This window comes from Tripterygium wilfordii, chromosome 8 (genome assembly GCF_013401445.1).
Source record: "Tripterygium wilfordii isolate XIE 37 chromosome 8, ASM1340144v1, whole genome shotgun sequence".
Lineage (NCBI taxonomy): Eukaryota > Viridiplantae > Streptophyta > Magnoliopsida > Celastrales > Celastraceae > Tripterygium > Tripterygium wilfordii.
The window spans coordinates 6,714,790-6,786,878 of NC_052239.1; positions in this window are offsets into that span (position 1 = coordinate 6,714,790).

A 72,089-nucleotide genomic window follows, 5' to 3' on the forward strand; every position below is an offset into this window, starting at 1 on the left:
TAGAGTACAACGGCCATGTTCATGCTTTGGAGTTGCTCAACTCTCTCCATAAAGGAGCTTTTCACGTTTTTGTGCAATTTCAAACATAACTTGTTCTATTCACAACTTTACCTTACGAAACGTGGCACGAAGGCTCAACTAGCAAGTTGGACATTTGAGAGCACTGAATAGAGTACAACGGTCCACATTGATTCTTTGGAATTGCTCAACTCTCTCCATAGAGGAGCTTTTCACGTTTTTGTGCAATTTCAAACATAAATTGGTTTATTCGCATCTTTACCCTACGAAACGTGGCACGAAGGCCCAACTAGCAAGTTAAACTTTTTAGAGCACTAAATAAAGTACAACGGTCCACATTGATTCTTTGGAATTGCTCAACTCTCTCCATAGAGGAGCTTTTCACGTTTTTGTGCAATTTCAAACATAACTTGGTCTATTCGCGTCTTTAACTTACGAAACGTGGCACGAACGCTCAACTAGCAAGTTAGAATTTTAAGAGCACTAAAAAGAGTACAACGGTCCACATTGATGCTTTCGAATTACCCAACTCTCTCCATAGAGGAGCTTTCCACGTTTTTGTGCAATTTCAAACATAACTTCGTCTATTCGCAACTTTACCCTACGAAACGTGGCACGAAGGGTCAACTAACAAGTTAGCATTTTAAGAGCACTAAATAGAGTAAAACGGTCCACATTGATGCTTTGGAATTGCTCAACTCTCTCCATAGAGGAGCTTTTCACGTTTTGAGCAATTTGAGACATAACTTGGCCCATTCGCGTCTTTACCTTACGAAACATGGCACGAAGGCTCAACTAGCAAGGAAGACTTTTAAGAGCACTAAATAGAGTACAACGGTCCACATTGATGCTTTGGAATTGCTCAACTCTCTCCATGGAGGAGCTTTTCACGTTTTTATCTAATTTGAGACATAACTTGGTCTATTCACGTCTTTACCTTACGAAATGTGCCACGAAGGCTCAACTAGAAAGTTATACTTTTGAGAGCACTAAATAGAGTACAACGGCCACGTTGATGCTTTGGAGTTGCTCAACTCTCTCCATAGAGGAGCTTTTCACGTTTTTGTGCAATTTCAAACATAACTTGGTCTATTCACATCTTTACCTTACGAAACGTGGCACGAAGGCTCGACTAGCAAGTTAGACATTTAAGAGCACTGAATAGAGTACAACGGTCCACATTGATTCTTTGGAATTGCTCAACTCTCTCCATAGAGGAGCTTTTCACGTTTTGAGCAATTTGAGACATAACTTGGCCCATTCGCGTCTTTACCTTACGAAACATGGCACGAAGGCTCAACTAGCAAGGAAGACTTTTAAGAGCACTAAATAGAGTACAACGGTCCACATTGATGCTTTGGAATTGCTCAACTCTCTCCATGGAGGAGCTTTTCACGTTTTGAGCAATTTGAGACATAACAGGGCCATTCGCGTCTTTACCTTACGAAACATGGCACGAGGGCTCAACTAGCAAGGAAGACCTTTAAGAGCACTAAATAGAGTACAACGGTCCACATTGATGCTTTGGAATTGCTCAACTCTCTCCATAGAGGAGCTTTTCACGTTTTTATGTAATTTAAGACATAACTTGGTCTATTCGCGTCTTTACCTTACGAAATGTGGCACGAAGGCACAACTAGCAAGTTATACTTTTAAGAGCACCAAATAGAGAACAACGGCCACGTTGATGCTTTGGAGTTGCTCAACTCTTTCCATAGAGGAGCTTTTCACGTTTTTGTGCAATTTCAAACATAACTTGGTCTATTCACGTCTTTACCTTACGAAACGTGGCACAAACGCTCAACTAGCAACTTCTACTTTTAAGAGCACTAAATAGAGTACAACGGCCACATTGATGCTTTGGAATTGCTCAACTCTCTCCATAGAGGAGCTTTCCACGTTTTTATGTAATTTGAGACATAACTTAGTCCATTCGCGTCTTTACCTTACGAAATGTGGCACGAAGGCTCAACTAGCAACTTATACTTTTAAGAGCACTAAATAGAGTACAACGGCTACGTTGATGCTTTGGAGTTTCTCACCTCTCTCCATATAGGAGCTTTTCACGTTTTTGTGCAATTTCAAACATAACTTGGTCTATTCACATCTTTACCTTACGAAACGTGGCACGAACGCTCAACTAGCAACTTCTACTTTTAAGAGCACTAAACAGAGTACAACGGCCACATTGATGCGTTGGAATTGCTCAACTCTCTCCATAGAGGTGCTTTTCACATTTTTATGTAATTTCAAACATAACTTGGCGTATTCGCGTTTTTACCTTACCAAACGTGGCCAGAACGCTTAACTAGCTGGTTAGAATTTTAAGATCACTAAAAAGAGTACAACGGTCTACATTGATGCTTTCGAATTTCTCAACTCTCTCCATAGAGGAGCTTTCCACGTTTTTGTGCAATTTCAAACACAACTTCGTCTATTCGCAACTTTACCCTACGAAACGTGGCACGAAGGCTCAACTAACAAGTTAGCATTTTAAGAGCACTAAATAGAGTAAAACGGTCCACATTGATGCTTTGAAATTGCTCAACTCTCTCCATAGAGGAGCTTTTCACGTTTTGAGCAATTTGAGACATAACTTGGGCCATTCGCGTCTTTACCTTACGAAACATGGCACGAAGGCTCAACTAGCAAGGAAGACTTTTAAGAGCACTAAAGAGAGTACAACGGTCCACATTGATGCTTTGGAATTGCTGAACTCTCTCCATAGAGGAGCTTTTCACGTTTTTATGTAATTTGAGACATAACTTGGTCTATTCGCGTCTTTACCTTACGAAATGTGGCACGAAGGCTCAACTAGCAAGTTATACTTTTAATAGCACTTAATAGAGTACAACGGCCACGTTGATGCTTTGGAGTTGCTCAATTCTCTCCATAGAGGAGCTTTTCACGTTTTTGTGCAATTTCAAACATAACTTGGTCTATTCACATCTTTACCTTACGAAACGTGGCACGAAGGCTCAACTAGCAAGTTAGACATTTTAGAGCACTGAATAGAGTACAACGGTCCACATTGATTCTTTGGAATTGCTCAACTCTCTCCATAGAGGAGCTTTTCACGTTTTTGTGCAATTTCAAACATAACTTGGTCTATTCGCGTCTTTACCTTACGAAACGTGGCACGAACGCTCAACTAGAAAGTTATACTTTTAAGAGCACTAAATAGAGTACAACGGCCACATTGATGCTTTGGAATTGCTCAACTCTCTCCATAGAGGAGCTTTTCACGTTTTTGTGCAATTTCAAACGTAACTTGGTCTATTCGCATCTTTGCCTTCCGAAACGTGGCACGAATGCTCAACTAGCAAGTTAGACTTCTAAGAGCACTAAATAGAGTACAACGGTCCACATTGATGCTTTGGAATTGCTGAACTCTCTCCATAGGGGAGCTTTTCACGTTTTTGTGCAATTTCAAACATAACTTGGTCTATTCCCATCTTTACCTTACGAAACGTGGCACGAAGGCTCAACTAGCAAGTTAGACATTTAAGAGCACTGAATAGAGTACAACGGTCCACATTGATGCTTTGGAATTGCTCAGCTCTCTCCATAGAGGAGCTTTTCACGTTTTTGTGCAATTTCAAACATAACTTGGTCTATTCGCATCTTTGCCTTCCGAAACGGGGCACGAAGGCTCAACTAGCAAGTTAGACTTCTAAGAGCACTAAATAGAGTACAACGGTCCACATTGATGCTTTGGAATTGCTCAACTATCTCCATAGGCGAGCTTTTCACGTTTTTGTGTAATTTCAAACATAACTTGGTCTATTCGCGTCTTTACCTTACGAAACGTGGCACGAACGCTCAACTAGCAAGTTCTACTTTTAAGAGCACTAAATAGAGTACAACGGCCACATTGATGCTTTGGAATTGCTCAACTCTCTCCATAGAGGAGGTTTTCACGTTTTTGTGTAATTTCAAACATAACTTGGTCTATTCGCGTCTTTACCTTACGAAATGTGGCACGAAGGCTCAACTAGCAAGTTATACTTTTAAGAGCACTAAATAGAGTACAACGGCCAAGTTGATGCTTCGGAGTTGCTCAACTCTCTCCATAGAGGAGCTTTTCACGTTTTTGTGCAATTTCAAACATAACTTGGTCTATTCACATCTTTACCTTACGAAACGTGGCACGAAGGCCTAACTAGCAAGTTAGACATTTAAGAGCACAGAATAGAGTACAACGGTCCACATTGATTCTTTGGAATTGCTCAACTCTCTCCATAGAGGAGCTTTCAACGTTTTTGTGCAATTTCAAACGTAACTTGGTCTATTCACGTCTTTACCTTACGAAACGTGGCACGAACGCTCAACTAGCAAGTTATACTTTTAAGATCACTAAATAGAGTACAACGGCCACATTGATGCTTTGGAATTACTAAACTCTCTCCATAGAGGAGCTTTTCACGTTTTTGTGTAATTTCAAACATAACATGGCCTATTCGCGTTTTTACCTTACGAAACGTGGCACGAATGCTCAACTAGCTAGTTAGAATTTTAAGAGAACTAAAAAGAGTACAACGGTCCACATTGATGCTTTCGAATTGCTCAACTCTCTCCATTGAGGAGCTTTTCACGTTTTGGTGCAATTTCAAACATAACTTGGTCTATTCGCGTCTTCACCTTACGAAACGTGGCACGAATGCTTAACTAGCAAGTTATACTTTTAAGAGCACTAAATAGAGTACAACGGCCACATTGATGCTTTGGAATTACTAAACTCTCTCCATAGAGGAGCTTTTCACGTTTTTGTGTAATTTCAAACATAACATGGCCTATTCGCGTTTTTACCTTACGAAACGTGGCACGAATGCTCAACTAGCTAGTTAGAATTTTAAGAGAACTAAAAAGAGTACAACGGTCCACATTGATGCTTTCGAATTGCTCAACTCTCTCCATAGAGGAGCTTTTCACGTTTTGGTGCAATTTCAAACGTAACTTGGTCTATTCGCGTCTTCACCTTACGAAACGTGGCACGAATGCTTAACTAGCAAGTTATACTTTTAAGAGCACTAAATAGAGTACAACAACCACATTGATGCTTTGGAATCGCTCAACTCTCTCCATAGCGGAGCTTTTCACGTTTTTGTGCAATTTCAAACATAACTTGGTCTATTCGCATCTTTGCCTTCCGAAACGTGGCACGAAGGCTCAACTAGCAAGTTAGACTTCTAAGAGCACTGAATAGAGTACAACAGTCCACATTGATGCTTTGGAACTGCTCAACTCTCTCCATAGAGGACCTTTTGACGTTTTTGTGTAATTTCAAAGATAACTTGGTTTATTCACATCTTTACCTTACGAAACGTGGCACGAAGGCTCAACTAGCAAGTTAGACATTTAAGAGCACTGAATAGAGTACAACGGTCCACATTGATTCTTTGGAATTGCTCAACTCTCTCCATAGAGGAGCTTTTCACTTTTTGTTTAATTTCAAACATAACTTGGTCTATTCCCGTCTTTACCTTACGAAACGTGGCACGAACGCTGAACTAGCAAGTTCTACTTTTAAGAGCACTAAATAGAGTACAACGGCCACATTGATGCTTTGGAATTGCTCAACTCTCTCCATAGAGGAGGTTTTCACGTTTTTGTGTAATTTCAAACATAACTTGGTCTATTCGCGTCTTTACCTTACCAAACGTGGCACGAACGCTCAACTAGCTAGTTAGAATTTTAAGATCACTAAAAAGAGTACAACGGTCCACATTGATGCTTTCGAATTTCTCAACTCCCTCCATAGAGGAGCTTTTCACGTTTTTGTGCAATTTCAAACATAACTTGGTCTATTCACATCTTTACCTTACGAAACGTGGCACGAAGGCTCAACTAGCAGGTTAGACATTTAAGAGCACTAAATAGAGAACAACGGTCCAGATTGATTTTTTGGAATTTCTCAAGTCTCTTCACAGAGGAGCTTTTCACGTTTTTGTTCAATTTCAAACATAACTTGGTCCATTCGCGTCTTTACCTTACGAAACGTGGCACGAACGCTGAACTAGAAAGTTATACTTTTAAGAGCACTAAATAGAGTACAATGGCCACATTGATGCTTTGGAATTGCTCAACTCTCTCCATAGAGGAGCTTTTCACGTTTTTGTGTAATTTCAAACATAACTTGACGTATTCGCGTTTTTACCTTACCAAACGTGGCCAGAACGCTTAACTAGCTGGTTAGAATTTTAAGATCACTAAAAAGAGTACAACGGTCTACATTGATGCTTTCGAATTTCTCAACTCTCTCCATAGAGGAGCTTTCCACGTTTTTGTGCAATTTCAAACACAACTTCGTCTATTCGTAACTTTACCGTACGAAACGTGGCACGAAGGCTCAACTAACAAGTTAGCATTTTAAGAGCACTAAATAGAGTAAAACGGTCCACATTGATGCTTTGAAATTGCTCAACTCTCTCCATAGAGGAGCTTTTCACGTTTTGAGCAATTTGAGACATAACTTGGGCCATTCGCGTCTTTACCTTACGAAACATGGCACGAAGGCTCAACTAGCAAGGAAGACTTTTAAGAGCACTAAAGAGAGTACAACGGTCCACATTGATGCTTTGGAATTGCTGAACTCTCTCCATAGAGGAGCTTTTCACGTTTTTATGTAATTTGAGACATAACTTGGTCTATTCGCGTCTTTACCTTACGAAATGTGGCACGAAGGCTCAACTAGCAAGTTATACTTTTAATAGCACTTAATAGAGTACAACGGCCACGTTGATGCTTTGGAGTTGCTCAATTCTCTCCATAGAGGAGCTTTTCACGTTTTTGTGCAATTTCAAACATAACTTGGTCTATTCACATCTTTACCTTACGAAACGTGGCACGAAGGCTCAACTAGCAAGTTAGACATTTTAGAGCACTGAATAGAGTACAACGGTCCACATTGATTCTTTGGAATTGCTCAACTCTCTCCATAGAGGAGCTTTTGACGTTTTTGTGCAATTTCAAACATAACTTGGTCTATTCACGTCTTTACCTTACGAAACGTGGCACGAACGCTCAACTAGAAAGTTATACTTTTAAGAGCACTAAATAGAGTACAACGGCCACATTGATGCTTTGGAATTGCTCAACTCTCTCCATAGAGGAGCTTTTCACGTTTTTGTGCAATTTCAAACGTAACTTGGTCTATTCGCATCTTTGCCTTCCGAAACGTGGCACGAATGCTCAACTAGCAAGTTAGACTTCTAAGAGCACTAAATAGAGTACAACGGTCCACATTGATGCTTTGGAATTGCTGAACTCTCTCCATAGGGGAGCTTTTCACGTTTTTGTGCAATTTCAAACATAACTTGGTCTATTCCCATCTTTACCTTACGAAACGTGGCACGAAGGCTCAACTAGCAAGTTAGACATTTAAGAGCACTGAATAGAGTACAACGGTCCACATTGATGCTTTGGAATTGCTCAGCTCTCTCCATAGAGGAGCTTTTCACGTTTTTGTGCAATTTCAAACATAACTTGGTCTATTCGCATCTTTGCCTTCCGAAACGGGGCACGAAGGCTCAACTAGCAAGTTAGACTTCTAAGAGCACTAAATAGAGTACAACGGTCCACATTGATGCTTTGGAATTGCTCAACTATCTCCATAGGGGAGCTTTTCACGTTTTTGTGTAATTTCAAACATAACTTGGTCTATTCGCGTCTTTACCTTACGAAACGTGGCACGAACGCTCAACTAGCAAGTTCTACTTTTAAGAGCACTAAATAGAGTACAACGGCCACATTGATGCTTTGGAATTGCTCAACTCTCTCCATAGAGGAGGTTTTCACGTTTTTGTGTAATTTCAAACATAACTTGGTCTATTCGCGTCTTTACCTTACGAAATGTGGCACGAAGGCTCAACTAGCAAGTTATACTTTTAAGAGCACTAAATAGAGTACAACGGCCAAGTTGATGCTTCGGAGTTGCTCAACTCTCTCCATAGAGGAGCTTTTCACGTTTTTGTGCAATTTCAAACATAACTTGGTCTATTCACATCTTTACCTTACGAAACGTGGCACGAAGGCCTAACTAGCAAGTTAGACATTTAAGAGCACAGAATAGAGTACAACGGTCCACATTGATTCTTTGGAATTGCTCAACTCTCTCCATAGAGGAGCTTTTCACGTTTTTGTGCAATTTCAAACGTAACTTGGTCTATTCACGTCTTTACCTTACGAAACGTGGCACGAACGCTCAACTAGCAAGTTATACTTTTAAGATCACTAAATAGAGTACAACGGCCACATTGATGCTTTGGAATTACTAAACTCTCTCCATAGAGGAGCTTTTCACGTTTTTGTGTAATTTCAAACATAACATGGCCTATTCGCGTTTTTACCTTATGAAACGTGGCACGAATGCTCAACTAGCTAGTTAGAATTTTAAGAGAACTAAAAAGAGTACAACGGTCCACATTGATGCTTTCGAATTGCTCAACTCTCTCCATAGAGGAGCTTTTCACGTTTTGGTGCAATTTCAAACATAACTTGGTCTATTCGCGTCTTCACCTTACGAAACGTGGCACGAATGCTTAACTAGCAAGTTATACTTTTAAGAGCACTAAATAGAGTACAACGGCCACATTGATGCTTTGGAATTGCTCAACTCTCTCCATAGAGGAGCTTTTCACGTTTTTGTGTAATTTCAAACATAACTTGGCCTATTCGCGTTTTTACCTTACGAAACGTGGCACGAACGCTCAACTAGCTAGTTAGAATTTTAAGAGCACTAAAAAGAGTACAACCGTCCACATTGATGCTTTTGAATCGCTCAACTCTCTCCATAGAGGAGCTTTCCACTTTTTGTGCAATTTCAAACATAACTTCGTCTATTCGCAACTTTACCCTACGAAACGTGGCACGAAGGCTCAACTAACAAGTTAGCATTTTAAGAGCACTAAATAGAGTAAAACGATCCACATTGATGCTTTGGAATTGCTCAACTCTCTCCATAGACGAGCTTTTCACAATTTGAGCAATTTGAGACATAACTTGGGCCATTCGCGTCTTTACCTTACGAAACATGGCACGAAGGCTCAACTAGCAACGAAGACTTTTAAGAGCACTAAATAGAGTACAACGGTCCACATTGATGCTTTGGAATTGCTCAACTCTCTCCATAGAGGAGCTTTTCACGTTTTTATGTAATTTGAGACATAACTTGGTCTATTCGCGTCTTTACCTTACGAAATGTGGCACGAAGGCTCAACTAGCAAGTTATACTTTTAAGAGCACTAAATAGAGTACAACAGACACGTTGATGCTTTGGAATTGCTCAACTCTCTCCGTAGAGGAGCTTTTCAAGTTTTTGTGCAATTTCAAACATAACTTGGTCTATTCACATCTTTACCTTACGAAACGTGGCACGAAGGCTCAACTAGCAAGTTAGACATTTAAGAGCACTGAATAGAGTACTACGGTCCACATTGATTGTTTGGAATTGCTCAACTCTCTCCATAGGGGAGCTTTTCACGTTTTTGTGCAATTTCAAACATAACTTGGTCTATTCACAACTTTACCTTACGAAACGTGGCACGAAGGCTCAACTAGCAAGTTAGACATTTAAGAGCACTGAATAGAGTGCAACGGTCCACATTGATTCTTTGGAATTGCTCAACTCTCTCCATAGAGGAGCTTTTCACGTTTTTGTGCAATTTCAAACATAACTTGGTCTATTCGCATCTTTGCCTTCCAAAACGTGGCACGAAGGCTCAACTAGCAAGTTAGACTTCTAAGAGAACTACATAGAGTACAACGGTCCACATTGATGCTTTGGAATTGCTCAACTCTCTCCATAGGGTAGCTTTTCACGTTTTTGTGTAATTTCAAATATAACTTGGTCTATTCACATCTTTACCTTACGAAACGTGGCACAAAGGCTCAACTAGCAAGTTAGACATTTAAGAGCACTGAATAGAGTACAACGGTCCACATTGATTCTTTGGAATTGCTCAACTCTCTCCATAGAGGAGCTTTTCACGTTTTTGTGCAATTTCCAACATAACTTGGTCTATTCGCGTCTTTACCTTACGAAACGTGGCACGAACGCTCATCTAGCAAGTTCTACTTTTAAGAGCACTAAATAGAGTGCAACGGCCACATTGATGCTTTGGAATTGCTCAACTCTCTCCATAGAGGAGCTTTTCACGTTTTTGTGCAATTTCAAACATAACTTGGTCTATTCGCGTCTTTACCTTACGAAATGTGGCACGAATGCTCAACTAGAAAGTTATACTTTTAAGAGCACTAAATAGAGTACAACGGCCACATTGATGCTTTGGAATTGCTCAACTCTCTCCATAGAGGAGCTTTTCACGTTTTTGTGCAATTTCAAACATACCTTGGTGTATTCGCGTCTTTGCCTTCCGAAACGTGGAACGAAGGCTCAACTAGCAGGTTAGACTTTAAAGAGCACTCAATAGAGTACAATGGTCCACATTGATGCTTTGGAATCGCTCAACTCTCTCCATAGAGGAGCTTTTCACGTTTTTGTGTAATTTGAAACATAACTTGGTCTATTCGCATCTTTACCTTACGAAACGTGGCACGAAGGCTCAACTAGCAAGGAAGACTTCTAAGAGCACTAAATGGAGTACAAAGGTCCACATTGATGCTTTGGAATTGCTCAACTCTCTCTATAGAGGAGCTTTTCACGTTTTTATGTAATTTGAGACATAACTTAATCTATTCGTGTCTTTACCTTACGAAATGTGGCACGAAGGTTAAACTAGCAAGTTATACTTTTAAGAGCACTAAATAGAGTACAACGGCCACATTGATGCTTTGGAGTTGCTCAACTCTCTCCATAGAGGAGCTTTTCACGTTTTTGTGCAATTTCAAGCATAACTTTGTCTATTCACATCTTTACCTTACGAAACGTGGCACGAAGGCTCAACTAGCAAGTTAGACATTTAAGAGCACTGAATGGAGTACTACGGTCCACATTGATTGTTTGGAATTGCTCAACTCTCTCCATAGGGGAGCTTTTCACGTTTTTGTGCAATTTAAAACATAACTTGGTCTATTCACAACTTTACCTTAATAAACGTGGCACGAAGGCTGAACTAGCAAGTTAGACATTTAAGAGCACTGAATAGAGTGCAACGGTCCACATTGATTCTTTGGAATTGCTCAACTCTCTCCATAGAGGAGCTTTTCACGTTTTTGTGCAATTTCAAACATAACTTGGTCTATTCGCATCTTTGCCTTCCAAAACGTGGCACGAAGGCTCAACTAGCAAGTTAGACTTCTAAGAGAACTAAATAGAGTACAACGGTCCACATTGATGCTTTGGAATTGCTCAACTCTCTCCATAGGGTAGCTTTTCACGTTTTTGTGTAATTTCAAATATAACTTGGTCTATTCACATCTTTACCTTACGAAACATGGCACAAAGGCTCAACTAGCAAGTTAGACATTTAAGAGCACTGAATAGAGTACAACGGTCCACATTGATTCTTTGGAATTGCTCAACTCTCTCCATTGAGGAGCTTTTCACGTTTTTGTGCAATTTCAAACATAACTTGGTCTATTCGCGTCTTTACCTTACGAAACGTGGCAGGAACGCTCAACTAGCAAGTTCTACTTTTAAGAGCACTAAATAGAGTGCAACGGCCACATTGATGCTTTGGAATTGCTCAACTCTCTCCATAGAGGAGCTTTTCACGTTTTTGTGCAATTTCAAACATACCTTGGTGTATTCGCATCTTTGCCTTCCGAAACGTGGAACGAAGGCTCAACTAGCAAGTTAGACTTTAAAGAGCACTCAATAGAGTACAATGGTCCACATTGATGCTTTGGAATCGCTCAACTCTCTCCATAGAGGAGCTTTTCACGTTTTTGTGTAATTTGAAACATAACTTGGTCTATTCGCATCTTTACCTTACGAAACGTGGCACGAAGGCTCAACTAGCAAGGAAGACTTCTAAGAGCACTAAATGGAGTACAAAGGTCCACATTGATGCTTTGGAATTGCTCAACTCTCTCTATAGAGGAGCTTTTCACGTTTTTATGTAATTTGAGACATAACTTAATCTATTCGTGTCTTTACCTTACGAAATGTGGCACGAAGGTTGAACTAGCAAGTTATACTTTTAAGAGCACTAAATAGAGTACAACGGCCACATTGATGCTTTGGAGTTGCTCAACTCTCTCCATAGAGGAGCTTTTCACGTTTTTGTGCAATTTCAAACATAACTTGGTCTATTCACAACTTTACCTTACGAAACGTGGCACGAAGGCTCAACTAGCAAGTTAGACATTTAAGAGCACTGAATAGAGTGCAACGGTCCACATTGATTCTTTGGAATTGCTCAACCCTCTCCATAGAGGAGCTTTTCACGTTTTTGTGCAATTTCAAACATAACTTGGTCTATTCGCATCTTTGCCTTCCAAAACGTGGCACGAAGGCTCAACTAGCAAGTTAGACTTCTAAGAGAACTAAATAGAGTACAACGGTCCACATTGATGCTTTGGAATTGCTCAACTCTCTCCATAGGGTAGCTTTTCACGTTTTTGTGTAATTTCAAATATAACTTGGTCTATTCACATCTTTACCTTACGAAACGTGGCACAAAGGCTCAACTAGCAAGTTAGACATTTAAGAGCACTGAATAGAGTACAACGGTCCACATTGATTCTTTGGAATTGCTCAACTCTCTCCATAGAGGAGCTTTTCACGTTTTTGTGCAATTTCAAACATAACTTGGTCTATTCGCGTCTTTACCATACGAAAGGTGGCACGAATGCTCAACTAGCAAGTTATGCTTTTAAGAGCACTAAATAGAGTACAACGGCCACATTGATGCTCTGGAATTGCCCAACTCTCTCCATAGAGGAGCTTTTCACGTTTTTGTGCAATTTCAAACATAACTTGGTCTATTCGCATCTTTACCTTACGAAATGTGGAACGAAGGCTCAACTAGCAAGTTAGACTTTAAGGAACACTCAATAGAGTACAATGTTCTACATTGATGCTTTGGAATTGCTCAACTCTCTCCATAGAGGAAATTTTCACGTTTTTGTGCAATTTGAGACATAACTTGGTCTATTCGCGTCTTTACCTTACGAAACGTGGCACGAAGGCTCAACTAGCAAGTTAGACTTTTAAGAACAGTGAATAGAGTACAATGGTCCACATTGATTCTTTCGAATTTCTCAACTCTCTCCATAGAGGAGCTTTTCATGTTTTTGTGCAACTTCAAACATAACTTCGTCTATTCGCATCTTTGCCCAACGAAACGTGGCACGAAGGCTCAACTAGCAAGTTAGGCTTTTAAGAGCACTCAACGGAGTACAACGGTCCACATTGATGCTTTGGAATTGCTCAACTCCCTCTATAGAGGAGCTTTTCACGTTTTTGTGTAATTTGAAACATAACTTGGTCTATTCGCATCTTTAACTTACGAAACGCGGCACGAAGGCTCAACTAGCAAGTTAAACTTTTAAGAGCACTAAATAGAGTACAACGGTCCACATTGATTCTTTGGTATTGCTCAACTCTCTCCATAGAGGAGCTTTTCACGTTTTTGTACAATTTCAAACATAACTTGGTCTATTCACATCTTTACCTTACGAAAGGTGGCACGAACGCTCAACTAGCAAGTTATGCTTTTAAGAGCACTAAATAGAGTACAACGGCCACATTGATGCTCTGGAATTGCTCAACTCTCTCCATAGAGGAGCTTTTCACGTTTTTGTGCAATTTCAAACATAACTTGGTCTATTCGCATCTTTACCTTACGAAATGTGGAACGAAGGCTCAACTAGCAAGTTAGACTTTAAGGAACACTCAATAGAGTACAATGTTCTACATTGATGCTTTGGAATTGCTCAACTCTCTCCATAGAGGAACTTTTCACGTTTTTGTGCAATTTGAGACATAACTTGGTCTATTCGCGTCTTTACCTTACGAAACGTGGCACGAAGGCTCAACTAGCAAGTTAGACTTTTAAGAACAGTGAATAGAGTACAATGGTCCACATTGATTCTTTCGAATTTCTCAACTCTCTCCATAGAGGAGCTTTTCATGTTTTTGTTCAACTTCAAACATAACTTCGTCTATTCGCATCTTTGCCCTACGAAACGTGGCACGAAGGCTCAACTAGCAAGTTAGACTTTTAAGAGCACTCAATGGAGTACAACGGTCCACATTGATGCTTTGGAATTGCTCAACTCTCTCCATAGAGGAGCTTTTCACGTTTTTGTGCAATTTCAAACATAACTTGGTTTATTCGCATCTGTACCCTACGAAACGTGGCGCGAAGTCCCAACTAGCAAGTTAAACTTCTAAGAGCACTAAATAGAGTACAACGGTCCACATTGATTCTTTGGAATTGCTCAACTCTCTCCATAGAGAAGCTTTTCACCTTTTTGTGCAATTTCAAACATAACTTGGTCTATACGCGTCTTTAACTTACGAAACGTGGCACGAACGCTCAACTAGCAAGTTAGAATTTTAAGAGCACTAAAAAGAGTACAACGGTCCACATTGATACTTTCGAATTGCTCAACTCTCTCCATGGAGGAGCTTTCCACGTTTTTATGCAATTTCAAACATAACTTCGTCTATTCGCAACTTTACCCTACGAAACGTGGCACGAAGGCTCAACTAACAAGTTAGCATTTTAAGAGCACTAAATAGAGTAAAGCAGTCCACATTGATGCTTTGGAATTGCTCAACTCTCTCCATAGAGGAGCTTTTCACGTTTTGAGCAATTTGAGACATAACTTAGTCCATTCACGTCTTTACCTTACGAAACATGGCATGAAGGCTCAACTAGCAAGGAAGACTTTTAAGAGCACTAAATAGAGTACAACAGTCCACATTGATGCTTTGGAATTGCTCAACTCTGTCCATAGAGGAGCCTTTCACGTTTTTATGTAATTTGAGACATAACTTGGTCCATTCGCGTCTTTACCTTACGATTTGTGGCACGAAGGCTCAACTAGCAAGTTATACTTTTAAGAGCACTAAATAGAGTACAAAGGCCACGTTGATGCTTTGGAATTTCTCAACTCTCTCCATAGAGGAGCTTTTCACGTTTTTGTGCAATTTCAAACATAACTTGGTCTATTCACATCTTTACCTTACGAAACGTGGGACAAAGGCTCAACTAGCAAGTTAGACATTTAAGAGCACTGAATAGAGTACAACGGTCCACATTGATTCTCTGGAATTGCTCAACTCTCTCCATAGAGGAGCTTTTCACGTTTTTGTGCAATTTCAAACATAACTTGGTCTATTCGCGTCTTTAACTTACGAACGCTCAACTAGCAAGTTAGAATTTTAAGAGCACTAAATAGGGTACAACTGTCCACATTGATGCGTTCGAATTGCTCAACTCTCTCCATAGAGGAGCTTTCCACGTTTTTGTGCAATTTCAAACATAACTTCGTCTATTCGCAACTTTACCCTTCGAAACGTGGCACGAAGGCTCAACTAACAAGTTAGCATTTTAAGAGCACTAAATAGAGTAAAGCAGTCCACATTGATGCTTTGGAATTGCTCAACTCTCTCCATAGAGGAGCATTTCGCGTTTTTGTGCAATTTCAAACATAACTTGGCGTAGTCGCATCTTCACCTTACAAAACGTGGCACGGAGGCTCAACTAGCAAGTTAGCCTTTTAAGAGCACTAAATAGAGTAAAGCAGTCCACATTGATGCTTTGGAATTGCTCAACTCTCTACATAGAGGAGCTTTTCACGTTTTGAGCAATTTGAGACATAACTTGGTCCATTCACGTCTTTACCTTACGAAACATGGCACGAAGGCTCAACTAGCAAGGAAGACTTTTAAGAGCACTAAATAGAGTGCAACGGTCACAATTGATGCTTTGGAATTGCTCAACTCTCTCCCTAGAGGAGCTTTTCACGTTTTTATGTAATTTGAGACATAACTTGGTCCATTCGCGTCTTTACCTTACGATATGTGGCACGAAGGCTCAACTAGCAACTTATACTTTTAATAGCACTAAATAGGGTACAACGGCCACGTTGATGCTTTGGAGTTGCTCAACTCTCTCCATAGAGGAGCTTCTCACGTTTTTGTGCAATTTCAAACATAACTTGGTCGATTCACATCTTTACCTTACGAAACGTGGGACGAAGGCTCAACTAGCAAGTTAGACATTTAAGAGCACTGAATAGAGTACAACGGTCCACATTGATTCTTTGGAATTGCTCAACTCTCTCCATAGAGGAGCTTTTCATGTTTTTGTGCAATTTCAAACATAACTTGGTCTATTCGCGTCTTTACCTTACGAAACATGGCACGAACGCTCAACTAGCAAGTTATACTTTTAAGAGCACTAAATAGAGTACAACAGCCACATTGATGCTTTGGAATTGCTCAACTCTCTCCATAGAGGAACTTTTCACGTTTTTGTGTAATTTCAAACATAACTTGGCCTATTTGCGTTATTACCTTACGAAACGTGGCACGAACGCTCAACTAGCAAGTTAGAATTTTAAGAGCACTAAAAAGAGTACAACGGTCCACATTGATGCTTTGGAATTGCTCAACTCTCTCCATAGAGGAGCTTTCCACGTTTTTGTGCAATTTCAAACATAACTTCGTCTATTCGCAACTTTACCCTACGAAACGTGGCACGAAGGCTCAACTAACAAGTTAGCATTTTAAGAGCACTAAATAGAGTAAAGCAGTCCACATTGATGCTTTGGAATTGCTCAACTCTCTCCATAGAGGAGCTTTTCACGTTTTGAGCAATTTGAGACATAACTTGGTCCATTCACGTCTTTACCTTACGAAACATGGCATGAAGGCTCAACTAGCAAGGAAGACTTTTAAGAGCACTAAATAGAGTACAACAGTCCACATTGATGCTTTGGAATTGCTCAACTCTGTCCATAGAGGAGCCTTTCACGTTTTTATGTAATTTGAGACATAACTTGGTCCATTCGCGTCTTTACCTTACGAACTGTGGCACGAAGGCTCAACTAGCAAGTTATACTTTTAAGAGCACTAAATAGAGTACAAAGGCCACGTTGATGCTTTGGAATTGCTTAACTCTCTCCATAGAGGAGCTTTTCACGTTTTTGTGCAATTTCAAACATAACTTGGTCTATTCACATCTTTACCTTACGAAACGTGGGACAAAGGCTCAACTAGCAAGTTAGACATTTAAGAGCACTGAATAGAGTACAGCGGTCCACATTGATTCTCTGGAATTGCTCAACTCTCTCCATAGAGGAGCTTTTCCCGTTTTTGTGCAATTTCAAACATAACTTGGTCTATTCGCGTCTTTAACTTACGAACGATCAACTAGCAAGTTAGAATTTTAAGAGCACTAAATAGGGTACAACTGTCCACATTGATGCGTTCGAATTGCTCAACTCTCTCCATAGAGGAGCTTTCCACGTTTTTGTGCAATTTCAATCATAACTTCGTCTATTCGCAACTTTACCCTTCGAAACGTGGCACGAAGGCTCAACTAACAAGTTAGCATTTTAAGAGCACTAAATAGAGTAAAGCAGTCCACATTGATGCTTTGGAATTGCTCAACTCTCTACATAGAGGAGCTTTTCACGTTTTGAGCAATTTGAGACATAACTTGGTCCATTCACGTCTTTACCTTACGAAACATGGCACGAAGGCTCAACTAGCAATGAAGACTTTTAAGAGCACTAAATAGAGTGCAACGGTCACAATTGATGCTTTGGAATTGCTCAACTCTCTCCATAGAGGAGCTTTTCACGTTTTTATGTAATTTGAGACATAACTAGGTCCATTCGCGTCTTTACCTTACGATATGTGGCACGAAGGCTCAACTAGCAACTTATACTTTTAACAGCACTAAATAGAGTACAACGGCCACGTTGATGCTTTGGAGTTGCTCAACTCTCTCCATAGAGGAGCTTTTCACGTTTTTGTGCAATTTCAAACATAACTTGGTCTATTCACATCTTTAGCTTACGAAACGTGGGACGAAGGCTCAACTAGCAAGTTAGACATTTAAGAGCACTGAATAGAGTACAACGGTCCACATTGATTCTTTGGAATTGCTCAACTCTCTCCATAGAGGAGCTTTTCACGTTTTTGTGCAATTTCAAACATAACTTGGTCTATTCGCGTCTTTACCTTACGAAACGTGGCATGAACGCTCAACTAGCAAGTTATACTTTTAAGAGCACTAAATAGAGTACAACAGCCACATTGATGCTTTGGAATTGCTCAACTCTCTCCATAGAGGAACTTTTCACGTTTTTGTGTAATTTCAAACATAACATGGCCTATTTGCGTTATTACCTTACGAAACGTGGCACGAACGCTCACCTAGCTAGTTATAATTTTAAGACCACTAAAAAGAGTAGAACGGTCCACATTGATGCTTTCGAATTGCTCAACTCTCTCCATAGAGGAGCTTTCCATGTTTTTGTGCAATTTCAAACATAACTTCGTCTATTCGCAACTTTACCCTACGAAACGTAGAATGAAGGCTCAACTAACAAGTTAGCATTTTAAGAGCACTAAATAGAGTAAAACGGTCCACATTGATGCTTTGGAATTTCTCAACTCTCTCCATAGAGGAGCTTTTCACGATTTCAGCAATTTGAGACATAGCTGGGCCATTCGCGTCTTTACCTTACGAAACATGGCACAAAGGCTCAACTAGCAAGGAAGACCTTTAAGAGCACTAAATAGAGCACAGCGGCCCACATTGATGCTTTGGAATTGCTCAACTCTCTCCATAGAGGAGCTTTTCACGTTTTTATGTAATTTGAGACATAACTTGGTCTATTCGTGTCTTTACCTTACGAAATGTGGCACGAAGGCTCAACTAGCAAGTTATACTTTTAAGATCACTAAATAGAGTACAACGGCCACGTTGATCCTTTGGAGTTGCTCAACTCTCTCCATAGAGGAGATTTTCACGTTTTTGTGCAATTTCAAACATAACTTGGTCTATTCACGTCTTTACCTTACGAAACGTGGCACGAAGGCTCAACTAGCAAGTTAGACATTTAAGAGCACTGAATAGAGTACAACGGTCCACATTGATTCTTTGAAATTGCTCAACTCTCTCCATAGAGGAGCTTTTCACGTTTTTGTGGAATTTCAAACATAACTTGGTCTATTCGCGTCTTTACCTTACTTAACGTGCACGAATGCTCAACTAGCAAGTTCTAATTTTAAGAGCACTAAATAGAGTACAACAGCCACATTGATGCTTTGGAATTGCTCAACTCTCTCCATAGAGGAGCATTTCACGTTTTTGTGCAATTTCAAACATAACTTGGTCTATTCGCATCTTTGTCTTCCGAAACGTGGCACGAAGGCCCAACTAGCAAGTTAAACTTCTAAGAGCACTAAATAGAGTACAACGGTCCACATTGATGCTTTGGAATTGCTCAACTCTCTCCATAGGGGAGCTTTTCACGTTTTTTTGTAATTTCAAACATAATTTGGTCTATTCACATCTTTACCTTACGAAACGTGGCACGAAGGCTCAACTAGCAAGTTAGACATTTAAGAGCACTGAATAGAGTGCAACGGTCCACATTGATTCTTTGGAATTGCTCAATCTCTCCATAGCGGAGCTCTTCACGTTTTTGTTCAATTTCAAACTTAACTTGTTCGATTCGCGTCTTTACCTTACGAAACGTGGCACGAACGCTCAACTAGCAAGTTCTACTTTTAAGAGCACTAAATAGAGTACAACGGCCACATTGATGCTTTGGAATTGCTCAACTCTCTCCATAGAGGAGCTTTTCACGTTTTTGTGCAATTTCAAACATAACTTGGTCTATTCGCGTCTTTACCTTACGAAACGTGGCACGAACGCTCAACTAGCTAGTTAGAATTTTAAGAGCACTAAAAAGAGTACAACGGTCCACATTGATGCTTTGGAATTGCTCAACTCTCTCCATAGAGGAGCTTTCCACGTTTCTGTACAATTTCAAACATAACTTCGTCTATTCGCAACTTTACCCTACGAAACGTGGCACAAAACCTCAACTAACAAGTTAGCTTTTTAAGAGCACTAAATAGAATAAAACGGTCTACATTGATGCTTTGGAATTGTTCAACTCTCTCCATAGAGGAGCTTTTCACGTTTTGAGCAATTTGAGACATTACTTGGGCCATCACGTCTTTACCTTATGAAACCTGGCACGAAGGCTCAATTAGCAAGGAAGACTTTTAAGAGCACTAAATAGAGTACAACGGTCCACATTGATGTTTTGGAATTGCTCAACTCTCTCCATAGATGAGCTTTTCATGTATTTATGTAATTTGAGACATAACTTGGTCTATTCGCGTCTTTACCTTATGAAATGTGGAACGAAGGCTCAACTAGCAAGTTAGACTTTAAAGAGCACTCAATAGAGTACAATGGTCCACATTGATGCTTAGGAATTGCTCAACTCTCTCCATAGAGGAACTTTTCACATTTTTTGTGCAATTTGAGACAAAACTTGGTCTATTCGCGTCTTTACCTTACGAAATGTGGCACGAAGGCTCAACTAGCAAGTTATACTTTTAAGAGCACTAAATAGAGTACAACGGCCACGTTGATCCTTTGGAGTTGCTCAACTCTCTCCATAGAGGAGATTTTCACGTTTTTGTGCAATTTCAAACATAACTTGGTCTATTCACATCTTTACCTTACGAAACGTGGCACGAAGGCTCAACTAGCAAGTTAGACATTTAAGAGCACTGAATAGAGTACAACGGTCCACATTGATTCTTTGAAATTGCTCAACTCTCTCCATAGAGGAGCTTTTCACGTTTTTGTGGAATTTCAAACATAACTTGGTCTATTCGCGTCTTTACCTTACTTAACGTGCACGAATGCTCAACTAGCAAGTTCTAATTTTAAGAGCACTAAATAGAGTACAACGGCCACATTGATGCTTTGGAATTGCTCAACTCTCTCCATAGAGGAGCATTTCACGTTTTTGTGCAATTTCAAACATAACTTGGTCTATTCGCATCTTTGTCTTCCGAAACGTGGCACGAAGGCCCAACTAGCAAGTTAAACTTCTAAGAGCACTAAATAGAGTACAACGGTCCACATTGATGCTTTGGAATTGCTCAACTCTCTCCATAGGGGAGCTTTTCACGTTTTTTTGTAATTTCAAACATAATTTGGTCTATTCACATCTTTACCTTACGAAATGTGGCACGAAGGCTCAACTAGCAAGTTAGACATTTAAGAGCATTGAATAGAGTGCAACGGTCCACATTGATTCTTTGGAATTGCTCAATCTCTCCATAGCAGAGCTCTTCACGTTTTTGTTCAATTTCAAACTTAACTTGTTCGATTCGCGTCTTTACCTTACGAAACGTGGCACGAACGCTCAACTAGCAAGTTCTACTTTTAAGAGCACTAAAAAGAGTACAACGGCCACATTGATGCTTTGGAATTGCTCAACTCTCTCCATAGAGGAGCTTTTCACGTTTTTGTGCAATTTCAAACATAACTTGGTCTATTCGCGTCTTTACCTTACGAAACGTGGCACGAACGCTCAACTAGCTAGTTAGAATTTTAAGAGCACTAAAAAGAGTACAACGGTCCACATTGATGCTTTGGAATTGCTCAACTCTCTCCATAGAGGAGCTTTCCACGTTTCTGTACAATTTCAAACATAACTTCGTCTATTCGCAACTTTACCCTACGAAACGTGGCACAAAACCTCAACTAACAAGTTAGCTTTTTAAGAGCACTAAATAGAATAAAACGGTCTACATTGATGCTTTGGAATTGTTCAACTCTCTCCATAGAGGAGCTTTTCACGTTTTGAGCAATTTGAGACATTACTTGGGCCATCACGTCTTTACCTTATGAAACCTGGCACGAAGGCTCAATTAGCAAGGAAGACTTTTAAGAGCACTAAATAGAGTACAACGGTCCACATTGATGCTTTGGAATTGCTCAACTCTCTCCATAGATGAGCTTTTCATGTTTTTATGTAATTTGAGACATAACTTGGTCTATTCGCGTCTTTACCTTATGAAATGTGGAACGAAGGCTCAACTAGCAAGTTAGACTTTAAAGAGCACTCAATAGAGTACAATGGTCCACATTGATGCTTTGGAATTGCTCAACTCTCTCCATAGAGGAACTTTTCACATTTTTTGTGCAATTTGAGACAAAACTTGGTCTATTCGCGTCTTTACCTTACGAAATGTGGCACGAAGGCTCAACTAGCAAGTTATACTTTTAAGAGCACTAAATAGAGTACAACGGCCACGTTGATCCTTTGGAGTTGCTCAACTCTCTCCATAGAGGAGATTTTCACGTTTTTGTGCAATTTCAAACATAACTTGGTCTATTCACATCTTTACCTTACGAAACGTGGCACGAAGGCTCAACTAGCAAGTTAGACATTTAAGAGCACTGAATAGAGTACAACGGTCCACATTGATTCTTTGAAATTGCTCAACTCTCTCCATAGAGGAGCTTTTCACGTTTTTGTGGAATTTCAAACATAACTTGGTCTATTCGCGTCTTTACCTTACTTAACGTGCACGAATGCTCAACTAGCAAGTTCTAATTTTAAGAGCACTAAATAGAGTACAACGGCCACATTGATGCTTTGGAATTGCTCAACTCTCTCCATAGAGGAGCATTTCACGTTTTTGTGCAATTTCAAACATAACTTGGTCTATTCGCATCTTTGTCTTCCGAAACGTGGCACGAAGGCCCAACTAGCAAGTTAAACTTCTAAGAGCACTAAATAGAGTACAACGGTCCACATTGATGCTTTGGAATTGCTCAACTCTCTCCATAGGGGAGCTTTTCACGTTTTTTTGTAATTTCAAACATAATTTGGTCTATTCACATCTTTACCTTACGAAACGTGGCACGAAGGCTCAACTAGCAAGTTAGACATTTAAGAGCATTGAATAGAGTGCAACGGTCCACATTGATTCTTTGGAATTGCTCAATCTCTCCATAGCAGAGCTCTTCACGTTTTTGTTCAATTTCAAACTTAACTTGTTCGATTCGCGTCTTTACCTTACGAAACGTGGCACGAACGCTCAACTAGCAAGTTCTACTTTTAAGAGCACTAAAAAGAGTACAACGGCCACATTGATGCTTTGGAATTGCTCAACTCTCTCCATAGAGGAGCTTTTCACGTTTTTGTGCAATTTCAAACATAACTTGGTCTATTCGCGTCTTTACCTTACGAAACGTGGCACGAACGCTCAACTAGCTAGTTAGAATTTTAAGAGCACTAAAAAGAGTACAACGGTCCACATTGATGCTTTGGAATTGCTCAACTCTCTCCATAGAGGAGCTTTCCACGTTTCTGTACAATTTCAAACATAACTTCGTCTATTCGCAACTTTACCCTACGAAACGTGGCACAAAACCTCAACTAACAAGTTAGCTTTTTAAGAGCACTAAATAGAATAAAACGGTCTACATTGATGCTTTGGAATTGTTCAACTCTCTCCATAGAGGAGCTTTTCACGTTTTGAGCAATTTGAGACATTACTTGGGCCATCACGTCTTTACCTTATGAAACCTGGCACGAAGGCTCAATTAGCAAGGAAGACTTTTAAGAGCACTAAATAGAGTACAACGGTCCACATTGATGCTTTGGAATTGCTCAACTCTCTCCATAGATGAGCTTTTCATGTTTTTATGTAATTTGAGACATAACTTGGTCTATTCGCGTCTTTACCTTATGAAATGTGGAACGAAGGCTCAACTAGCAAGTTAGACTTTAAAGAGCACTCAATAGAGTACAATGGTCCACATTGATGCTTTGGAATTGCTCAACTCTCTCCATAGAGGAACTTTTCACATTTTTTGTGCAATTTGAGACAAAACTTGGTCTATTCGCGTCTTTACCTTACGAAATGTGGCACGAAGGCTCAACTAGCAAGTTATACTTTTAAGAGCACTAAATAGAGTACAACGGCCACGTTGATCCTTTGGAGTTGCTCAACTCTCTCCATAGAGGAGATTTTCACGTTTTTGTGCAATTTCAAACATAACTTGGTCTATTCACATCTTTACCTTACGAAACGTGGCACGAAGGCTCAACTAGCAAGTTAGACATTTAAGAGCACTGAATAGAGTACAACGGTCCACATTGATTCTTTGAAATTGCTCAACTCTCTCCATAGAGGAGCTTTTCACGTTTTTGTGGAATTTCAAACATAACTTGGTCTATTCGCGTCTTTACCTTACTTAACGTGCACGAATGCTCAACTAGCAAGTTCTAATTTTAAGAGCACTAAATAGAGTACAACGGCCACGTTGATCCTTTGGAGTTGCTCAACTCTCTCCATAGAGGAGATTTTCACGTTTTTGTGCAATTTCAAACATAACTTGGTCTATTCACATCTTTACCTTACGAAACGTGGCACGAAGGCTCAACTAGCAAGTTAGACATTTAAGAGCACTGAATAGAGTACAACGGTCCACATTGATTCTTTGAAATTGCTCAACTCTCTCCATAGAGGAGCTTTTCACGTTTTTGTGGAATTTCAAACATAACTTGGTCTATTCGCGTCTTTACCTTACTTAACGTGCACGAATGCTCAACTAGCAAGTTCTAATTTTAAGAGCACTAAATAGAGTACAACGGCCACATTGATGCTTTGGAATTGCTCAACTCTCTCCATAGAGGAGCATTTCACGTTTTTGTGCAATTTCAAACATAACTTGGTCTATTCGCATCTTTGTCTTCCGAAACGTGGCACGAAGGCCCAACTAGCAAGTTAAACTTCTAAGAGCACTAAATAGAGTACAACGGTCCACATTGATGCTTTGGAATTGCTCAACTCTCTCCATAGGGGAGCTTTTCACGTTTTTTTGTAATTTCAAACATAATTTGGTCTATTCACATCTTTACCTTACGAAACGTGGCACGAAGGCTCAACTAGCAAGTTAGACATTTAAGTGCATTGAATAGAGTGCAACGGTCCACATTGATTCTTTGGAATTGCTCAATCTCTCCATAGCAGAGCTCTTCACGTTTTTGTTCAATTTCAAACTTAACTTGTTCGATTCGCGTCTTTACCTTACGAAACGTGGCACGAACGCTCAACTAGCAAGTTCTACTTTTAAGAGCACTAAAAAGAGTACAACGGCCACATTGATGCTTTGGAATTGCTCAACTCTCTCCATAGAGGAGCTTTTCACGTTTTTGTGCAATTTCAAACATAACTTGGTCTATTCGCGTCTTTACCTTACGAAACGTGGCACGAACGCTCAACTAGCTAGTTAGAATTTTAAGAGCACTAAAAAGAGTACAACGGTCCACATTGATGCTTTGGAATTGCTCAACTCTCTCCATAGAGGAGCTTTCCACGTTTCTGTACAATTTCAAACATAACTTCGTCTATTCGCAACTTTACCCTACGAAACGTGGCACAAAACCTCAACTAACAAGTTAGCTTTTTAAGAGCACTAAATAGAATAAAACGGTCTACATTGATGCTTTGGAATTGTTCAACTCTCTCCATAGAGGAGCTTTTCACGTTTTGAGCAATTTGAGACATTACTTGGGCCATCACGTCTTTACCTTATGAAACCTGGCACGAAGGCTCAATTAGCAAGGAAGACTTTTAAGAGCACTAAATAGAGTACAACGGTCCACATTGATGCTTTGGAATTGCTCAACTCTCTCCATAGATGAGCTTTTCATGTTTTTATGTAATTTGAGACATAACTTGGTCTATTCGCGTCTTTACCTTATGAAATGTGGAACGAAGGCTCAACTAGCAAGTTAGACTTTAAAGAGCACTCAATAGAGTACAATGGTCCACATTGATGCTTTGGAATTGCTCAACTCTCTCCATAGAGGAACTTTTCACATTTTTTGTGCAATTTGAGACAAAACTTGGTCTATTCGCGTCTTTACCTTACGAAACGTGGCACGAAGGCTCAACTAGCAAGATAGACTTTTAAGAACACTAAATAGAGTACAACGGTCCACATTGATTCTTTCGAATTGCTCAAGTCTCTCCATAGAGGAGCTTTTAACGTTTTTGTGCAATTTCAAACATAACTTCGTCTATTCGCATCATTACCCTACGAAACGTGGCACAAAGGCTCAACTAGCAAGTTAGACTTTTAAGAGCACTCAATGGAGTACAACGGTCCACATTGATGCTTTGGAATTGCTCAACTCTCTCCATAGGGGAGCTTTTCACGTTTTTATGTAATTTGAGACAGAACTTGGTCTATTCTTGTCTTTACCTTACGAAATGTGGCACGAAGGCTCAACTAGCAACTTATACTTTTAAGAGTACTAAATAGAGTACAACGGCCACATTGATGCTTTGGAGTTGCTCAACTCTCTCCATAGAGGAGCTTTTCACGTTTTTGTGCAATTTCAAACATAACTTGGTCTATTCACATCTTTGCCTTACGAAACGTGGCACGAAGGCTCAACTAGCAAGTTAGACATTTAAGAGCACTGAATAGAGTACAATGGTCCACATTGATTCTTTGGAATTGCTCAACTCTCTCCATAGAGGAGGTTTTCACGTTTTTGTGCAATTTCAAACAGAACTTGGTCTATTCGCGTCTTTACCTTACGAAACGTGGCACGAACGCTCAACTAGCAAGTTATACTTTTAAGAGCACTAAATAGAGTACAACGGCCACATTGATGCTTTGGAATTGCTCAACTCTCTCCATAGAGGAGCTTTTGACGTTTTTCTGTAATTTCAAACATAACTTGGTCTATTCGCATCTTTACCTTACGAAACGTGGAACGACGGCTCAACTAGCAAGTTAGACATTAAAGAGCACTCAATAGAGTACAATGGTCCACATTGATGCTTTGGAATCTCCCAACTCTATCCATAGAGGAACTTTTCACGTTGTTGTGCAATTTGAGACAAAACTTGGTCCATTCGCGTCTCTACCTTACGAAACGTGGCACGAAGGCTCAACTAGCAAGTTAGACTTTTAAGAACACTAAATAGAGTACAACGGTCCACATTGATTCCTTCGAATTGCTCAACTCTCTCCATAGAGGAGCTTTTAACGTTTTTGTGCAATTTCCAACATAACTTCGTCTATTCGCATCTTTACCCTACGAAACGTGGCACGAAGGCTCAACTGCACACTTAGACTTTTAAGAGCACTCAATGGAGTACAACGGTCCACATTGATGGTTTGGAATTGCTCAACTCTCTCCATAGGGGAGCTTTTCACGTTTTTATGTAATTTGAGACAGAACTTGGTCTATTCTTGTCTTTACCTTACGAAATGTGGCACGAAGGCTCAACTAGCAACTTATACTTTTAAGAGTACTAAATAGAGTACAACGGCAACATTGATGCTTTGGAGTTGCTCAACTCTCTCCATAGAGGAGCTTTTCACGTTTTTATGCAATTTCAAACATAACTTGGTCTATTCACATCTTTGCCTTACGAAACGTGGCACGAAGGCTCAACTAGCAAGTTAGACATTTAAGAGCACTGAATAGAGTACAACGGTCCACATTGATTCTTTGGAATTGCTCAACTCTCTCCATAGAGGAGCTTTTCACGTTTTTCTGCAATTTCAAACAGAACTTGGTCTATTCGCGTCTTTACCTTACGAAACGTGGCACGAACGCTCAACTAGCAAGTTATACTTTTAAGAGCACTAAATAGAGTACAACGGCCACATTGATGCTTTGGAATTGCTCAACTCTCTCCATAGGGGAGCTTTTGACGTTTTTGTGTAATTTCAAACATAACTTGGTCTATTCGCATCTTTACCTTACGAAACGTGGAACGACGGCTCAACTAGCAAGTTAGACATTAAAGAGCACTCAATAGAGTACAATGGTCCACATTGATGCTTTGGAATCTCCCAACTCTATCCATAGAGGAACTTTTCACGTTGTTGTGCAATTTGAGACAAAACTTGGTCCATTCGCGTCTCTACCTTACGAAACGTGGCACGAAGGCTCAACTAGCAAGTTAGACTTTTAAGAACACTAAATAGAGTACAACGGTCCACATTGATTCCTTCGAATTGCTCAACTCTCTCCATAGAGGAGCTTTTAACGTTTTTGTGCAATTTCCAACATAACTTCGTCTATTCGCATCTTTACCCTACGAAACGTGGCACGAAGGCTCAACTGCACACTTAGACTTTTAAGAGCACTCAATGGAGTACAACGGTCCACATTGATGGTTTGGAATTGCTCAACTCTCTCCATAGGGGAGCTTTTCACGTTTTTATGTACTTTGAGACATAACTTGGTCTATTCGTGTCTCTACCTTACGAAATGTGGCACGAAGGCTCAACTAGCAAGTTATACTTTTAAGAGCACTAAATAGAGTACAACGGCCACATTGATGCTTTGGAGTTGCTCAACTCTCTCCATAGAGGAGCTTTTCACGTTTTTGTGCAATTTCAAACATAACTTGGTCTATTCACATCTTTACCATACGAAACGTGGCACGAAGACTCAACTAACAAGTTAGACATTTAAGAGCACTGAATAGAGTACAACGGTCCACATTGAATCTTTGGAATTGCTCAACTCTCTCCATAGAGAAGCTTTTCACGTTTTTGTGTAATTTCAAACATAACTTGGTCTATTCGCGTCTTTACCTTATGAAACGTGGCACGAACGCTCAACTAGAAACTTACACTTTTAAGAGCACTAAATAGAGTACAACGGCCACATTGATGCTTTGGAATTGCTCAACTCTCTCCATAGAAGAGCTTTTCACGTTTTTGTGTAATTTCAAACATAACTTGGTCTATTCGCATCTTTACCTTACGAAACGTGGAAAGACGGCTCAACTAGCAAGTTAGACTTTAAAGAGCACTCAATAGAGTACAATGGTCCACATTGATGCTTTGGAATTGCCCAACTCTATCCATAGAGGAACTTTTCACGTTGTTGTGCAATTTGAGACAAAATTTGGTCCATTCGCGTCTCTACCTTACGAAACGTGGCACGAAGGCTCAACTAGCAAGTTAGACTGTTAAGAACACTAAATAGAGTACAACGGTCCACATTGATTCCTTCGAATTGCTCAACTCTCTCCATAGAGGAGCTTTTAACGTTTTTGTGCAATTTCCAACATAACTTCGTCTATTCGCATCTTTACCCTACGAAACGTGGCACGAAGGCTCAACTGCACACTTAGACTTTTAAGAGCACTCAATGGAGTACAACGGTCCACATTGATGGTTTGGAATTGCTCAACTCTCTCCATAGGGGAGCTTTTCACGTTTTTATGTACTTTGAGACATAACTTGGTCTATTCGTGTCTTTACCTTACGAAATGTGGCACGAAGGCTCAACTAGCAAGTTATACTTTTAAGAGCACTAAATAGAGTACAACGGCCACATTGATGCTTTGGAGTTGCTCAACTCTCTCCATAGAGGAGCTTTTCACGTTTTTGTGCAATTCGAAACATAACTTGGTCTATTCACATCTTTACCTTACGAAACATGGTACGAAGGCTCAACTAGCAAGTTAGACATTTAAGAGCACTGAAAAGAGTACAACGGTCCACATTGATGCTTTGGAATTGCTCAACTCTCTCCATAGAGGAGCTTTTCACGTTTTTGTGCAATTTCAAACATAACTTGGTCTATTCGCATCTTTACCTTACAAAACGTGGAACGAAGGCTCAACTAGCTAGTTAGACTTTAAGGAGCACTTAATAGAGTACAATGGTCCACATTGATGCTTTGGAATTGCTCAACTCTGTCCATAGAGGAACTTTTCACGTTTTTGTGCATTTGAGACAAAACTTGGTCTATTCGCGTCTTTACCTTACGAAACGTGGCACGAAGGCTCAGCTAGCAAGTTAGACTTTTAAGAACACTAAATAGAGTACAACAGTTCACATTGATTCTTTCGAATTGCTCGACTCCCTCCATAGAGGAGATTTTAACGTTTTTGTGCAATTTCAAACATAACTTCGTCTATTCGCTTCTTTACCCTACGAAACGTGGCATGAAGGCTCAACTAGAAAGTTAGACTTTTAAGAGCACTCAATGGAGTACAACGGTCCACATTGATGCTTTGGAATTGCTCAACTCTCTCCATAGGGGAGCTTTTGACATTTTTATGTAATTTGAGACATAACTTGGTCTATTCATGTCTTTACCTTACTAAATGTGACACGAAGGCTCAACTAGCAAGTTATACTTTTAATAGCACTAAATAGAGTACAACGGCCACATTGATGCTTTGGAGTTGCTCAACTCTCTCCATAGAGGAGCTTTTCACGTTTTTGTGCAATTTGAAACATAACTTGGTCTATTCACATCTTTACCTTACGAAACGTGGTACGAAGGCTCAACTAGCAAGTTAGACATTTAAGAGCACTGAATAGAGTACAACGGTCCACATTGATGCTTTGGAATTGCTCAACTCTCTCCATAGAGGACCTTTTCACGTTTTTGTGTAATTTCAAACATAACTTGGTCTATTCGCATCTTTACCTTACGAAACGTGGAACGACGGCTCAACTAGCAAGTTAGACTTTAAAGAGCACTCAATAGAGTACAATGGTCCACATTGATGCTTGGGAATTGCCCAACTCTCTCCATAGAGGAACTTTTCACGTTTTTGTGCAATTTGAGACAAAACTTGGTCCATTCGCGTCTCTACCTTACGAAACGTGGCACGAAGGCTCAACTAGCAAGTTAGACTTTTAAAAACACTAAATAGAGTACAACGGTCCACATTGAATCTTTCGAATTGCTCATCTCTCTCCATAGAAGAGCTTTTAACGTTTTTGTGCAATTTCAAACATAACTTCGTCTATTCGCATCTTTACCCTACGAAACGTGGCACGAAGGCTCAACAGGACACTTAGACTTTTAAGAGCACTCAATGGAGTACAACGGTCCACATTGATGCTTTGGAATTGCTCAACTCTCTCCATAGGGGAGCTTTTCACGTTTTTATGTGCTTTGAGACATAACTTGGTCTATTCGTGTGTTTACCTTACGAAACGTGCCACGAAGGCTCAACTAGCAAGTTATACTTTTAAGAGCACTAAATAGAGTACAACGGCCACATTGATGCTTTGGAGTTGCTCAACTCTCTCCATAGAGGAGCTTTTCACGTTTTTGTGCAATTTCAAACATAACTTGGTCTATTCACATCTTTACCTTACGAAACGTGGCACGAAGGCTCAACTAACAAGTTAGACATTTAAGAGCACTGAATAGAGTACAACGGTCCACATTGAATCTTTGGAATTGCTCAACTCTCTCCATAGAGGATCTTTTCACGTTTTTGTGCAATTTCAAACATAACTTGGTCTATTCGCGTCTTTACCTTACGAAACGTGGCACGAACGCTCAACTAGAAAGTTATACTTTTAAGAGCACTAAATAGAGTACAACGGCCACATTGATGCTTTGGAATTGCTCAACTCTCTCCATAGAGGAGATTTTCACGTTTTTGTGTAATTTCAAACAAAACTTGGTCTATTCGCATCTTTACCTTACGAAACGTGGAACGAAGGCTCAACTAGCAAGTTAGACTTTAATGAGCACTCAATAGAGTACAATGGTCCACATTGATGCTTTGGAATTGGTCAACTCTGTCCATGGAGGAACGTTTCACGTTTTTGTGCATTTGAGACAAAACTTGGTCTATTCGCGTCTTTACCTTACGAAACATGGCACGAAGGCTCAACTAGCAAGTTAGACTTTTAAGAACACTAAATAGAGTACAACAGTCCACATTGATTCTTTCGAATTGCTCGACTCCCTCCATAGAGGAGATTTTAACGTTTTTGTGCAATTTCAAACATAACTTCGTCTATTCGCTTCTTTACCCTACGAAACGTGGCACGAAGGCTCAACTAGCAAGTTAGACTTTTAAGAGCACTCAATGGAGTACAACGGTCCACATTGATGCTTTGGAATTGCTCAACTCTCTCCATAGGGGAGCTTTTCACATTTTTATGTAATTTGAGACATAACTTGGTCTATTCGTGTCTTTACCTTACTAAATGTGACACGAAGGCTCAACTAGCAAGTTATACTTTTAATAGTACTAAATAGAGTACAACGGCCACATTGATGCTTTGGAGTTGCTCAACTCTCACCATAGAGGAGCTTTTCACATTTTTGTGCAATTTGAAACATAACTTGGTCTATTCACATCTTTACCTTACGAAACGTGGCACGAAGGCTCAACTAGCAAGTTAGACATTTAAGAGCACTGAATAGAGTACAACGGTCCACATTGATTCTTTGGAATTGCTCAACTCTCTCCATAGAGGAGGTTTTCACGTTTTTGTGCAATTTCAAACAGAACTTGGTCTATTCGCGTCTTTACCTTACGAAACGTGGCACGAAGGCTCAACTAGCAAGTTAGACTTTTAAGAACACTAAATAGAGTACAACAGTCCACATTGATTCTTTCGAATTGCTCGACTCCCTCCATAGAGGAGCTTTTAACGTTTTTGTGCAATTTCAAACATAACTTCGTCTATTCGCATCATTAGCCTACGAAACGTGGCACAAAGGCTCAACTAGCAAGTTAGACTTTTAAGAGCACTCAATGGAGTACAACGGTCCACATTGATGCTTTGGAATTGCTCAACTCTCTCCATAGGGGAGCTTTTCACGTTTTTATGTAATTAGAGACAGAACTTGGTCTATTCTTGTCTTTACCTTGCGAAATGTGGCACGAAGGCTCAACTAGCAACTTATACTTTTAAGAGCACTAAATAGAGTACAACGGCCACATTGATGCTTTGGAGTTGCTCAACTCTCTCCATTGAGGAGCTTTTCACGTTTTTGTGCAATTTCAAACATAACTTGGTCTATTCACATCTTTACCTTACGAAACGTGGCACGAAGGCTCAACTAGCAAGTTAGACATTTAAGAGTACTGAATAGAGTACAACGGTCCACATTGATTCTTTGGAATTGCTCAACTCTCTCCATAGAGGAGGTTTTCACGTTTTTGTGCAATTTCAAACAGAACTTGGTCTATTCGCGTCTTTACCTTACGAAACGTGGCACGAACGCTCAACTAGCAAGTTATACTTTTAAGAGCACTAAATAGAGTGCAACGGCCACATTGATGCTTTGGAATTGCTCAACTCTCTCCATAGAGGAGCTTTTCACGTTTTTGTGTAATTTCAAACATAACTTGGTCTATTCGCATCTTTACCTTACAAAACGTGGAACGATGGCTCAACTAGCAAGTTAGACTTTAAAGAGCACTCAATAGAGTACAATGGTCCACATTGATGCTTTGGAATTGCCCAACTCTATCCATAGAGGAACTTTTCACGTTGTTGTGTAATTTGAGACAAAACTTGGTCCATTCGCGTCTCTACCTTACGAAACGTGGCACGAAGGCTCAACTAGCAAGTTAGACTTTTAAGAACACTAAATAGAGTACAACGGTCCACATTGATTCTTTCGAATTGCTCAACTCTCTCCATAGAGGAGCTTTTAACGTTCTTGTGCAATTTCCAACATAACTTCGTCTATTCGCATCTTTACCCTACAAAACGTGGCACGAAGGCTCAACTGCACACTTAGACTTTTAAGAGCACTCAATGGAGTACAACGGTCCACATTGATGGTTTGGAATTGCTCAACTCTCTCCATAGGGGAGCTTTTCACGTTTTTATGTACTTTGAGAAATAACTTGGTCTATTTGTGTCTTTACCTTACGAAATGTGGCACGAAGGCTCAACTAGCAAGTTATACTTTTAAGAGCACTAAATAGAGTACAACGGCCACATTGATGCTTTGGAGTTGCTCAACTCTCTCCATAGAGGAGCTTTTCACGTTTTTGTGCAATTTCAAACATAACTTGGTCTATTCACATCTTTACCATACGAAACGTGGCACGAAGGCTCAAATAACAAGTTAGACATTTAAGAGCACTGAATAGAGTACAACGGTCCACATTGAATCTTTGGAATTGCTCAACTCTCTCCATAGAGGAGCTTTTCACGTTTTTGTGTAATTTCAAACATAACTTGGTCTATTCGCGTCTTTACCTTACGAAACGTGGCACGAACGCTCAACTAGAAAGTTATACTTTTAAGAGCACTAAATAGAGTACAACGGCCACAGTGATGCTTTGGAATTGCTCAACTCTCTCCATAGAGGAGCTTTTCACGTTTTTGTGTAATTTCAAACATAACTTGGTCTATTCGCATCTTTACCTTACGAAACGTGGAACGAAGGCTCAACTAGCAAGTTAGACTTTAAGGAGCACTTAATAGAGTACAATGGTCCACATTGATGCTTTGGAATTGCTCAACTCTGTCCATAGAGGAACTTTTCACGTTTTTGTGCATTTGAGACAAAACTTGGTCTATTCGCGTCTTTACCTTACGAAACGTGGCACGAAGGCTCAGCTAGCAAGTTAGACTTTTAAGAACACTAAATAGAGTACAACAATTCACATTGATTCTTTCGAATTGCTCGACTCCCTCCATAGAGGAGATTTTAACGTTTTTGTGCAATTTCAAACATAACTTCGTCTATTCGCTTCTTTACCCTACGAAACGTGGCACGAAGGCTCAACTAGAAAGTTAGACTTTTAAGAGCACTCAATGGAGTACAACGGTCCACATTGATGCTTTGGAATTGCTCAACTCTCTCCATAGGGGAGCTTTTCACATTTTTATGTAATTTGAGACATAACTTGGTCTATTCGTGTCTTTACCTTACTAAATGTGACACGGAGGCTCAACTAGCAAGTTATACTTTTAATAGCACTAAATAGAGTACAACGGCCACATTGATGCTTTGGAGTTGCTCAACTCTCTCCATAGAGGAGCTTTTCACGTTTTTGTGCAATTTGAAACATAACTTGGTCTATTCACATCTTTACCTTACGAAACGTGGTACGAAGGCTCAACTAGCAAGTTAGACATTTAAGAGCACTGAATAGAGTACAACGGTCTACATTGATGCTTTGGAATTGCTCAACTCTCTCCATAGAGGACCTTTTCACGTTTTTGTGTATTTTCAAACATAACTTGGTCTATACGCATCTTTACGTTACGAAACGTGGAACGACGGCTCAACTAGCAAGTTAGACTTTAAAGAGCACTCAATAGAGTACAATGGTCCACATTGATGCTTGGGAATTGCCCAACTCTCTCCATAGAGGAACTTTTCACGTTTTTGTGCAATTTGAGACAAAACTTGGTCCATTCGCGTCTCTACCTTACGAAACGTGGCACGAAGGCTCAACTAGCAAGTTAGACTTTTAAAAACACTAAATAGAGTACAACGGTCCACATTGAATCTTTCGAATTGCTCATCTCTCTCCATAGAGGAGCTTTTAACGTTTTTGTGCAATTTCAAACATAACTTCGTCTATTCACATCTTTACCTTACGAAACGTGGCACGAAGGCTCAACTAACAAGTTAGACATTTAAGAGCACTGAATAGAGTACAACGGTCCACATTGAATCTTTGGAATTGCTCAACTCCCTCCATAGAGGATCTTTTCACGTTTTTGTGCAATTTCAAACATAACTTGGTCTATTCGCGTCTTTACCTTACGAAACGTGCCACGAAGGCTCAACTAGCAAGTTTTACTTTTAAGAGCACTAAATAGAGTACAACGGCCACATTGATGCTTTGGAGTTGCTCAACTCTCTCCATAGAGGAGCTTTTCACGTTTTTGTGCAATTTCAAACATAACTTGGTCTATTCACATCTTTACCTTACGAAACGTGGCACGAAGGCTCAACTAACAAGTTAGACATTTAAGAGCACTGAATAGAGTACAACGGTCCACATTGAATCTTTGGAATTGCTCAACTCCCTCCATAGAGGATCTTTTCACGTTTTTGTGCAATTTCAAACATAACTTGGTCTATTCGCGTCTTTACCTTACGAAACGTGGCACGAACGCTCAACTAGAAAGTTATACTTTTAAGAGCACTAAATAGAGTACAACGGCCACATTGATGCTTTGGAATTGCTCAACTCTCTCCATAGAGGAGCTTTTCACGTTTTTGTGTAATTTCAAACAAAACTTGGTCTATTCGCATCTTTACCTTACGAAACGTGGAACGAAGGCTCAACTAGCAAGTTAGACTTTAAGGAGCTCTCAATAGAGTACAATGGTCCACATTGATGCTTTGGAATTGCTCAACTCTGTCCATAGAGAAACTTTTCACGTTTTTGTGCATTTGAGACAAAACTTGGTCTATTCGCGTCTTTACCTTACGAAACGTGGCACGAAGGCTCAACTAGCAAGTTAGACTTTTAAGAACACTAAATAGAGTACAACAGTCCACATTGATTCTTTCGAATTGCTCGACTCCCTCCATAGAGGAGATTTTAACGTTTTTGTGCAATTTCAAACATAACTTCGTCTATTCGCTTCTTTACCCTACGAAACGTGGCACGAAGGCTCAACTAGCAAGTTAGACTTTTAAGAGCACTCAATGGAGTACAACGGTCCACATTGATGCTTTGGAATTGCTCAACTCTCTCCATAGGGGAGCTTTTCACATTTTTATGTAATTTGAGACATAACTTGGTCTATTCGTGTCTTTACCTTACTAAATGTGACACGAAGGCTCAACTAGCAAGTTATACTTTTAATAGCACTAAATAGAGTACAACGGCCACATTGATGCTTTGGAGTTGCTCAACTCTCTCCATAGAGGAGCTTTTCACATTTTTGTGCAATTTGAAACATAACTTGGTCTATTCACATCTTTACCTTACGAAACGTGGTACGAAGGCTCAACTAGCAAGTTAGACATTTAAGAGCACTGAATAGAGTACAACGGTCCACATTGATGCTTTGGAATTGCTCAACTCTCTCCATAGAGGAGCATTTCACGATTTTGTGCAATTTCAAACATAACTTGCTGTATTCGCATCTTTTCCCTAGGAAACGTGGCACGAAGGCCCAACTAGCAAGTTAGACTTTTAAGAGCACTCAATAGAGTACAACGGTCCACATTGAGGCTTTGGATTTGCTCAACTCTCTCCATAGAGGAGCTTTTCACGTTTTTGTGCAATTTCAAACATAACTTGGTCTATTCGCATCTTTACCTTATGAAACGTGGCACGAAGGCTCAACTAGCAAGTTAGACTTTTAAGAACACTAAATAGAGTACAACGGTCCACATTGAAGCTTTGGAATTGCTCACCTCTCTCCATAGAGGAGCTTTTCACGTTTTTGTGTAATTTCAAAGATAACTTGGTCTATTCGCATCTTTACCTTACGAAACGTGGAACGAAGGCTCAACTAGCAAGTTAGACTTTAAAGAGCACTCAATAGAGTACAACGGTCCACATTGAGGCTTTGGATTTGCTCAACTCCCTCCATAGAGGAGCTTTTCACGTTTTTGTGTAATTTCAAAGATAACTTGGTCTATTCGCATCTTTACCTTACGAAACGTGGAACGAAGGCTCAACTAGCAAGTTAGACTTTAAAGAGCACTCAATAGAGTACAACGGTCCACATTGAGGCTTTGGATTTGCTCAACTCCCTCCATAGAGGAGCTTTTCACGTTTTTGTGTAATTTCAAACATAACTTGGTCTATTCGCATCTTTACCTTACGAAACGTGGAACGAAGGCTCAACTAGTAAGTTAGACTTTTAAGAGCACTCAATAGAGTACAACGGTCCACATTGAGGCTTTGGATTTGCTCAACTCCCTCCATAGAGGAGCTTTTCACGTTTTTGTGCAATTTCAAACATAACTTGGTCTATTCGCATCTTTACCTTATGAAACGTGGCACGAAGGCTCAACTAGCAAGTTAGACTTTTAAGAACACTAAATAGAGTACAAAGGTCCACATTGATGCTTTGGAATTGCTCAACTCTCTCCATAGTGGAGGATTTCACGTTTTTGTGCAATTTCAAACATAACTCGCTGTATTCGCATCTTTACCTTACGAAACGTGGCACGAAGGCTCAAACTAGCAACTTAGACTTTTAAGAGCACTCAATAGAGTACAACGGTCCACATTGATGCTTTGGATTTGCTCAACTCTCTCCATAGAGGAGCTTTTTACGTTTTTGTGCAATTCCAAACATAACTTGGTCTATTCGCATCTTTACCTTACGAAACGTGGCCCGAAGGCTCAACTAGCAAGTTAGACTTTTAAGAGCACTAAACAGAGTACAACGGCCCACATTGATTCTTTGGAATCGCTCAACTCTCTCCATAGAGGAGCTTTTCACTTTTTTGTGCAATTTCAAACATAACTTGGTCTATTCGCATCTTTACCTTATGAAACGTGGCACGAAGGCTCAACTAGCAAGTTAGACTTTAAAGAGCACTCAATAGAGTACAACGGTCCACATTGAGGCTTTGGATTTGCTCAACTCCCTCCATAGAGGAGCTTTTCACGTTTTTGTGTAATTTCAAAGATAACTTGGTCTATTCGCATCTTTACCTTACGAAACGTGGAACGAAGGCTCAACTAGCAAGTTAGACTTTAAAGAGCACTCAATAGAGTACAACGGTCCACATTGATGCTTTGGAATTGCTCAACTCTCTCCATAGAGGAGCATTTCACGATTTTGTGCAATTTCAAACATAACTTGCTGTATTCGCATCTTTTCCCTAGGAAACGTGGCACGAAGGCCCAACTAGCAAGTTAGACTTTTAAGAGCACTCAATAGAGTACAACGGTCCACATTGAGGCTTTGGATTTGCTCAACTCTCTCCATAGAGGAGCTTTTCACGTTTTTGTGCAATTTCAAACATAACTTGGTCTATTCGCATCTTTACCTTATGAAACGTGGCACGAAGGCTCAACTAGCAAGTTAGACTTTTAAGAACACTAAATAGAGTACAACGGTCCACATTGAAGCTTTGGAATTGCTCACCTCTCTCCATAGAGGAGCTTTTCACGTTTTTGTGTAATTTCAAAGATAACTTGGTCTATTCGCATCTTTACCTTACGAAACGTGGAACGAAGGCTCAACTAGCAAGTTAGACTTTAAAGAGCACTCAATAGAGTACAACGGTCCACATTGAGGCTTTGGATTTGCTCAACTCCCTCCATAGAGGAGCTTTTCACGTTTTTGTGTAATTTCAAAGATAACTTGGTCTATTCGCATCTTTACCTTACGAAACGTGGAACGAAGGCTCAACTAGCAAGTTAGACTTTAAAGAGCACTCAATAGAGTACAACGGTCCACATTGAGGCTTTGGATTTGCTCAACTCCCTCCATAGAGGAGCTTTTCACGTTTTTGTGTAATTTCAAACATAACTTGGTCTATTCGCATCTTTACCTTACGAAACGTGGAACGAAGGCTCAACTAGTAAGTTAGACTTTTAAGAGCACTCAATAGAGTACAACGGTCCACATTGAGGCTTTGGATTTGCTCAACTCCCTCCATAGAGGAGCTTTTCACGTTTTTGTGCAATTTCAAACATAACTTGGTCTATTCGCATCTTTACCTTATGAAACGTGGCACGAAGGCTCAACTAGCAAGTTAGACTTTTAAGAACACTAAATAGAGTACAAAGGTCCACATTGATGCTTTGGAATTGCTCAACTCTCTCCATAGTGGAGGATTTCACGTTTTTGTGCAATTTCAAACATAACTCGCTGTATTCGCATCTTTACCTTACGAAACGTGGCACGAAGGCTCAAACTAGCAACTTAGACTTTTAAGAGCACTCAATAGAGTACAACGGTCCACATTGATGCTTTGGATTTGCTCAACTCTCTCCATAGAGGAGCTTTTTACGTTTTTGTGCAATTCCAAACATAGCTTGGTCTATTCGCATCTTTACCTTACGAAACGTGGCCCGAAGGCTCAACTAGCAAGTTAGACTTTTAAGAGCACTAAATAGAGTACAACGGCCCACATTGATTCTTTGGAATCGCTCAACTCTCTCCATAGAGGAGCTTTTCACTTTTTTGTGCAATTTCAAACATAACTTGGTCTATTCGCATCTTTACCTTACGAAACGTGGCGCGAAGGCTAAACTAGCAAGTTGGACTTTTAAGAGCACTAAATAGAGTACAACGGTCCACATTGATACTTTGGAATTGCTCAACTCTCTCCATAGAGGAGCATTTCACGTTTTTGTGCAATTTAAAACATAACTTGCTGTATTCGCATCTTTTCCCTACGAAACGTGGCACGAAGGCTCAACTAGCTAATTAGACTTTTAAGAGCACTCAATAGAGCACAACGGTCCACATTGAGGCTTTGGAATTGCTCAACTCCCTCCATAGAGGAGCTTTTCACGTTTTTGTGTAATTTCAAACATAACTTGGTCTATTCGAATCTTTACCTTACGAAACGTGGCACGAAGGCTCAACTAACAAATTAGACTTTTAAGAACAATAAATAGAGTACTACGGTCCACATTGATTCTTTGGAATTGCTCAACTCTCTCCATAGAGGAGCTTTTCACGTTTTCTGGAATTTCAAACATAACTTGCTTTATTCTCATCTTTACCATACGAAACGTGGCACGAAGGCTCAACTAGCAAGTTAGACTTTAAAGAGCACTCAATAGAGTACAACGGTCCACATTGAGGCTTTGGATTTGCTCAACTCCCTCCATAGAGGAGCTTTTCACGTTTTTGTGCAATTTCAAACATAACTTGGTCTATTCGCATCTTTACCTTATGAAACGTGGCACGAAGGCTCAACTAGCAAGTTAGACTTTTAAGAACACTAAATAGAGTACAAAGGTCCACATTGATGCTTTGGAATTGCTCAACTCTCTCCATAGTGGAGGATTTCACGTTTTTGTGCAATTTCAAACATAACTCGCTGTATTCGCATCTTTACCTTACGAAACGTGGCACGAAGGCTCAAACTAGCAACTTAGACTTTTAAGAGCACTCAATAGAGTACAACGGTCCACATTGATGCTTTGGATTTGCTCAACTCTCTCCATAGAGGAGCTTTTTACGTTTTTGTGCAATTCCAAACATAACTTGGTCTATTCGCATCTTTACCTTACGAAACGTGGCCCGAAGGCTCAACTAGCAAGTTAGACTTTTAAGAGCACTAAACAGAGTACAACGGCCCACATTGATTCTTTGGAATCGCTCAACTCTCTCCATAGAGGAGCTTTTCACTTTTTTGTGCAATTTCAAACATAACTTGGTCTATTCGCATCTTTACCTTACGAAACGTGGCGCGAAGGCTAAACTAGCAAGTTAGACTTTTAAGAGCACTAAATAGAGTACAACGGTCCACATTGATACTTTGGAATTGCTCAACTCTCTCCATAGAGGAGCATTTCACGTTTTTGTGCAATTTAAAACATAACTTGCTGTATTCGCATCTTTTCCCTACGAAACGTGGCACGAAGGCTCAACTAGCTAATTAGACTTTTAAGAGCACTCAATAGAGCACAACGGTCCACATTGAGGCTTTGGAATTGCTCAACTCCCTCCATAGAGGAGCTTTTCACGTTTTTGTGTAATTTCAAACATAACTTGGTCTATTCGAATCTTTACCTTACGAAACGTGGCACGAAGGCTCAACTAACAAATTAGACTTTTAAGAACAATAAATAGAGTACTACGGTTCACATTGATTCTTTGGAATTGCTCAACTCTCTCCATAGAGGAGCTTTTCACGTTTTCTGGAATTTCAAACATAACTTGCTTTATTCTCATCTTTACCATACGAAACGTGGCACGAAGGCTCAACTAGCAAGTTAGACTTTTAAGAGCACTAAATAGAGTACAAAGGTCCACATTGATGCTTCGGATATTCTCAACTCTCTTCATAGAGGAGCATTTCACGTTTTTGTGCAATTTCAAACATAATTTGCTGTATTAGCATCTTTACCTTACGAAACGTGGCATGAAGGCTCAACTAGCAAGTTAGACTTTTCAGAGCACTCAATAGAGTACAACGGTCCACATTGATGCTTTGGAATTGCTCAACTCTCTCCATAGAGGAGCTTTTCACGTTTTTGTGCAATTCCAAACATAACTTGGTCTATTCGTATCTTTACCTTGCGAAACGTGGCACGAAGGCTCAACTAGCAAGTTAGACTTTTAAGAGCACTAAATAGAGTACAACGGTCCACATTGATTCTTTGGAATTGCTCAACTCTCTCCATAGAGGACCTTTTCACGTTTTTGTGCAATTTCAAACATAACTTCGTCTATTCGCATCTTTACCTTTCGAAACGTGGCACGAAGGCTCAACTAGCAAGTTAGACTTTTAAGAGCACTAAATAGAGTACAACGGTCCACATTGATACTTTGGAATTGCTCAACTCTCTCCATAGAGGAGCATTTCACGTTTTTGTGCAATTTCAAACAAAACTTGCTATATTCGCATCTTTTCCCTAGGTAACGTGGCACGAAGGCCCAACTAGCAAGTGAGACTTTTAAGAGCACTCAATAGAGTACAACGGTCCACATTGAGGCTTTGGATTTGCTCAACTCCCTCCATAGAGGAGCTTTTCACGTTTTTGTGCAATTTCAAACATAACTTGGTCTATTCGCATCTTTACCTTATGAAACGTGGCACGAAGGCTCAACTAGCAAGTTAGACTTTTAAGAACACTAAATAGAGTACAACGATCCACATTGATGCTTTGGAATTGCTCAACTCTCCACAGAGGAGCTTTTCACGTTTTTGTGTAATTTCAAACATAACTTCGTCTATTCGCTTCTTTACCCTACGAAACGTGGCACGAAGGCTCAACTAGCAAGTTAGACTTTTAAGAGCACTCAATCGAGTACAACGGTCCACATTGATGCTTTGGAATTGCTCAACTCTCTGCATAGAAAAGCTTTTAACGTTTTTGTGCAATTTCAAACATAACTTCGTCTATTCGCTTCTTTACCCTACGAAACGTGGCACGAAGGCTCAACTAGCAAGTTAGACTTTTAAGAGCACTCAATGGAGTACAACGGTCCACATTGATGCTTTGGAATTGCTCAACTCTCTCCATAGGGGAGTTTTTCACATTTTTATGTAATTTGAGACATAACTTGGTCTATTCGTGTCTTTACCTTACGAAATGTGACACGAAGGCTCAACTAGCAAGTTATACTTTTAATAGCACTAAATAGAGTACAACGGCCAAATTGATGCTTTGGAGTTGCTCAACTCTCTCCATAGAGGAGCTTTTCATGTTTTTGCGCAATTTCAAACATAACTTGGTCTATTCACATCTTTACCTTACGAAACGTGGTACGAAGGCTCAACTAGCAAGTTAGACATTTAAGAGCACTGAATAGAGTGCAACGGTCCACATTGATTCTTTGGAATTGCTCAACTCTCTCCATAGAGGAGCTTTTCACGTTTTTGTGTAATTTCAAACATAACTTGGTCTATTCGCATCTTTACCTTACGAAACAAGGAACGAAGGCTCAACTAGCAAGTTAGACCTTAAAGAGCACTCAATAGAGTACAATGGTCCACATTGATGCTTTGGAATTGCTCAACTCTCTCCTTAGAGGAACTTTTCACCTTTTTGTGCAATTTGAGACATAACTTGGTCTATTCGCGTCTTTACCTTACGAAACGTGGCACGAAGGCTCAACTAGCAAGTTAGACTTTTAAGAACACTAAATAAAGTACAACGGTCCACATTGATTCTTTCGAATTGCTCAAATCTCTCCATAGAGGAGCTTTTCATGTTTTTGTGCAATTTCAAACATAACTTCGTCTATTCGCATCTTTACCCTACGAAACGTGGCACGAAGGCTCAACTTGCAGGTTAGACTTTTAAGAGCACTCAATAGAGTACAACGGTCCACATTGATGCTTTGGAAGTGCTTAACTCTCTCCATAGAGGAGCTTTTCACGTTTTTATGTAATTTGAGACATAACTTGGTCTATTCGCGTCTTTACCGTACGAAACGTGACACATTGACTCAACTAGCAAGTTATACTTTTAAAAGCACTAAATAGAGTACAACAGCCACATTGATGCTTTGGAATTGTTCAACTCTCTCCATAGAGGAGCTTTACACGTTTTTGTGCAATTTAAGACATAACTTGGTCTATTCGCGTCTTTACCTTACGAAATGTGGCACGAAGGCTCAACTAGCAAGTTATACTTTTAAGAGCACTAAATAGAGTACAACGGTCGACATTGATGCTTTGGAATTGCTCAGCTCTCTCCATAGAAGAGCTTTTCACGTTTTTGTTCAATTTCAAATATAACTTTGTCTATTCGCATCTTTACCTTACGAAACGTGGCACGAAGGCTCAACTAGCAAGTTAGACTTTTAAAAGCACTAAATAGAGTACAAAGGTCCACATTGATGCTTTGGAATTGCTTAACTCTCTCCATAGAGAAGGATTTCACGTTTTTGTGCAATTTCAAACATAACTCGTTGTATTCGCATCTTTACCGTACGAAACGTGGCACGAAGGCTCAACTAGCAACTTAGACTTTTAAGAGCACTCAATAGAGTACAACGGTCGACATTGATGCTTTGGATTTGCTCAACTCTCTCCATAGAGGAGCTTTTCATGTTTTTGTGCAATTCCAAACATAACATGGTCTATTCGCATCTTTACCTTACGAAACGTGGCCCGAAGGCTCAACTAGCAAGTTAGACTTTTTTGATCAAAATGTAAGTATATAAAAGATCAAAAGAAACAAAACTGGAAAGTCCAGAGTGTCAATATACAGGCATATACAGGCAAAACCCCTGACAGGCCAGGGAGGAAACCACCAGGCTAAAAGCTAAAAAGCTAAAGCAAAGGGGCAAAACAAACAAGGCCCAAAAACCAAAATCAAAGAAAAGTAAACAAGCAAAACCCCCTCACTGCAAAAAGGAGAAGGGGGACCAGACAGCACAGCAGCAGCAGCTAAGATCCCTCAAAACAGCAAGCCCAAGCTCATCTTCCAAGAACAAACACCAGCTCCACAGCCACTCCCACAGAGGCAGACCAGCAGAGAAGAACCAGACATAGAAGCCAGGGGAAACAAGGCAGCAGCACCACAAAACCAAGCCACACCAGCAACAAACAAAGACACAAAAGCAGAAACAGAGACCACAGCATGAACCACCAGACAGAACCCAGCAAACAGTCCCCACCTGCACTGAAATCAAACCAGCTTCCAGAAACATAGACCCCAGCAGGAACCACAAACAGCCCCCACCTGCACCCAACCAAACAACTGCCAACCGAAACCTACACACAGGAATCCTCAAAGCAGGACTCAGGAACCAGCCTAAGCTATCCGACTAGTAACTGAGGTTAGCTATCCAGGGAGAGATAGAGGCAGGCTCTTTAACATGGAAGTAGAGAATGGAGAAGAAGAGAACCTTGAACCGATGAACCATAGCTGGTATCAATTTACTAGCCTTCTCAAAGACTCTCTTATTTCTTTCTTGCCACACAAGATAGATAAATAAGCTAAGAGACACCTTCTTCATTCTGAATTGAATACTCTGCTGACTTCCCTTAAGCCTCCTCAGAGCACTATTAAGAGTATTTAGTCTCTCAGTAATGCCAAGCCAAGCTTTCACCTGTCCCCAAAATCTGTTCACCCAGGTACATTTGAAAAAAAGATGGCTGTGGGACTCCTCTTCCTGCCTACAGAAACTGCAGAGTGTGTCAGTAGGTATGAAATGCAACCTGTCCTTCGTTCTAAGTTTACCTTTAACAGCAAGCCAGAGAATAAGGGAGTGCTTGGGGAGAGACCAGGTTTCCCAAACTACCTTGTGCCAGCTTACAGTAGGTTTCTCAGGCCTAAAAAAATCATAGGCATTACTGGCAATAGAGCTAGAGGAAGCACTCCAGTGCTGCAGCTTCTGAATGGCCTGATTAACTCCTCCTGTAGCACTTAAAAACTGGTCTTTGAGATGGAGAATCAACTTCCAGAGGGGAGAGGCATTGGCCTTAGGGTGAACATCCCAGATAGTGTCCTGTGACAGATAAGAGTGATGTATCCACTGGACCCACAGAGAGTCAGCTTTGGAATAGAGTACAACGGTCCACATTGATTCTTTGGAATCGCTCAACTCTCTCCATAGAGGAGCTTTTCACTTTTTTGTGCAATTTCACACATAACTTGGTCTATTCGCATCTTTACCTTACGAAACGTGGCACGAAGGCTAAACTAGCAAGTTAGACTTTTAAGAGCACTAAATAGAGTACAATGGTCGACATTGATACTTTGGAATAGCTCAACTCTCTCCATAGAGGAACTTTTCACGTTTTTTTGCAATTTGAGACTAAACTTGGTCTATTCGCGTCTTTACCTTACGAAACGTGGCACGAAGGCTCAACTAGCAAGTTAGACTTGTAAGAACACTAAATAGAGTACAACAGTCCACATTGATTCTTTCGAATTGCTCAACTCTCTCCATGGAAGAGCTTTTAACGTTTTTGTGCAATTTCAAACATAACTTCGTCTATTCGCTTCTTTACCCTACGAAACGTGGCACGAAGGCTCAACTAGCAAGTTAGACTTTTAAGAGCACTCAATGGAGTACAACGGTCCACATTGATGCTTTGGAATTGCTCAACTCTCTCCATAGGGGAGCTTTTCACATTTTTATGTAATTTGAGACATAACTTGGTCTATTCGTGTCTTTACCTTACGAAATGTGACACGAAGGCTCAACTAGCAAGTTATACTTTTAATAGCACTAAATAGAGTACAACGGCCACATTGATGCTTTGGAGTTGCTCAACTCTCTCCATAGAGGAGCTTTTCATGTTTTTGTGCAATTTCAAACATAACTTGGTCTATTCACATCTTTACCTTACGAAACGTGGTACGAAGGCTCAACTAGCAAGTTAGACATTTAAGAGCACTGAATAGAGTACAACGGTCCACATTGATTCTTTGGAATTGCTCAACTCTCTCCATAGAGGAGCTTTTCACGTTTTTGTGTAATTTCAAACATAACTTGGTCTATTCGCATCTTTACCTTACGAAACAAGGAACGAAGACTCAACTGGCAAGTTAGACCTTAAAGAGCACTCAATAGAGTACAATGGTCCACATTGATGCTTTGGAATTGCTCAACTCTCTCCATAGGGGAACTTTTCACCTTTTTGTGCAATTTGAGACATAACTTGGTCTATTCGCGTCTTTACCTTACGAAACGTGGCACGAATGCTCAACTAGCAAGTTAGACTTTCAAGAAAACTAAATAGAGTACAACGGTCCACATTGATTCTTTGGAATTGCTCAACTCTCTCCATAGAGGAGCTTTTAACGTTTTTGTGCAATTTCAAACATAACTTCGTCTATTCGCCTCTTTACCCTACGAAACGTGGCACGAAGGCTCAACTAGCAAGTTAGACTTTTAAGAGCACTCAATGGAGTACAACGGTCCACATTGATGCTTTGGAATTGCTCAACTCTCTCCATAGAGGAGCTTTTCAAGTTTTTATGTAATTTGAGACATAACTTGGTCTATTCGTATCTTTACCTGACGAAATGTGGCACGAAGGCTCAACTAGCAAGTTATACTTTTAAGAGCACTAAATAGAGTACAACGGCCACATTGATGCTCTGGAGTTTCTCAACTCTCTCCGTAGAGGAGCTTTTCACGTTTTTGTGCAATTTCAAACATAACTTGGTCTATTCACATCTTTACCTTACGAAACGTGGCACGAAGGCTCAACTAGCAAGTTAGACATTTAAGAGCACTGAATAGAGTACAACAGTCCCCATTGATTCTTTGGAATTTCTCAACTCTCTCCATAGAGGAGCTTTTCACGTTTCTGTGCAATTTCAAACATAACTTGGTCTATTCGCGTCTTTACCTTACGAAACGTGGCCCGAACGCTCAACTAGCAAGTTATACTTTTAAGAGCACTAAATAGAGAACAACGGCCACATTGATGCTTTCGAATTGCTCAACTCTCTCCATAGAGGAGCTTTTCACGTTTTTGTGTAATTTCAAACATAACTTGGTCTATTCGCATCTTTACCTTACGAAACAAGGAACGAAGGCTCAACTAGCAAGTTAGACCTTAAAGAGCACTCAATAGAGTACAATGGTCCACATTGATGCTTTGGAATTGCTCAACTCTCTCCATAGAGGAACTTTTCACCTTTTTGTGCAATTTGAGACATAACTTGGTCTATTCGCGTCTTTACCTTACGAAACGTGGCACGAAGGCTCAACTAGCAAGTTAGACTTTTAAGAACACTAAATAAAGTACAACGGTCCACATTGATTCTTTCGAATTGCTCAAATCTCTCCATAGAGGAGCTTTTCATGTTTTTGTGCAATTTCAAACATAACTTCGTCTATTCGCATCTTTACCCTACGAAACGTGGCACGAAGGCTCAACTTGTAGGTTAGACTTTTAAGAGCACTCAATAGAGTACAACGGTCCACATTGATGGTTTGGAATTGTTCAACTCTCTCCATAGAGGAGCTTTACACGTTTTTGTGCAATTTGAGACATAACTTGGTCTATTCGCGTCTTTACCTTACGAAATGTGGCACGAAGGCTCAACTAGCAAGTTATACTTTTAAGAGCACTAAATAGAGTACAACGGTCGACATTGATGCTTTGGAATTGCTCAGCTCTCTCCATAGAAGAGCTTTTCACGTTTTTGTGCAATTTCAAATATAACTTTGTCTATTCGCATCTTTACCTTACGAAACGTGGCACGAAGGCTCAACTAGCAAGTTAGACTTTTAAAAGCACTAAATAGAGTACAAAGGTCCAGATTGATGCTTTGGAATTGCTCAACTCTCTCCATAGAGGAGGATTTCACGTTTTTGTGCAATTTCAAACGTAACTCGTTGTATTCGCATCTTTACCTTACAGAACGTGGCACGAAGGCTCAACTAGCAACTTAGACTTTTAAGAGCACTCAATAGAGTACAACTGTCCACATTGATGCTTTGGATTTGCTCAACTCTCTCCATAGAGGAGCTTTTCATGTTTTTGTGCAATTCCAAACATAACATGGTCTATTCGCATCTTTACCTTACGAAACGTGGCCCGAAGGCTCAACTAGCAAGTTAGACTTTTAAGAGCACTAAATAGAGTACAACGGTCCACATTGATTCTTTGAAATCGCTCAACTCTCTCCATAGAGGAGCTTTTCACTTTTTTGTGCAATTTCACACATAACTTGGTCTATTCGCATCTTTACCTTACGAAACGTGGCACGAAGGCCAAACTAGCAAGTTAGACTTTTAAGAGCACTAAATAGAGTACAATGGTCCACATTGATACTTTGGAATTGCTCAACTCTCTCCATAGAGGAGCATTTCACGTTTTTGTGCAATTTCAAACATAACTTGCTGTATTCGCATCTTTTCCCTACGAAACGCGGCACGAAGGCTCAACTAGCAAATTAGATTTTTAAGAGCACTCAACAGAGCACAACGGTCCACATTGAGGCTTTGGAATTGCTCAACTCCCTCCATAGAGGAGCTTTTCACGTTTTTGTGTAATTTCAAGCATAACTTGGTCTATTCGCATCTTTACCTTACGAAACGTGGCACGAAGGCTCAACTAGCAAGTTAGACTTTTAAGAACGCTAAATAGAGTACAACGGTCCACATTGATTCTTTGGAATTGCTCAACTCTCTCCATAGAGGAGCTTTTCACGTTTTCTGGAATTTCAAACATAACTTGCTTTATTCTCATCTTTACCATACGAAACGTGGCACGAAGGCTCAACTAGCAAGTTAGACTTTTAAGAGCACTAAATAGAGTACAAAGGTCCACATTGATGCTTCGGAATTGCTCATTTCTCTCCATAGAGGAGCATTTCACGTTTTTGTGCAATTTCAAACATAATTTGCTGTATTAGCATCTTTACCTTACGAAACGTGGCACGAAGGCTCAACTAGCAACTTAGACTTTTCAGAGCACTCAATAGAGTACAAAGGTCCACATTGATGCTTTGGAATTGCTCAACTCTCTCCATAGAGGAGGATTTCACATTTTTGTGCAATTTCAAACATAACTCGTTGAATTCGCATCTTTACCTTACGAAACAAGGCACGAAGGCTCAACTAGCAACTTAGACTTTTAAGAACACTCAATAGAGTACAACGGTCCACATTGATGCTTTGGATTTGCTCAACTCTCTCCATGGAGGAGCTTTTCACGTTTTTGTGCAATTCCAAACACAAAAATGGCCTATTCGCATCTTTACCTTACGAAACGTGGCCCGAAGGCTCAACTAGCAAGTTAGACTTTTAAGAGCACTATATAGAGTACAACGGTCCACATTGATTCTTTGGAATCTCTCAACTCTCTCCATAGAGGAGCTTTTCACTTTTTTGTGCAATTTCAAACTTAACTTGTTGTATTCGCATCTTTTCCCTATGAAACGCGGCACGAAGGCTCAACGAGCAAATTAGACTTTTAAGAGCACTCAATAGAGCACAACGGTCCACATTTTTGCTTTGGAATTGCTCAACTGCCTCCATAGAGGAGCTTTTCAAGTTTTTGTGTAATTTCAAACATAACTTGGTCTATTCGCATCTTTACCTTACGAAACGTGGCACGAAGGCTAAACTAGCAAGTTAGACTTTTAAGAGCACTAAATAGAGTACAATGGTCCACATTGATACTTTGGAATTGCTCAACTCTCTCCATAGAGGAGCATTTCACGTTTTTATGCAATTTCAAACTTAACTTGTTGTATTCGCATCTTTTCCCTATGAAACGCGGCACGAAGGCTCAACGAGCAAATTAGACTTTTAAGAGCACTCAATAGAGCACAACCGTCCACATTTTTGCTTTGGAATTGCTCAACTGCCTCCATAGAGGAGCTTTTCAAGTTTTTGTGTAATTTCAAACATAACTTGGTCTATTCGCATCTTTACCTTACGAAACGTGGCACGAAGGCTCAACTAGCAAGTTAGACTTTTAAGAACACTAAATAGAGTACAACGGTCCACATTGATTCTTTGGAATTGCTCAACTCTCTCCATAGAGAAGCTTTTCACGTTTTTCTGGAATTTCAAACATAACTTGCTTTCTTCTCATCTTTACCATACGAAACGTGGCACGAAGGCTCAACTAGCAAGTTAGACTTTTAAGAGCACTAAATAGAGTACAAAGGTCCACATTGATGCTTCGGAATTGCTCAACTCTCTCCATAGAGGAGCATTTCACGTTTTTGTGCAATTTCAAACATAATTTGCTGTATTAGCATCTTTACCTTACGAAACGTGGCACGAAGGCTCAACTAGCAACTTAGACTTTTAAGAGCACTCAATAGAGTACAACGGTCCACATTGATGCTTTGGAATTGCTCAACTCTCTCCATAGAGGAGCTTTTCACGTTTTTGTGCAATTCCAAACATAACTTGGTCTATTCGTATCTTTACCTTGCGAAACGTGGCAAGAAGGCTCAACTAGCAAGTTAGAATTTTAAGAGCACTAAATAGAGTACAACGGTCCACATTGATTCTTTGGAATTGCTCAACTCTCTCCATAGAGGAGCTTTTCACGTTTTTGTGCAATTTCAAACATAACTTCGTCTATTCGCATCTTTACCTTTCGAAACGTGGCACGAAGGCTAAACTAGCAAGTTAGACTTTTAAGAGCACTAAATAGAGTACAACGGTCCACATTGATACTTTGGAATTGCTCAAATCTCTCCATAGAGGAGCATTTCACGTTTTTGTGCAATTTCAAACATAACTTGTAGTATTCGCATCTTTTCCCTAGGAAATGTGGCACGAAGGCTCAACTAGCAAGTTAGACTTTTAAGAGCACTCAATAGAGTACAACGGTCCACATTGAGGCTTTGGATTTGCTCAACTCCCTCCATAGAGGAGCTTTTCACGTTTTTGTGTAATTTCAAACATAACTTGGTCTATTCGTATCTTTTCCTTATGAAACGTGGCACGAAGGCTCAACTAGCAAGTTAGACTTTTAAGAACACTAAATAGAGTACAACGGTCCACATTGATTTTTTGGAATTGCTCAACTCTCTCCATAGAGGAGCTTTTCACGTTTTTGTGCAATTTCAAACATAACTTGCCTTATTCGCATCTTTACATTACGAAACGTGGCACGATGGCTCAACTAGCAAGTTAAACTTGTAAGAGCACTAAATAGAGTACCACGGCCCACATTGATTCTTTGAAATTGCTTAAATCTCTCCATAGAGGAGCTTTTCACCTTTTTGTGCAATTTCAAATATTAGTTCGTCTATTCGCTTCTTTACCTTACGAAACGTGGCACGAAGGCTCAACTAGCAAGTTAGACTTTTAAGAGCACTAAATAGAGTACAAAGGTCCACATTAATGCCTCGGAATTGCTCAATTCTCTCCATAGTGGTGCATTTCACGTTTTTGTGCAATTTCAAAGATAACTTGCTGTGTTCGCATCTTTACCTTACGAAACGTGGCACGAAGGCTCAACGAGCAACTTAGACTTTTAAGAGCACTAAATAGAGTACAGAGGTCCACATTGATGCTTTGGAATTGCACAAATCTCTCGATAGAGGAGCTTTTCATGTTTTTATACAACTGCAAACATAACTTGGTCTATTCGCATCTTTAACTTACGAAACGTTGCACAAAGGCTAAACTAGCAAGTTAGACTTATAAGAGCACTAAATAGAGTACAACGGTCGACATTGATGCTTTTGAATTGCTCAGCTCTCTCCATAGAAGAGCTTTTCACGTTTTTGTGCTATTTCAAATATAACTTGGTCTATTCGCATCTTTACCTTACGAAACGTGGCACGAAGGCTAAACTAGCAAGTTAGACTTTTAAGAGCACTAAATAGAGTACAATGGTCCACATTGATACTTTGGAATTGCTCAACTCTCTCCATAGAGGAGCATTTCACGTTTTTGTGCAATTTCAAACATAACTTGCTGTATTCGCATCTTTTCCCTACAAAACGCGGCACGAAGGCTCAACTAGCAAATTAGACTTTTAAGAGCACTCAACAGAGCACAACGGTCCACATTGAGGCTTTGGAATTGCTCAACTCCCTCGATAGAGGAGCTTTTCACGTTTTTGTGTAATTTCAAACATAAGTTGGTCTATTCGCATCTTTACCTTACGAAACGTGGCACGAAGGCTCAACTAGCAAGTTAGACTTTTAAGAACGCTAAATAGAGTACAACGGTCCACGTTGATTCTTTGGAATTGCTCAACTCTCTCCATAGAGGAGCTTTTCACGTTTTCTGGAATTTCAAACATAACTTGCTTTATTCTCATCTTTACCATACGAAACGTGGCACGAAGGCTCAACTAGCAAGTTAGACTTTTAAGAGCACTAAATAGAGTACAAAGGTCCACATTGATGCTTCGGAATTGCTCAATTCTCTCCATAGAGGAGCATTTCACGTTTTTGTGCAATTTCAAACATAATTTGCTGTATTAGCATCTTTACCTTACGAAACGTGGCACGAAGGCTCAACTAGCAAGTTAGACTTTTAAGAGCACTAAATAGAGTACAAAGGTCCACATTAATGCCTTGGAATTGCTCAATTCTCTCCATAGTGGTGCATTTCACGTTTTTGTGCAATTTCAAAGATAACTTGCTGTGTTCGCATCTTTACCTTACGAAACGTGGCACGAAGGCTCAACGAGCAACTTAGACTTTTAAGAGCACTAAATAGAGTACAGAGGTCCACATTGATGCTTTGGAATTGCACAAATCTCTCCATAGAGGAGCTTTTCATGTTTTTATAAAACTGCAAACATAACTTGGTCTATTCGCATCTTTAACTTACGAAACGTTGCACAAAGGCTAAACTAGCAAGTTAGACTTTTAAAAGCACTCAATAGAGTATAACGGTCCACATTGATTCTTTGGAATTGCTCAACTCTCTCCATAGAAGAGCATTTCACGTTTTTGTGCAATTTCAAACATAACTTGCTGTATTCGTATATTTATCCTACGAAACGTGGCACGAATGCTCAACTAGAAAGTTAGACTTTTAAGGGCACCCAATAGAGTACAACGGTCCACATTGATGCTTTGGATTTGCTCAACTCTCTCCATAGAGGAGCTTTTCATGTTTTTGTGCAATTCCAAACATAACATGGTCTATTCGCATCTTTACCTTACGAAACGTGGCCCGAAGGCTCAACTAGCAAGTTAGACTTTTAAGAGCACTAAATAGAGTACAACGGTCGACATTGATGCTTTTGAATTGCTCAGCTCTCTCCATAGAAGAGCTTTTCACGTTTTTGTGCTATTTCAAATATAACTTGGTCTATTCGCATCTTTACCTTACGAAACGTGGCACGAAGGCTCAACTAGCAAGTTAGACTTTTAAAAGCACTAAATAGAGTACAAAGGTCCACATTAATGCTTTGGAATTGCTCAACTCTCTCCATAGTAGGATTTCACGTTTTTGTGCAATTTCAAACATAACTCGTTGTATTCGCATCTTTACCTTACGAAACGTGGCACGAAGGCTCAACTAGCAACTTAGACTTTTAAGAGCACTCAATAGAGTGCAACGGTCCACATTGATGCTTTGGATTTGCTCAACTCTCTCCATAGAGGAGCTTTTCCTGTTTTTGTGCAATTCCAAACATAACATGGTCTATTCGCATCTTTACCTTACGAAACGTGGCCCGAAGGCTCAACTAGCAAGTTAGACTTTTAAGAGCACTAAATAGAGTACAACGGTCGACATTGATGCTTTTGAATTGCTCAGCTCTCTCCATAGAAGAGCTTTTCACGTTTTTGTGCTATTTCAAATATAACTTGGTCTATTCGCATCTTTACCTTACGAAACGTGGCACGAAGGCTCAACTAGCAAGTTAGACTTTTAAAAGCACTAAATAGAGTACAAAGGTCCACATTAATGCTTTGGAATTGCTCAACTCTCTCCATAGAGTAGGATTTCACGTTTTTGTGCAATTTCAAACATAACTCGTTGTATTCGCATCTTTACCTTACGAAACGTGGCACGAAGGCTCAACTAGCAACTTAGACTTTTAAGAGCACTCAATAGAGTGCAACGGTCCACATTGATGCTTTGGATTTGCTCAACTCTCTCCATAGAGGAGCTTTTCATGTTTTTGTGCAATTCCAAACATAACATGGTCTATTCGCATCTTTACCTTACGAAACGTGGCCCGAAGGCTCAACTAGCAAGTTAGACTTTTAAGAGCACTAAATAGAGTACAACGATCCACATTGATTCTTTGGAATCGCTCAACTCTCTCCATAGAGGAGCTTTTCACTTTTTTGTGCAATTTCACACATAACTTGGTCTATTCGCATCTTTACCTTACGAAACGTGGCACGAAGGCTAAACTAGCAAGTTAGACTTTTAAGAGCACTAAATAGAGTACAACGGTCCACATTGATTCTTTGGAATCGCTCAACTCTCTCCATAGAGGAGCTTTTCACTTTTTTGTGCAATTTCACACATAACTTGGTCTATTCGCATCTTTACCTTACGAAACGTGGCACGAAGGCTCAACTAGCAAGTTAGACTTTTAAGAACGCTAAATAGAGTACAACGGTCCACGTTGATTCTTTGGAATTGCTCAACTCTCTCCATAGAGGAGCTTTTCACGTTTTCTGGAATTTCAAACATAACTTGCTTTATTCTCATCTTTACCATACGAAACGTGGCACGAAGGCTCAACTAGCAAGTTAGACTTTTAAGAGCACTAAATAGAGTACAAAGGTCCACATTGATGCTTCGGAATTGCTCAATTCTCTCCATAGAGGAGCATTTCACGTTTTTGTGCAATTTCAAACATAATTTGCTGTATTAGCATCTTTACCTTACGAAACGTGGCACGAAGGCTCAACTAGCAAGTTAGACTTTTAAGAGCACTAAATAGAGTACAAAGGTCCACATTAATGCCTTGGAATTGCTCAATTCTCTCCATAGTGGTGCATTTCACGTTTTTGTGCAATTTCAAAGATAACTTGCTGTGTTCGCATCTTTACCTTACGAAACGTGGCACGAAGGCTCAACGAGCAACTTAGACTTTTAAGAGCACTAAATAGAGTACATAGGTCCACATTGATGCTTTGGAATTGCACAAATCTCTCCATAGAGGAGCTTTTCATGTTTTTATACAACTGCAAACATAACTTGGTCTATTCGCATCTTTAACTTACGAAACGTTGCACAAAGGCTAAACTAGCAAGTTAGACTTTTAAGAGCACTCAATAGAGTATAACGGTCCACATTGATTCTTTGGAATTGCTCAACTCTCTCCATAGAAGAGCATTTCACGTTTTTGTGCAATTTCAAACATAACTTGCTGTATTCGTATATTTATCCTACGAAACGTGGCACGAATGCTCAACTAGAAAGTTAGACTTTTAAGGGCACCCAATAGAGTACAACGGTCCACATTGATGCTTTGGATTTGCTCAACTCTCTCCATAGAGGAGCTTTTCATGTTTTTGTGCAATTCCAAACATAACATGGTCTATTCGCATCTTTACCTTACGAAACGTGGCCCGAAGGCTCAACTAGCAAGTTAGACTTTTAAGAGCACTAAATAGAGTACAACGGTCCACATTGATTCTTTGGAATCGCTCAACTCTCTCCATAGAGGAGCTTTTCACTTTTTTGTGCAATTTCACACATAACTTGGTCTATTCGCATCTTTACCTTACGAAACGTGGCACGAAGGCTAAACTAGCAAGTTAGACTTTTAAGAGCACTAAATAGAGTACAACGGTCCACATTGATTCTTTGGAATCGCTCAACTCTCTCCATAGAGGAGCTTTTCACTTTTTTGTGCAATTTCACACATAACTTGGTCTATTCGCATCTTTACCTTACGAAACGTGGCACGAAGGCTCAACTAGCAAGTTAGACTTTTAAGAACGCTAAATAGAGTACAACGGTCCACGTTGATTCTTCGGAATTGCTCAACTCTCTCCATAGAGGAGCTTTTCACGTTTTCTGGAATTTCAAACATAACTTGCTTTATTCTCATCTTTACCATACGAAACGTGGCACGAAGGCTCAACTAGCAAGTTAGACTTTTAAGAGCACTAAATAGAGTACAAAGGTCCACATTGATGCTTCGGAATTGCTCAATTCTCTCCATAGAGGAGCATTTCACGTTTTTGTGCAATTTCAAACATAATTTGCTGTATTAGCATCTTTACCTTACGAAACGTGGCACGAAGGCTCAACTAGCAAGTTAGACTTTTAAGAGCACTAAATAGAGTACAAAGGTCCACATTAATGCCTTGGAATTGCTCAATTCTCTCCATAGTGGTGCATTTCACGTTTTTGTGCAATTTCAAAGATAACTTGCTATGTTCGCATCTTTACCTTACGAAACGTGGCACGAAGGCTCAACGAGCAACTTAGACTTTTAAGAGCACTAAATAGAGTACAGAGGTCCACATTGATGCTTTGGAATTGCACAAATCTCTCCATAGAGGAGCTTTTCATGTTTTTATACAACTGCAAACATAACTTGGTCTATTCGCATCTTTAACTTACGAAACGTTGCACAAAGGCTAAACTAGCAAGTTAGACTTTTAAGAGCACTCAATAGAGTATAACGGTCCACATTGATTCTTTGGAATTGCTCAACTCTCTCCATAGAAGAGCATTTCACGTTTTTGTGCAATTTCAAACATAACTTGCTGTATTCGTATATTTATCCTACGAAACGTGGCACGAATGCTCAACTAGAAAGTTAGACTTTTAAGGGCACCCAATAGAGTACAACGGTCCACATAGATGCTTTGGATTTGCTCAACTCTCTCCATAGAGGAGCTTTTCATGTTTTTGTGCAATTCCAAACATAACATGGTCTATTCGCATCTTTACCTTACGAAACGTGGCCCGAAGGCTCAACTAGCAAGTTAGACTTTTAAGAGCACTAAATAGAGTACAACGGTCGACATTGATGCTTTTGAATTGCTCAGCTCTCTCCATAGAAGAGCTTTTCACGTTTTTGTGCTATTTCAAATATAACTTGGTCTATTCGCATCTTTACCTTACGAAACGTGGCACGAAGGCTCAACTAGCAAGTTAGACTTTTAAAAGCACTAAATAGAGTACAAAGGTCCACATTAATGCTTTGGAATTGCTCAACTCTCTCCATAGTAGGATTTCACGTTTTTGTGCAATTTCAAACATAACTCGTTGTATTCGCATCTTTACCTTACGAAACGTGGCACGAAGGCTCAACTAGCAACTTAGACTTTTAAGAGCACTCAATAGAGTGCAACGGTCCACATTGATGCTTTGGATTTGCTCAACTCTCTCCATAAAGGAGCTTTTCCTGTTTTTGTGCAATTCCAAACATAACATGGTCTATTCGCATCTTTACCTTACGAAACGTGGCCCGAAGGCTCAACTAGCAAGTTAGACTTTTAAAAGCACTAAATAGAGTACAAAAGTCCACATTAATGCTTTGGAATTGCTCAACTCTCTCCATAGAGTAGGATTTCACGTTTTTGTGCAATTTCAAACATAACTCGTTGTATTCGCATCTTTACCTTACGAAACGTGGCACGAAGGCTCAACTAGCAACTTAGACTTTTAAGAGCACTCAATAGAGTGCAACGGTCCACATTGATGCTTTGGATTTGCTCAACTCTCTCCATAGAGGAGCTTTTCATGTTTTTGTGCAATTCCAAACATAACATGGTCTATTCGCATCTTTACCTTACGAAACGTGGCCCGAAGGCTCAACTAGCAAGTTAGACTTTTAAGAGCACTAAATAGAGTACAACGGTCCACATTGATTCTTTGGAATCGCTCAACTCTCTCCATAGAGGAGCTTTTCACTTTTTTGTGCAATTTCACACATAACTTGGTCTATTCGCATCTTTACCTTACGAAACGCGGCACGAAGGCTAAACTAGCAAGTTAGACTTTTAAGAGCACTAAATAGAGTACAATGGTCCACATTGATACTTTGGAATTGCTCAACTCTCTCCATAGAGGAGCATTTCACGTTTTTGTGCAATTTCAAACATAACTTGCTGTATTCGCATCTTTTCCCTACGAAACGCGGCACGAAGGCTCAACTAGCAAATTAGACTTTTAAGAGCACTTAACAGAGCACAACGGTCCACATTGAGGCTTTGGAATTGCTCAACTCCCTCGATAGAGGAGCTTTTCACGTTTTTGTGTAATTTCAAACATAAGTTGGTCTATTCGCATCTTTACCTTACGAAACGTGGCACGAAGGCTCAACTAGCAAGTTAGACTTTTAAGAACGCTAAATAGAGTACAACGGTCCACGTTGATTCTTTGGAATTGCTCAACTCTCTCCATAGAGGAGCTTTTCACGTTTTCTGGAATTTCAAACATAACTTGCTTTATTCTCATCTTTACCATACGAAACGTGGCACGAAGGCTCAACTAGCAAGTTAGACTTTAAAGAGCACTAAATAGAGTACAAAGGTCCACATTGATGCTTCGGAATTGCTCAATTCTCTCCATAGAGGAGCATTTCACGTTTTTGTGCAATTTCAAACATAATTTGCTGTATTAGCATCTTTACCTTACGAAACGTGGCACGAAGGCTCAACTAGCAACTTAGACTTTTAAGAGCACTCAATAGAGTACAAAGGTCCACATTGATGCTTTGGAATTGCTCAACTCTCTCCATAGAGGAGGATTTCACATTTTTGTGCAATTTCAAACATAACTCGTTGTATTCGCATCTTTACCTTACGAAACGTGGCACGAAGGCTCAACTAGCAACTTAGACTTTTAAGAGCACTCAATAGAGTACAACGGTCCACATTGATGCTTTGGATTTGCTCAACTCTCTCCATAGAGGAGCTTTTCACATTTTTGTGCAATTCCAAACATAACATGGTCTATTCGCATCTTTACCTTACGAAACGTGGCCCGAAGGCTCAACTAGCAAGTTAGACTTTTAAGAGCACTAAATAGAGTACAACGGTCGACATTGATGCTTTTGAATTGCTCAGCTCTCTCCATAGAAGAGCTTTTCACGTTTTTGTGCTATTTCAAATATAACTTGGTCTATTCGCATCTTTACCTTACGAAACGTGGCACGAAGGCTCAACTAGCAAGTTAGACTTTTAAAAGCACTAAATAGAGTACAAAGGTCCACATTAATGCTTTGGAATTGCTCAACTCTCTCCATAGAGTAGGATTTCACGTTTTTGTGCAATTTCAAACATAACTCGTTATATTCGCATCTTTACCTTACGAAACGTGGCACGAAGGCTCAACTAGCAACTTAGACTTTTAAGAGCACTCAATAGAGTGCAACGGTCCACATTGATGCTTTGGATTTGCTCAACTCTCTCCATAGAGGAGCTTTTCCTGTTTTTGTGCAATTCCAAACATAACATGGTCTATTCGCATCTTTATCTTACGAAACGTGGCCCGAAGGCTCAACTAGCAAGTTAGACTTTTAAGAGCACTAAATAGAGTACAACGGTCGACATTGATGCTTTTGAATTGCTCAGCTCTCTCCATAGAAGAGCTTTTCACGTTTTTGTGCTATTTCAAATATAACTTGGTCTATTCGCATCTTTACCTTACGAAACGTGGCACGAAGGCTCAACTAGCAAGTTAGACTTTTAAAAGCACTAAATAGAGTACAAAGGTCCACATTAATGCTTTGGAATTGCTCAACTCTCTCCATAGAGTAGGATTTCACGTTTTTGTGCAATTTCAAACATAACTCGTTGTATTCGCATCTTTACCTTACGAAACGTGGCACGAAGGCTCAACTAGCAACTTAGACTTTTAAGAGCACTCAATAGAGTGCAACGGTCCACATTGATGCTTTGGATTTGCTCAACTCTCTCCATAGAGGAGCTTTTCATGTTTTTGTGCAATTCCAAACATAACATGGTCTATTCGCATCTTTACCTTACGAAACGTGGCCCGAAGGCTCAACTAGCAAGTTAGACTTTTCAGAGCACTAAATAGAGTACAACGGTCCACATTGATTCTTTGGAATCGCTCAACTCTCTCCATAGAGGAGCTTTTCACTTTTTTGTGCAATTTCACACATAACTTGGTCTATTCGCATCTTTACCTTACGAAACGTGGCACGAAGGCTAAACTAGCAAGTTAGACTTTTAAGAGCACTAAATAGAGTACAATGGTCCACATTGATACTTTGGAATTGCTCAACTCTCTCCATAGAGGAGCATTTCACGTTTTTGTGCAATTTCAAACATAACTTGCTGTATTCGCATCTTTTCCCTACGAAACGCGGCACGAAGGCTCAACTAGCAAATTAGACTTTTAAGAGCACTCAACAGAGCACAACGGTCCACATTGAGGCTTTGGAATTGCTCAACTCCCTCGATAGAGGAGCTTTTCACGTTTTTGTGTAATTTCAAACATAAGTTGGTCTATTCGCATCTTTACCTTACGAAACGTGGCACGAAGGCTCAACTAGCAAGTTAGACTTTTAAGAACGCTAAATAGAGTACAACGGTCCACGTTGATTCTTTGGAATTGCTCAACTCTCTCCATAGAGGAGCTTTTCACGTTTTCTGGAATTTCAAACATAACTTGCTTTATTCTCATCTTTACCATACGAAACGTGGCACGAAGGCTCAACTAGCAAGTTAGACTTTTAAGAGCACTAAATAGAGTACAAAGGTCCACATTGATGCTTCGGAATTGCTCAATTCTCTCCATAGAGGAGCATTTCACGTTTTTGTGCAATTTCAAACATAATTTGCTGTATTAGCATCTTTACCTTACGAAACGTGGCACGAAGGCTCAACTAGCAAGTTAGACTTTTAAGAGCACTAAATAGAGTACAAAGGTCCACATTAATGCCTTGGAATTGCTCAATTCTCTCCATAGTGGTGCATTTCACGTTTTTGTGCAATTTCAAAGATAACTTGCTGTGTTCGCATCTTTACCTTACGAAACGTGGCACGAAGGCTCAACGAGCAACTTAGACTTTTAAGAGCACTAAATAGAGTACAGAGGTCCACATTGATGCTTTGGAATTGCACAAATCTCTCCATAGAGGAGCTTTTCATGTTTTTATACAACTGCAAACATAACTTGGTCTATTCGCATCTTTAACTTACGAAACGTTGCACAAAGGCTAAACTAGCAAGTTAGACTTTTAAGAGCACTCAATAGAGTATAACGGTCCACATTGATTCTTTGGAATTGCTCAACTCTCTCCATAGAAGAGCATTTCACGTTTTTGTGCAATTTCAAACATAACTTGCTGTATTCGTATATTTATCCTACGAAACGTGGCACGAATGCTCAACTAGAAAGTTAGACTTTTAAGGGCACCCAATAGAGTACAACGGTCCACATTGATGCTTTGGATTTGCTCAACTCTCTCCATAGAGAAGCTTTTCATGTTTTTGTGCAATTCCAAACATAACATGGTCTATTCGCATCTTTACCTTACGAAACGTGGCCCGAAGGCTCAACTAGCAAGTTAGACTTTTAAGAGCACTAAATAGAGTACAACGGTCGACATTGATGCTTTTGAATTGCTCAGCTCTCTCCATAGAAGAGCTTTTCACGTTTTTGTGCTATTTCAAATATAACTTGGTCTATTCGCATCTTTACCTTACGAAACGTGGCACGAAGGCTCAACTAGCAAGTTAGACTTTTAAAAGCACTAAATAGAGTACAAAGGTCCACATTAATGCTTTGGAATTGCTCAACTCTCTCCATAGTAGGATTTCACGTTTTTGTGCAATTTCAAACATAACTCGTTGTATTCGCATCTTTACCTTACGAAACGTGGCACGAAGGCTCAACTAGCAACTTAGACTTTTAAGAGCACTCAATAGAGTGCAACGGTCCACATTGATGCTTTGGATTTGCTCAACTCTCTCCATAGAGGAGCTTTTCCTGTTTTTGTGCAATTCCAAACATAACATGGTCTATTCGCATCTTTACCTTACGAAACGTGGCCCGAAGGCTCAACTAGCAAGTTAGACTTTTAAGAGCACTAAATAGAGTACAACGGTCGACATTGATGCTTTTGAATTGCTCAGCTCTCTCCATAGAAGAGCTTTTCACGTTTTTGTGCTATTTCAAATATAACTTGGTCTATTCGCATCTTTACCTTACGAAACGTGGCACGAAGGCTCAACTAGCAAGTTAGACTTTTAAAAGCACTAAATAGAGTACAAAGGTCCACATTAATGCTTTGGAATTGCTCAACTCTCTCCATAGAGTAGGATTTCACGTTTTTGTGCAATTTCAAACATAACTCGTTGTATTCGCATCTTTACCTTACGAAACGTGGCACGAAGGCTCAACTAGCAACTTAGACTTTTAAGAGCACTCAATAGAGTGCAACGGTCCACATTGATGCTTTGGATTTGCTCAACTCTCTCCATAGAGGAGCTTTTCATGTTTTTGTGCAATTCCAAACATAACATGGTCTATTCGCATCTTTACCTTACGAAACGTGGCCCGAAGGCTCAACTAGCAAGTTAGACTTTTAAGAGCACTAAATAGAGTACAACGGTCCACATTGATTCTTTGGAATCGCTCAACTCTCTCCATAGAGGAGCTTTTCACTTTTTTGTGCAATTTCACACATAACTTGGTCTATTCGCATCTTTACCTTACGAAACGTGGCACGAAGGCTAAACTAGCAAGTTAGACTTTTAAGAGCACTAAATAGAGTACAATGGTCCACATTGATACTTTGGAATTGATCAACTCTCTCCATAGAGGAGCATTTCACGTTTTTGTGCAATTTCAAACATAACTTGCTGTATTCGCATCTTTTCCCTACGAAACGCGGCACGAAGGCTCAACTAGCAAATTAGACTTTTAAGAGCACTCAACAGAGCACAACGGTCCACATTGAGGCTTTGGAATTGCTCAACTCCCTCGATAGAGGAGCTTTTCACGTTTTTGTGTAATTTCAAACATAAGTTGGTCTATTCGCATCTTTACCTTACGAAACGTGGCACGAAGGCTCAACTAGCAAGTTAGACTTTTAAGAACGCTAAATAGAGTACAACGGTCCACGTTGATTCTTTGGAATTGCTCAACTCTCTCCATAGAGGAGCTTTTCACGTTTTCTGGAATTTCAAACATAACTTGCTTTATTCTCATCTTTACCATACGAAACGTGGCACGAAGGCTCAACTAGCAAGTTAGACTTTAAAGAGCACTAAATAGAGTACAAAGGTCCACATTGATGCTTCGGAATTGCTCAATTCTCTCCATAGAGGAGCATTTCACGTTTTTGTGCAATTTCAAACATAATTTGCTGTATTAGCATCTTTACCTTACGAAACGTGGCACGAAGGCTCAACTAGCAACTTAGACTTTTAAGAGCACTCAATAGAGTACAAAGGTCCACATTGATGCTTTGGAATTGCTCAACTCTCTCCATAGAGGAGGATTTCACATTTTTGTGCAATTTCAAACATAACTCGTTGTATTCGCATCTTTACCTTACGAAACGTGGCACGAAGGCTCAACTAGCAACTTAGACTTTTAAGAGCACTCAATAGAGTACAACGGTCCACATTGATGCTTTGGATTTGCTCAACTCTCTCCATAGAGGAGCTTTTCACATTTTTGTGCAATTCCAAACATAACATGGTCTATTCGCATCTTTACCTTACGAAACGTGGCCCGAAGGCTCAACTAGCAAGTTAGACTTTTAAGAGCACTAAATAGAGTACAACGGTCGACATTGATGCTTTTGAATTGCTCAGCTCTCTCCATAGAAGAGCTTTTCACGTTTTTGTGCTATTTCAAATATAACTTGGTCTATTCGCATCTTTACCTTACGAAACGTGGCACGAAGGCTCAACTAGCAAGTTAGACTTTTAAAAGCACTAAATAGAGTACAAAGGTCCACATTAATGCTTTGGAATTGCTCAACTCTCTCCATAGAGTAGGATTTCACGTTTTTGTGCAATTTCAAACATAACTCGTTGTATTCGCATCTTTACCTTACGAAACGTGGCACGAAGGCTCAACTAGCAACTTAGACTTTTAAGAGCACTCAATAGAGTGCAACGGTCCACATTGATGCTTTGGATTTGCTCAACTCTCTCCATAGAGGAGCTTTTCCTGTTTTTGTGCAATTCCAAACATAACATGGTCTATTCGCATCTTTATCTTACGAAACGTGGCCCGAAGGCTCAACTAGCAAGTTAGAGTTTTAAGAGCACTAAATAGAGTACAACGGTCGACATTGATGCTTTTGAATTGCTCAGCTCTCTCCATAGAAGAGCTTTTCACGTTTTTGTGCTATTTCAAATATAACTTGGTCTATTCGCATCTTTACCTTACGAAACGTGGCACGAAGGCTCAACTAGCAAGTTAGACTTTTAAAAGCACTAAATAGAGTACAAAGGTCCACATTAATGCTTTGGAATTGCTCAACTCTCTCCATAGAGTAGGATTTCACGTTTTTGTGCAATTTCAAACATAACTCGTTGTATTCGCATCTTTACCTTACGAAACGTGGCACGAAGGCTCAACTAGCAACTTAGACTTTTAAGAGCACTCAATAGAGTGCAACGGTCCACATTGATGCTTTGGATTTGCTCAACTCTCTCCATAGAGGAGCTTTTCATGTTTTTGTGCAATTCCAAACATAACATGGTCTATTCGCATCTTTACCTTACGAAACGTGGCCCGAAGGCTCAACTAGCAAGTTAGACTTTTAAGAGCACTAAATAGAGTACAACGGTCCACATTGATTCTTTGGAATCGCTCAACTCTCTCCATAGAGGAGCTTTTCACTTTTTTGTGCAATTTCACACATAACTTGGTCTATTCGCATCTTTACCTTACGAAACGTGGCACGAAGGCTAAACTAGCAAGTTAGACTTTTAAGAGCACTAAATAGAGTACAATGGTCCACATTGATACTTTGGAATTGCTCAACTCTCTCCATAGAGGAGCATTTCACGTTTTTGTGCAATTTCAAACATAACTTGCTGTATTCGCATCTTTTCCCTACGAAACGCGGCACGAAGGCTCAACTAGCAAATTAGACTTTTAAGAGCACTCAACAGAGCACAACGGTCCACATTGAGGCTTTGGAATTGCTCAACTCCCTCGATAGAGGAGCTTTTCACGTTTTTGTGTAATTTCAAACATAAGTTGGTCTATTCGCATCTTTACCTTACGAAACGTGGCACGAAGGCTCAACTAGCAAGTTAGACTTTTAAGAACGCTAAATAGAGTACAACGGTCCACGTTGATTCTTTGGAATTGCTCAACTCTCTCCATAGAGGAGCTTTTCACGTTTTCTGGAATTTCAAACATAACTTGCTTTATTCTCATCTTTACCATACGAAACGTGGCACGAAGGCTCAACTAGCAAGTTAGACTTTAAAGAGCACTAAATAGAGTACAAAGGTCCACATTGATGCTTCGGAATTGCTCAATTCTCTCCATAGAGGAGCATTTCACGTTTTTGTGCAATTTCAAACATAATTTGCTGTATTAGCATCTTTACCTTACGAAACGTGGCACGAAGGCTCAACTAGCAACTTAGACTTTTAAGAGCACTCAATAGAGTACAAAGGTCCACATTGATGCTTTGGAATTGCTCAACTCTCTCCATAGAGGAGGATTTCACATTTTTGTGCAATTTCAAACATAACTCGTTGTATTCGCATCTTTACCTTACGAAACGTGGCACGAAGGCTCAACTAGCAACTTGGACTTTTAAGAGCACTCAATAGAGTACAACGGTCCACATTGATGCTTTGGATTTGCTCAACTCTCTCCATAGAGGAGCTTTTCACATTTTTGTGCAATTCCAAACATAACATGGTCTATTCGCATCTTTACCTTACGAAACGTGGCCCGAAGGCTCAACTAGCAAGTTAGACTTTTAAGAGCACTAAATAGAGTACAACGGTCGACATTGATGCTTTGGAATTGCTCAGCTCTCTCCATAGAAGAGCTTTTCACGTTTTTGTGCTATTTCAAATATAACTTGGTCTATTCGCATCTTTACCTTACGAAACGTGGCACGAAGGCTCAACTAGCAAGTTAGACTTTTAAAAGCACTAAATAGAGTACAAAGGTCCACATTGATGTTTTGGAATTGCTCAACTCTCTCCATAGAGTAGGATTTCACGTTTTTGTGCAATTTCAAATATAACTCGTTGTATTCGCATCTTTACCTTACGAAACGTGGCACGAAGGTTCAACTAGCAACTTAGACTTTTAAGAGCACTCAATAGAGTGCAACGGTCCACATTGATGCTTTGGATTTGCTCAACTCTCTCCATAGTGGAGCTTTTCATGTTTTTGTGCAATTCCAAACATAACACGGTCTATTCGCATCTTTACCTTACGAAACGTGGCCCGAAGGCTCAACTAGCAAGTTAGACTTTTAAGAGCACTAAATAGAGTACAACGGTCCACATTGATTCTTTGGAATCGCTCAACTCTCTCCATAGAGGAGCTTTTCACTTTTTTGTGCAATTTCACACATAACTTGGTCTATTCGCATCTTTACCTTACGAAACGTGGCACGAAGGCTAAACTAGCAAGTTAGACTTTTAAGAGCACTAAATAGAGTACAATGGTCCACATTGATACTTTGGAATTGCTCAACTCTCTCCATAGAGGAGCATTTCACGTTTTTGTGCAATTTCAAACATAACTCGTTGTATTCGCATCTTTACCTTACGAAACGTGGCACGAAGGTTCAACTAGCAACTTAGACTTTTAAGAGCACTCAATAGAGTGCAACGGTCCACATTGATGCTTTGGATTTGCTCAACTCTCTCCATAGAGGAGCTTTTCATGTTTTTGTGCAATTCCAAACATAACATGGTCTATTCGCATCTTTACCTTACGAAACGTGGCCCGAAGGCTCAACTAGCAAGTTAGACTTTTAAGAGCACTAAATAGAGTACAACAGTCCACATTGATTCTTTGGAATCGCTCAACTCCCTCCATAGAGGAGCTTTTCAATTTTTTGTGCAATTTCACACATAACTTGGTCTATTCGCATCTTTACCTTACGAAACGTGGCACGAAGGCTAAACTAGCAAGTTAGACTTTTAAGAGCACTAAATAGAGTACAATGGTCCACATTGATACTTTGGAATTGCTCAACTCTCTCCATAGAGGAGCATTTCACGTTTTTGTGCAATTTCAAACATAACTTGCTGTATTCGCATCTTTTCCCTACGAAACGCGGCACGAAGGCTCAACTAGCAAATTAGACTTTTAAGAGCACTCAACAGAGCACAACGGTCCACATTGAGGCTTTGGAATTGCTCAACTCCCTCGATAGAGGAGCTTTTCACGTTTTTGTGTAATTTGAAACATAACTTGGTCTATTCGCATCTTTACCTTACGAAACGTGGCACGAAGGCTCAACTAGCAAGTTAGACTTTTAAGAACGCTAAATAGAGTACAACGGTCCACATTGATTCTTTGGAATTGCTCAACTCTCTCCATAGAGGAGCTTTTCACGTTTTCTGGAATTTTAAACATAACTTGCTTTATTCTCATCTTTACCATACGAAACGTGGCACGAAGGCTCAACTAGCAAGTTAGACTTTTAAGAGCACTAAATAGAGTACAAAGGTCCACATTGATGCTTCGGAATTGCTCAACTCTCTCCATAGAGGAGCATTTCACGTTTTTGTGCAATTTCAAACATAATTTGCTGTATTAGCATCTTTACCTTACGAAACGTGGCACGAAGGCTCAACTAGCAACTTAGACTTTTAAGAGCACTCAATAGAGTACAAAGGTCCACATTGATGCTTTGGAATTGCTCAACTCTCTCCATAGAGGAGGATTTCACATTTTTGTGCAATTTCAAACATAACTCGTTGTATTCGCATCTTTACCTTACGAAACGTGGCACGAAGGCTCAACTAGCAACTTAGACTTTTAAGAGCACTCAATAGAGTACAACGGTCCACATTGATGCTTTGGATTTGCTCAACTCTCTCCATAGAGGAGCTTTTCACATTTTTGTGCAATTCCAAACATAACATGGTCTATTCGCATCTTTACCTTACGAAACGTGGCCCGAAGGCTCAACTAGCAAGTTAGACTTTTAAGAGCACTAAATAGAGTACAACGGTCGACATTGATGCTTTGGAATTGCTCAGCTCTCTCCATAGAAGAGCTTTTCACGTTTTTGTGCTATTTCAAATATAACTTGGTCTATTCGCATCTTTACCTTACGAAACGTGGCACGAAGGCTCAACTAGCAAGTTAGACTTTTAAAAGCACTAAATAGAGTACAAAGGTCCACATTGATGCTTTGGAATCGCTCAACTCTCTCCATAGAGGAGGATTTCACGTTTTTGTGCAATTTCGAACATAACTCGTTGTATTCGCATCTTTACCTTACGAAACGTGGCACGAAGGCTCAACTAGCAACTTAGACTTTTAAGAGCACTCAATAGAGTGCAACGGTCCACATTGATGCTTTGGATTTGCTCAACTCTCTCCATAGTGGAGCTTTTCATGTTTTTGTGCAATTCCAAACATAACATGGTCTATTCGCATCTTTACCTTACGAAACGTGGCCCGAAGGCTCAACTAGCAAGTCAGACTTTTAAGAGCACTAAATAGAGTACAACGGTCCACATTGATTCTTTGGAATCGCTCAACTCTCTCCATAGAGGAGCTTTTCACTTTTTTGTGCAATTTCACACATAACTTGGTCTATTCGCATCTTTACCTTACGAAACGTGGCACGAAGGCTAAACTAGCAAGTTAGACTTTTAAGAGCACTAAATAGAGTACAATGGTCCACATTGATACTTTGGAATTGCTCAACTCTCTCCATAGAGGAGCATTTCACGTTTTTGTGCAATTTCAAACATAACTTGCTGTATTCGAATCTTTTCCCTACGAAACGCGGCACGAAGGCTCAACTAGCAAATTAGACTTTTAAGAGCACTCAACAGAGCACAACGGTCCACATTGAGGCTTTGGAATTGCTCAACTCCCTCGATAGAGGAGCTTTTCACGTTTTTGTGTAATTTCAAACATAACTTGGTCTATTCGCATCTTTACCTTACGAAACGTGGCACGAAGGCTCAACTAGCAAGTTAGACTTTTAAGAACGCTAAATAGAGTACAACGGTCCACATTGATTCTTTGGAATTGCTCAACTCTCTCCATAGAGGAGCTTTTCACGTTTTCTGGAATTTCAAACATAACTTGCTTTATTCTCATCTTTACCATACGAAACGTGGCACGAAGGCTCAACTAGCAAGTTAGACTTTTAAGAGCACTAAATAGAGTACAAAGGTCCACATTGATGCTTCGGAATTGCTCAATTGTCTCCATAGAGGAGCATTTCACGTTTTTGTGCAATTTCAAACATAATTTGCTGTATTAGCATCTTTACCTTACGAAACGTGGCACGAAGGCTCAACTAGCAACTTAGACTTTTAAGAGCACTTAATAGAGTACAAAGGTCCACATTGATGCTTTGGAATTGCTCAACTCTCTCCATGGAGGAGGATTTCACATTTTTGTGCAATTTCAAACATAACTCGTTGTATTCGCATCTTTACCTTACGAAACGTGGCACGAAGGCTCAACTAGCAAGTTAGACTTTTAAGAGCACTAAATAGAGTATAACGGTCCACATTGATGCTTTGGATTTGCTCAACTCTCTCCATAGAGGAACTTTTCACATTTTTGTGCAATTCCAAACACAAAAATGGCCTATTCGCATCTTTACCTTACGAAACGTGGCCCGAAGGCTCAACTAGCAAGTTAGACTTTTAAGAGCACTAAATAGAATACAACGGTCCACATTGATTCTTTGGAATCGCTCAACTCTCTCCATAGAGGAGCTTTTCACTTATTTGTGCAATTTCAAACATAACTTGGTCTATTCGCATCTTTACCTTACGAAACGTGGCACGAAGGCTAAACTAGCAAGTTAGACTTTTAAGAGCACTAAATAGAGTACAATGGTCCACATTGATACTTTGGATTTGCTCAACTCTCTCCATAGAGGAGCATTTCACGTTTTTGTGCAATTTCAAACATAACTTGTTGTATTCGTATCTTTTCCCTACGAAACGCGGCACGAAGGCTCAACTAGCAAATTAGAATTTTAAGAGCACTCAATAGAGCACAACAGTCCAGATTTTTGCTTTGGAATTGCTCAACTCCCTCCATAGAGGAGCTTTTCACGTTTTTGTGTAATTTCAAACATAAGTTGGTCTATTCGCATCTTTACCTTACGAAACGTGGCACGAAGGCTCAACTAGCAAGTTAGACTTTTAAGAGCACTAAATAGAGTACAAAGGTCCACATTGATGCTTCGGAATTGCTCAACTCTCTCCATAGAGGAGCATTTCACGTTTTTGTGCAATTTCAAACATAATTTGCTGTATTAGCATCTTTACCTTACGAAACGTGGCACGAAGGCTCAACTAGCAACTTAGACTTTTAAGAGCACTCAATAGAGTACAACGGTCCACATTGATGCTTTGGAATTGCTCAACTCTCTCCATAGAGGAGCTTTTCACGTTTTTGTGCAATTCCAAACATAACTTGGTCTATTCGTATCTTTACCTTGCGAAACGTGGCACGAAGGCTCAACTAGCAAGTTAGAATTTTAATAGCACTAAATAGAGTACAACGGTCCACATTGATTCTTTGGAATTGCTCAACTCTCTCCATAGAGGGGCTTTTCACGTTTTTGTGCAATTTCAAACATAACTTCGTCTATTCGCATCTTTACCTTTCGAAACGTGGCACGAAGGCTAAACTAGCAAGTTAGACTTTTAAGAGCACTAAATAGAGTACAACGGTCCACATTGATACTTTGGAATTGCTCAACTCTCTCCATAGAGGAGCATTTCACGTTTTTGTGCAATTTCAAACATAACTTGTTGTATTCGCATCTTTTCCCTAGGAAACGTGGCACGAAGGCTCAACTAGCAAGTTAGACTTTTAAGAGCACTCAATAGAGTACAACGGTCCACATTGAGGCTTTGGATTTGCTCAACTCCCTCCATAGAGGAGCTTTTCACGTTTTTGCGCATTTTTATACATAACTTGGTCTATTCGCTTCTTTACCTTACGAAACGTGGCACGAAGGCTCAACTAGCAAGTTAGACTTTTAAGAGCACTAAATAGAGTACAAAGGTCCACATTAATGCCTTGGAATTGCTCAATTCTCTCCATAGTGGTGCATTTCACGTTTTTGTGCAATTTCAAACATAACTTGCTGTATTCGCATCTTTACCTTACGAAACGTGGCACGAAGGCTCAACGAGCAACTTAGACTTTTAAGAGCACTAAATAGAGTACAGCGGTCCACATTGATGATTTGGAATTGCACAAATCTCTCCATAGAGGAGCTTTTCA